Raw genomic sequence first — 72,089 nt, forward strand, 5'->3', positions numbered from 1 at the left:
TGCTCAAACTACAGGGCCAGGGGAAGCTTGGATTGTCTAGACCAAATAAGCATTAAATCTTAGGCCCTGAAATCTCTACAGTGAGATGCTGCCACGGACAGAGACCCTCCCTCAAGCCCAAAAATAATCAGTGGCTGCTGATCCCACTCTGTCGTTTTCACACAGAAGGACTAGCATCTCCCTGCTGGGGAGCTGCCCAGGATGCTAAATGGCCTGGGTAGGAAAGTGCTTTGAGATGAAGATCCTTAAGGGCATGGAGGGTATTTTTATACGTCTTTATACCTCCCAGCTCAGATGAGGAAAAGAGAAGTTGAAGTTGGCAGCTCTGTTCCTTCATCTATGAAATGAACATGATGATATTTTCATCACATAGTTCTGAAGAACAAACGAGTGAGGTTATATGTAAAACCCTTAGTATGATGATTTCCAGTGGTCCTTGGAAAGTATGGTCACCTGTCCCATTCCTTCTGGTGAAAATATATCTTTAGTATCCTTTTCAGAGTAAGAGATTGATCAGAAGGAAAAAAGATCATTCAGATGTGTAGTGAGATTTTAGAACAGTGTTAAAGGTTTTTCAGATGGTTCCTCTAATGAACTTAAAATTTATATACTCTCTTAATATATAGTTATTGTTTAATATAACACATATTAAAAGTCATTTATGTGTATGTATAATACATGTATGAATGTATGTATACACACACACACCCTGCACACACACGCCCATTAGGCTAGCTGAGGTTTTAAGAGAGCAAAGTAATATAATGACTCAGCAAGTTGTGAAGTCAGTGTGGATTATCCTATTGATACACTTTATGTTTATATTTATTTCCTGTGTATTTTCAAATTCTTTCCACCGATAGCATTTAGTTGGAACTTCCCATGTTAATGTGATTCTACCCTTTCCTGGGAAACACACACATCCTAGACATGTCACGTACTCAGCTGCACCACTAGAGGGAGCCACTGTGAAACCGGTGACAACGAGACAACTGGGTGCTGATCAGAGGACAAGGCTGCAGGTTACAGGTAACATATTTCAGATTTATTAAAAAACACATAGGCAACAAGTTGGAGCTTTGGCAAGGAATGATATGGAGAATGATAACTGAAGGCATTATTCCACGAAACATTCACAGTTGTGTGCTACAAACAGAGAGAGCAGGGAAAGAGTTTAGAAGCATTTGCGGTGGACAATGGATGGCCCAGCTTCATCGTACTCCTGTTTGCTGATCCACATCTGCTGGAAGGTGGACAGAGAGGCCAGGATGGAGCCACCGATCCAGACAGAGTATTTGCGCTCTGGAGGGGCGATGATCTGTTGGTCAGGGTGAGAAAGAAGAGCCATTAGTACACTAGGGCGAGGCCTGGGCTTCTCCTAGGGTCCAGATTTGGTGGATCTGGCTGAGGTGTCATGGAAATCGGGGACAGTCTTGGCTGTCAGATGCCTAACCTTCACCCTAACCCAAGGGGCTGTGAATAGCTTCTGGATTTGGAGATTCTTCAATGAGCACATCTGTTTTTCTGGCTTCCTTTACATGATATATTCCAACGCATCTGTGACACCCCTACCACATTCAGTCTACTGCTGGGCCAATTGAAAGTTGGCCCTCAATACTACAAGGTCTCCACTTAAGGACCCTGATGATGTCTTTGATTTCCAAAAGCTGAGCCTCAGAACTCAGCACAACATGCTTTCTTATAGAAACCACCACCAGTGTCTTCAATGGGAAGTTTGGGTTGTGCCAGACTTACTATACAAGCTTTTCCCACCTGATTAAGTCCATTGAGATGCACTATTTAACAGGGAGGGGCTCAGGGTTCCCTGTTGGGCTGACCATTTCCCTGAGACACGGCCCAGTGAAATTGCACTGGCTGGCCTTGCTCAGTGCACAGACCTGATGTGCAAGGGCATGCTAATATTTCGTAAATAGTTGAATGATTTAGGCACAGAGGTGAAAGTGGTGAATCAGGCCCAGGGAAAACCCTCAAAATGGCCACAGTTGAGCAATTTCAAATTCCACTCCAGACATGGATATTTGGGTAGAAATGAATATGGACATTTTGGCCAAACAGACAAGGTATTTCTGAAACCACAGTAAAGAGGTTTAATTTCTGTTTATCCCCCAAGTTCTGGTTGAACATTTATTTTTATTTATTTTTTATTTTTTAACATTTATTTTTAATATGAGTAGTTAATATTTACTGAGCACTTATTATGTGCCAGGCACTATGCTGAGCATTTGTCCTAACATGTATTATCTCATTTAATTTTATTTACTTAATTATTTTTTATTGATTTTAGAGAGAAGAAGGGGGAGAGAGAGGGAAGCATCTATATGAGAGAGAAAGATCAATTGGCTGCCTTCCCCATGTGTCCCGAGGGAAGATCAAACGGAAACCTGGGCACGTGCCCTAACATTTTGGTGTATGGGATGATACTCCTACCAGTTGAGCAACACCAGCCAGGGCTCATCTAATTTTTATAACTATTTTTAAGAGTAAGTATTAAATTATTCCCATACTACAGACGAGGAAACAGAAACTGAGAGAGGTTTAAGTAACTGGCTTACCTCACACTGGTCATGCACATGTCAGATCCAATATTCAAACCTGGACCTTCTCCAGGGGTTTTTGGTTTTGTTTTGCTGTTTTAGAAATAACCCTTTTATTTGGGATAATTTTAGATTTACAGAGAAGTTGTAAAGTCGGTGCACAGAGTTCCTACACTCCTCACCCAGTTTCAGTTTCCCCTAACGTCAGGATTGCGCTGTCCTGGGTTTTAATGGGTTTCTCTCACCACACAGAAGCCCAGAGTTTCACAATCATTTCTATTCGAGAGGCCAAGCTTGGGGAACTAGGAACCGCTCAACTCGAGCTGCAGCCTCTCTGTAGTACACCCCCAGCCGAGGTCAGCTGTGTCGGGCCCAGCAGCAGGCCCAGTCGGCTCCCTTCAGTGTGGGAGGACGGGTAAGGGCAGATCAGAGTCCTCAGAAAACAGCCTCTTCTCTCACCAACAGTCTTTTAGAGCTAATACTACAGAGTGCTTCAATCCAACACTCTTTTATGTGACCTGCACACCCTTTCCAAAAAAAAAAGAGGAGTGCAAATAACAGAACTTGTATGAGTATTTCTAATGTGTGTGATCTGCACTTGCACTGGCCCTTCTCCTGCTCTGTGCGACAGGGGCCAGAGGGCCCCAGCGTGCCTCCCGATTTCACAGAGTGACGACAGCTTTTGAGAAGTCACCAGTTCCATGTAAACTTGCTTCCAAAGAATGATCTCTGCTTAACCTCTGAGTTCCCTTGACTGGGACTCAAAACTGACACAATACAGGGGTCCTGGGTGGTTCCGGGACTGAGCTTGGTGATCCTGGAGTCATTGTGTGCTTTTGAGCTCCTACATCAAAAGGTGAGCCAGGCAGAGAGATGAAGGTGAAATTCTCACTCCGGGCCACTGAGATGTGATCACATTTAGTAGTGGAAGAAGAGTATAGGCTATGGAACCTGCAGGGTGTAAACCTCTTCGGAAATATATCTGGCTCCTCTGTAAATTTTTAAATGTTCTACACATGAGAACAAAATCCGTATTTTCAAGAGAAATGGGCACATGGGCAGCTCTGCTGATCTCTATCGCAGCTGCTAAAAGTAGCTGATAGACAAGGATTATCACAGATTAAATTTTGTAAGTGACAATTCAACTTCTCTCATGAACTGGATTGACTTACATCCTATAAGGTGTGGAACCTGTGTACTTGGACCCACCTCCGAGCCCTAAAACCCGTGAGCACACGTGACCAAGACGTGGCCTCTGCAGAACCCTTCCCGTCTGGTGACAGGGTTGGCACCTGCAGCATAACCATGGGGTCTGTCACCACACTGTACCTTGATCTTCATGGTGCTGGGGGCCAGGGCTGTGATCTCTTTCTGCATGCGGTCAGCAATGCCAGGGTACATGGTGGTGCCCCCCGAGAGGACGTTGTTAGCATAGAGGTCCTTCCTGATGTCAATATCACACTTCATGATGCTGTTGTAGGTGGTTTCATGGATGCCAGCAGACTCCATCCCTGGAAAAGAGACGCGGGCCCTGGTCCTCAGCTGGTGGGTAGAACCCAGGTCAGACATGGAAGATCTACGTGGAAGATCTTACGCGGACTGAAGCTAAGCAGACATGATAGCTGGGCAGCCGCCCATCTCAGAGACCAAGGGTCCTTGGAATGCTCTCGGTGCTCTTGCCTCTTGCCTAGCGAGGAGGCCCTGCTGCAGTGCCTCTGGGAGGATGGGGCCAGCGGCGGCTGCAACACTGTCACTGCCTCTTAATCGACTCCCCACCGAGTATGGTTGAAATTGGTTCCACACTGAGCCATGTCACGGCCACTGCTCAGAACTCCCCCGAGGCTCTGGCTCTGCCTTGTTCTCACCCCTCAAAGAGAAATGGCGCTGAATCACCGGAAACATGCTTCATCCCATTTGGACAATGACTCATTTTTCTTCCATCTTGATAATATCGTTTTATTGAACTTTTTGTTCATTTCTGATGTGGGTCTTTTTAAAAATAGCGATAGCAATAATAATATCTATCTATTCATTGCTGGCTGTATCTAATAACCATTGGGCGCTTGTTTTGGCCAGCCACTGGGCTAAGTGCTCCGCGACAGAGCTCATGCAACTCTCACAGCGACCCTAGGACATAGACACTGTCACAGGCCTCCTTTTACAGATGAGCACGTAGAGCCTTGAGGAAGTTAAGTGAAAACAGAACTAACGTGCAAACCCAGGCCCACCCCTGCCAGAGCCTTCCCTCTGGGGACAGCTCTGCTGACCTTTCTCTCTTGTAAGGGCTCATGTGGGAGAGGCTCGGCCCTGTCCCGCTCCCCCCGCCGCTCCCCAGCGCTGGGCACTGGTGGCCCGAGGCTGGCCTGCGGGCAGGGCCACCCACCCCTCGGGCCCGGCGCCCTGCCTACCGATGAAGGAGGGCTGGAAGAGGGTCTCGGGGCAGCGGAAGCGCTCGTTCCCGATGGTGATCACTTGCCCGTCGGGCAGCTCGTAGCTCTTCTCAAGGGAGGAGGAGGAGGCAGCCGTGGCCATCTCGTTCTCGAAGTCCAGGGCCACGTAGCACAGCTTCTCCTTGATGTCCCGGACGATCTCGCGCTCCGCTGGGAGGGACAGAAATCAGGGTTTGCACCGGTGGTGAAAACCTACCTGTCCCGCTTCGGTCCCTCCTGCAACACTGGTTCCTTCAAAACAGTGTGTAAGTTCAATTTGCCGCAACCCCAAATCCATGACGGTAATTAAATGAGTAAATATCGCCTGGCAAATGCGTGACAGGAGTAAAATGAGCTAGCTAGAGCAAGGCACAGAGCAGGAAACCCTTTGGTGCGGTGTGTTTTTGCAGGATTAACGGATCACTCTGTTACAATTTTTTAATAACAGTTATATTGGGTTTCCGGCTGACCTGGGGGGGTCTTATGCTGAAGCAGCCCCTTTGGGGCCCCCACTGTTTTTGAAAAGCTCTGGAGATCCGTGTCACCTAGTCCGGGAAGATTCCAGCTCAAACCCTGGGCATATCCACTGCCTTTCAGAGAGAGGCAGGCCCTGGCTCGGGACCAGTCCCGTCCAGGAGTGTCCCGGTGCTCGCCGAAGGAGGGACGGGAGAGTGGGCAGGCAGATCCCCTTCAGACTCCTGCAGTCTGCACTTCTAAGCTACTGGTTCCATCTGGGCCCGGAGAACCTTTTGGAGCTATCTTGGGGGTTCTTTGTGAGAAGCAGAGTCAGGAACAAAATGAATTTAACTTCCTACTCCTAAAGGAGACCCTAACATCTTCAGGGCTCTAGCTTGGAGTCTAGAATAAGCCACAGGCATGTCCAGAAACCTAAACATTTAGATAATACCAATCCTGTGAGGGGAGGGCAGGCAGCTAGGGCCAAGGACACATAGTGTTTTCTTAGAAAGAAAACTTCTTTCTTGGTTTTCTTAAGTCTTCTCACTTGGAAAAATGTGACACTCTTTGCCTCTAGAACATCCCAACGTGTCTGTAACATCTGACTCTGTTTCTTGTGGGAGGAGACCAGGTGGCACCAGCTCCGAGTCCCCATACACACGTATCACTCACTGCTGGGTTGGTCTCAACACCAGCTGACAACTGTCACATGCTTACTCTGTGCCTGGTGTCCCCCCCCCCCCGCATATCTCATTTACTGCTCACAACCACCACGTGAGAGATGGTCCGTGATTACCCCCATTTTACAGACGAGAAGACTATGGCTTAGTGAGGTTGGGAAACTTGTTCCAGTCACACAGCAAGTGGTGACAGAATTGTCCCTAAGCCCTGCTAGATGTCTCCAAAGACTGCCAGTCACCACACACACTGTCTTCGGTCTCTGCACACTCTCTCTCCCATCTGTGAATGGAGGGGATAAAAGGCTCAGGAAACACAGCTCTGCCCAGCTCATCATAGTAGATGCTTATTACTGATCTTCTCAAGGAAATATTTTGCAATTTCACCCAGCAAAGAAAAATTAAAAAGCCATGCTTGACGCTGGGCATTGGATTCAGTTGCCACCTGCAAGGCTCCCTCCCATCATTTCCTGGGACGGTCGCTGTGGTCCTGTAAGTGACCAGGAAGAACACACCGCCCCACGCCCCTCCCGCTCACTCCCACGGCTCACCTGTGGTCACGAAGGAGTAGCCACGCTCGGTGAGGATCTTCATGAGGTAGTCGGTGAGGTCTCGGCCAGCCAGGTCCAGACGCATGATGGCATGGGGCAGGGCGTAGCCCTCGTAGATGGGCACGTTGTGGGTGACGCCATCTCCAGAGTCCAGCACAATGCCTGGGGGACAAGTGGGCACAATAGAAGTCACTGTGGCCGCTGGCGTGTGGTCACTTGCTGGTGTAGTAGACGGGGAATTTCTAAGTTTCTCATTTGAAAGAAAGGAAAGAAAGAAGTTGGTAGGATAAGAAAGGGGGACAGGGCTTTGGGGAAAGTAAGAGTAGGAAGGGAGAAACAATAGAAATTCTGCTGAAATATGAGCTCAAGGGCTCGTTTCTAAAGATGACGAGAAAACCTGTTAGGCAGGGATCAGCCCTGCCAATTCTCAGCAACCCTCAGTCATCCCAACCCACGTATTTATAACCGCCAAGCCCCATAACTGATGGTGTACCCAGCGGAGGCTCCCAGTCCTCCCAGACACCTACCAGTTGTACGTCCAGAGGCGTAGAGGGACAGCACCGCCTGAATAGCCACATACATGGCAGGGACATTGAACGTCTCAAACATAATCTGCAAAGCAATCCCAAGGACTAAGTTAGTGACGCTGCCAGTCTTACCAAGAGCGTTGAATTAAGAACTTGACTCCTCTGGCGTAAGGAAAAAGACCTTTTAAACTGGAAGCTCAGATTGGTTGTGATTTGCCTAGTTCTGTGGTTTGTCTGTGGTTCCATGAAATTGGTTCCACTTTTTTATATAGTTGCTGGGTCAATGCCAGCCCTAGATTCTGAGGCCACTCAGGCTGCGGTGGAAGGAGCCCTGTTTCCTGGCAGATGAGAACTGCCTGCTGGTAACAGAGGACCACGAATGAAGGCTCACGCAGTCCAGGGACAAGATTAGAACCAGAGTCCCTCTAAGTCATGTGCGGCAAGGTCGTGCACACAGACATGCCCAGAGGCCTCCATTTCTCCATCTGCAAAACCCTCCCAGCTCTGACTGTTCACTAGAATGTCTGACATCATTTGCTAGTGAGCCATAACTCGCAACTATTTTTCTGCCTTCATGTCATTCACAGGAATCATCATGCCCATCGGAAACAACATGTCTTGCTAGCTGGAGCGATTCCCTGGCACACAGATGATTCCCTGTAGAGTGTAGACAATAACTGCTAGTGTGTTGGTGTTGGCACCAGGAGCTCCTCCCAGGAAAAGGCCTTGCAGCCTTTGCATTTATTCTCCAAGCCCAAGAGATTATGTGTCAATACCAGGATCCGGCCATTTCTAGCTGTGTGACCTTGGGACATTCACCTAATGTAGTTAAGACTCCATTTCTTCACTTATATAATTAGGGTAATAATAGTCCTGCTTCTTCACACATTGTTAAGATTTAAAGAGACAATGCGTGTGAAATGCTTAGCCCAGTGCTTAACCACAGTGGGCATGAAGTTGACACTAGATGTTTTCATCGCATGGCTCATCCAAACCGGAATCCTCGTCTGGCTGGTGGAATGGACCGTTTCCTGCCGCGAGGTCTCTGAGCTGCAGGCAAGTCGCAATCACGATGGTAATAACTGTGACTCGGTGAATGTGTAGTATACCGAACACCAAGGTACACGTTTAACATTTTGCCTCACTAATCTTCACATCGAGCTTTCGAAAAATAATAGTACTAATATTCCCAACTTTTAAAACAGGAAACTGAGGCTCTGAGAAAGTAAGTGGACTGTTTAAAGTCACATGGCTAATAGGAGACAAATCCAGTTTTTAAACCTAGATCTGTCTGACTCCAGAACCAAAATCCCCCAGTGTACATTCTCCTGCATTTTGAAATGGCTTTTCCCTAGGAGTTTTTAACCTAAATGAAATCTCTTAAAGGTCCTATTGCTCTTGGAGGTCAGAGGGGAGTCGTTCCTGAAATAAGAGTGTGAGGACCTTTAGGATGCTCCTGTCCTTTGGAGTCCCCGAGTTCCTGGAACGTTGCCAGCCTGGGAGGGGACTGATGGGCTGGACCAGCTCTCTGCTGTCCTATACCACCCCTTCCAAATGGACTTCCCCAAACCCAAAGTGCCGGGTCCTGGAGTGGGTACTTACCTGGGTCATTTTCTCCCGGTTGGCCTTGGGGTTCAGGGGTGCCTCGGTGAGCAGGGTTGGATGCTCTTCAGGGGCAACACGAAGTTCGTTGTAGAAAGAGTGGTGCCAGATCTAGGGAGTGATGGAGAAGCGCAGTGATGATGTCGTGGGGGCTCTGCAGACCCCGAAAAGAGACAGGAAGGAGCTACACGGAGCCAGGACCAAATAAATGTGACAAGTACTCAGCATGTGCCCCCATTTTTACCAATGCAGAGACTGAAGCCCCAAGAATCTGAGTAACTCGCCTAAGGATTGGGGCCAGCAGATGAATGAACAAAAACCCAAATCCAGGTCTGTGAGGCAGGATGATGTAGTGGTTAAGGGCACAGGCTTTGGAGTCAAATCGAGTTCAAATCCCAGCTCCACCACTTGTTGGTTGTGTGAGCTCAGGCAAACTTTAACCCTTTGCAGCTCCAGCCTCACCACGGCCCATACGAAAATCATTAGCATGTCTTTGTGAGAATTAAATAAGGAAACCATAGAGTTACTGTTTAGCCTCGTGCCTGGCTCAGAGTAAATGTTGTTTTTCTTCTAATTTACTCCCGACGTCTATTTTAATTACTGTTCATGGGGAAATAACTTAGTTTAGCTAAGTAAAAGGACACAATGAATGAAAACATGAATGGATGGATGAAGTTGACCTAAAGACCCAGTTGCCATTTTTGATGCTTTAGGGAGATTTCCTTCTGCAGCATATGTGAAGAGAAGGCGGGTCACCCTGCTTCCAGTCTCCACCCCCTCCACCTCCCTTTTGCTCTCCAGGCCTGGGAGCAGCCGGCCTCCACTGGCCTCTCTGGACCTTCCATTCACAGGCACACGCTTGGCCTTCAGGTGTTTCCAAAGCCGGTGCCTATTGATAGCGTGTTTGTGTGAGTGTACTTCGGATTTAAGTGTGCTTTCGCTTTCTCTTTAAACCCTGGACGCGGTAAAGAACAAACCATTGCACACAGGGCCAAATGGATTATTTTTGAAAGCATGAAAATTCTCCACCAGCATCAGGAATGTTAGATTTATCCAGAATTAAAACAACACAAGAACTGCTGGGGAAAGATTATAAATTAACAAAAGCCAGATCAACTTTATACACTCTTTGTCTTGTTCCAGCGTCTTTGGTTTTGAATTCGTGATTTCTGGAAAGGAAATGAGATTTCTGAAAGTTCTTTGATGGACTAAAAGCACCAGCATGCCGGTCCTATTACATACTGCGGTTACTCAGGAGCATCATTTAAAAAACTACCAACCCCTTTCTCTGTCTCTCTATCTCTCTGTGTCTGTCTCTCTCTCTCCAGAAGACACTTTGAACTTAAATTTTAAAAATGTTGGAATGCTTTATCCCTTCTAAAGAGCCTTCTACAAGGGCATACATTCTGAGATGCTGGCAGCTCCATGGAGAAAATCTGAAAGAGTATTTTCTCTCTGCTATTCATATTCTTTCCTCAGTGCAAAGTGCAGTATTAACTACACCCAGAATCTGAGGGCAAGCAAACCTAATAAAATGCAATTTTTGTAGAGAACCCAAGGTTCCAGCATTATTACTGACCAATTCTAGCAGAACTATTTTTTTTTTTAACTGATAAGTGTGTGCACATAGAGCTGATAAATAAAAGTCCAGATGTTGTGGTTCTAAAACATTTTGTTGCAATTAAACAATTTTATGTCACTTTCTCAGTATATCTTCTGCCCTTTCTCTGATCACTTGTGTTTCTATGATGCCTAATAAAACACCAAAATCCTAGGATTTAACTCAGCTCCCCATTAGCTCTTTTACATGGGCCTGGGAGATAAAGACTTCACTTACCTGCAACACAGATAGACTCTGTTTAAAATATTTTTTCAAAAGCTTTGCCAGTTGTGGCTTCAATACATTGAGGGACATTCAGGAATGTACCAAATCCACAATGTCACAGGCCTCTTTTGTGTAGTTAAACTAAAAACCTTTTTTTTTTTTTTTTTTTTAATACTCAGTGTGAGTTAATGAAAAGCTTTCAAGAATGGGTAGGGTGAGGCCACTCCCAGCTCTTCAACTGCCCTTTAGCTGTATTGCACTGAGAGGCAGAGCCATGTGGCCTCTGATGAGAGAAGGCCACGCAGGTCCTGGGAGGATAGCCACTCGACTGAGCAATAGGCTAACAATTCCCACTGCTGGTCAAGGACGACTGTTTGTACCTACAGAACTGCCTTCCTCTAATTAGTTTATAATCCCTGTTAGGCACTGACTTTTTTTTTTAAAGAAATATTTCAGGATTTGTTTTCTCAGTGATAATCTAGAATAAACATTAACAAGTAAAAGCACAATTGGGCAGTTGCAAATGATGTTTCGAATCAGGGTCCCCAGGCATCACGCAGCCAGCGGGCTCGACCTGCAGCGAAGCTCCTGTACCTTTTCCATGTCGTCCCAGTTGGTGATGATACCGTGTTCTATCGGGTACTTCAGGGTCAGGATGCCTCTTTTGCTCTGTGCTTCATCACCCACGTAGCTGTCTTTTTGTCCCATTCCCACCATCACTCCCTAAAAAGATTCAACACATTATGAGTCAACCTCTCTCAGAACCTACGAGTTGACGGCAGTCCAATCACAAAAGGTTAAATTATTGGGAGGCAACAACAACAATATGCTGAGTCTTGTGATCACTATGTTCTTAAGTAACATCCCTCAGTTGATTGGGAATAGGTCCAAATCGGCCTCCAAATAGCAGAGGGCCCCAAGGGTAGTGCAACTTTACGTGTATGTTGCTTCTTCTGTGTTCCTGGATGGGCAGAGGTTGTGTTTGTCTGCTTTGCCACTATAACAAATTGCCTGGCACATACTTGTCATGCAACAATTATTTGTTGTGTGAATGTATGAAAATTTACGTATAAGTTAAGCAGCATTTTTCCTCTTATAAACTGTACTTTTGAAGCTGTAGTCTACTCAAGAGTATATGGCTATTATTTTCTGTTATGAGCAAAAGCATTGTATCTACAAATGACCACTCAGTGCTTGATTTCTGATGGGTAAACCCACACTGGTCAACATTAAGATATCTGTCAGATGTAATTTTTTTAATCATTAAGGTGACACTTAAAAAAAACCAAAAGAAATAATTCTCATTAACAGTCATGACTACTATAAATCCTTAAATAAGGGTTTGTGCAAAATACCTCCACTGCACACAGTTCAACAAGAGACAGTTGATTCATTGGGTGAGGCTTCTGTTATTTGTTCTTGAGCATATACACCAAACTGAGAGCCATAAATATCAAGGCACAAGATTTTCTGATGTAAAGGAGAATTTCTGAGATGGAATTCTCAGTTTTTACCATGTGGCTGCCACCAACATTCTGTTTATACATAACATTATATTAAAAAATTACCATGTGGCTGTCCAGTTATATTTTGTTGACAGCTAACAATGTGCAAAATTACAGTTGGTAACAAAGCTTACTTCCATCTAAGATCAAGCTCTTTGAGAAAAAATGACCTGGGCTTTTAGTGTAGTTTCTCTCCAAAGAGTAGATATGGTGTACATCAGTCAACTGATAAGTATTTCTGATGATGACAGTGATGATGATGATAACAATGATTATATTTACACAAAAAAGAACTTATGAAAAGAGGGAAGACTTAGATAGACTCCCACCAGATAATCTGTGTTGTATATGAAATTGGCACTTACTCCTTGACATTAATCATCAGAGATATATTTTTAGCAAGGTTACATAATTTCTGGACAGCAAGTGACAGACAATCTGTGGATACTCATCAACACATAGACTTAGAGGGACTTAATCTATAGCCCTGTTTATCTCTGTTCCTAACAGAATCTTGCTCACCTGATGTCTGGGACGCCCCACAATAGATGGGAAAACAGCCCTGGGAGCATCGTCCCCAGCAAAGCCGGCCTTACAGAGCCCAGAGCCATTGTCACACACCAGGGCGGTGCTGTCCTCTTCTTCACACATCTTGGTTGGAGCTACGTCACAAGGTCCTGCAGGACACAGGGAGGAAACGGCCCCAGCTGTAATCTAGCAGTTGTGACACTTACCTGACCACTCCCACCTTCCAGGCTGGGTTGGGGCCCCCCTCTGGACTCCTAGAGCACTCCCAGCCAATCCTTATCTAACACAGCATTTATCTTAAAGTACTTGAATTAGACTGCAAGCCCTTTATACGTCAAAACTCTGACTTTCATGTTCATATGCCTGGCCTCCAGCGCAATGGCTGGCATGTCTCAGGTGCTCAAAAGCACATTAAACATTGACTAAATGAGCAAAGGAATGAACAACTATAGAGTCCAGCTGGGAATATCAGACTATGAAACCAGATCTTCACAAGGACAAGTCACTCCTCACATGTTGAAGAAGTACATGAAATTTGCTGTCACTATCCACTCAAATTCACTTTTTACATATAACCCTTTAAAAATTTTTCAAAAATGTAGATTTTGAAGGATGGGCAGCATATAAAAATTTGGAAATGTTGAAAGGCTGAAATGTTTAATGTAAAATGTTTAAAAGAAAAAATCTCTTCGTTCCTGAGGACTTTTATTTTACCCTGGGAAAAACATTAGACCAATGAAAACACTCTAATAAGAAGGTGCTTTAAATTTTAGGGGCCAAAGTTACTCTCCATTAAAAACCATGGCTAACCTAAAAGTCCAACAATGAAGGAGAGTCCAATAAATTATACATTATACAGTAGAAAACTTTGCCATTAAGGAAGATAAATAAAAGGATAAGCTACAGATATATTCTTATGTAAGGGTAATAGGTTAGAGGAAGTAACATTGTATGATCCCACTGAAATGTATTTTTACACATTACAAAAAGATCAGTCATATTTACCAAGATGCTGATGGGAGCTATTTTGAAGTGGTGGGTTTTGTAGGTGTTTTTAATTATCTTCCCTGGGATCCGTCATATTTCCTAAATTGAACATGTATTCTTTAAGTAATAAAATAATTTTTTAAATATTCTACTCTTAAGCTTGAATCCTATGACAAAATTGGAAAGGCTGGAGCAAAAATAACAACTTACAGATTTGGGAAATGGAAGGCCTATTTGAGAACATTTTCATCCAATGCCCTCATTTTTACATATGAGAAAACCAGGGGAGTGATTTGCTCAAGGACACACAGGGTGTTAGAGGCACCGTTGAACCAGGCCTACCCCTTGGCTTTCAATCCAGATTCCTTTCCATTTTTTGTAAAGAAAGGAACACCCAGAGTTCTCACTTTGCAATCTTAGGATTTCAGGTTGAGGAAGATTCTTTTAAGTTGGTGAACTCATTGCACACAGACCTAGATACGAAAGGCAACTTTTTTAAGGAAATTTCTGGGAAGTAAGAAAAGACTAAACACTATTAAAATTGGAGTTCCGCCAGACCACTCCCATAAAATCAGTGTTGCATCTTTCCTGACGCCTAGAACTTCCGCAGCAGGGCCTCATGTCACATGACCCTTTGCAAAGAACATGAACCTCAGATGACACGTTATATTTTAAAGTGCATGGCGTGCACTATTATCCCCAACTGACAAGCAAGGAAACCAAAAGTCAAGAAGTGGAAGTGACTTGTCCAAGATCCCTAAACCGGTAAAGTTAGGACAACGGAGTTTACAGAGGACAATGTGACCAGTTTGTTCTCCTGAGTCTGACTGCCTGATTCTGGAGCCAAGTTTTACCACTTACAAGCTGTGTGGCTTAGTAAATTATTTAACATCTCTAAATAACAGTTTTTTTCTTTCTTTCTTTAAAAAAAAAAGACTATGTACTTTTTTATTTTTAGAGAGAGAAAGGAAAGAAGAGGAAGAGAGAGAAACATGGATGTGAGAGAGCAAATTTTAGTTTTGGAGTTTTTTAAAAAGATTTTTATCAATTTTTAGAAAGAAACATCGATCAGCTGCCTCCTGTATGCCTGCTACCTGGGATCAGCCTGCAACCCCGGTGTGTGCCCTTGACCGGGAATAGACCAGCACAGGCCAGAGCTAATCATTTATCTATAAAATAACAGCAACATCAGTACATACCACATTGAGTTCTTTTGGGGATTAGATATTTTTAAAACATTTAAAATAATTTATACATTGACTTCTCAATAAATATTTGTTTTAAAATGATTATTATTAATATCACTATACAATTAATATCATTATCCATATCTTTTTATTGCTAGTCTTTGCCTTCTTTCCATACTGCCCCCAGGCTTAGGATGGAAACCCTCAACTTATGGATTCCACTTGTAAGAATGGAAAACAGGCCTTGCAGATGGCTCGCCCTTTCCTTTCTCAGCCTTCCTTCCCTTCCCTTTCCAGACACCGCACCAGGGGAGGCATTCCTGTGATTTTGCTTCTTTCCTAGCAGCTTAAGAGGCTAGGAGGGAGGGGAGAAATGAATGTGAGGGAGGCAAGCCAGAGAAGCAGTCAAGAGTCCAGGCATCCATCAGAGGCGCAGGCACCAGGATCCCAGGCTCTTAGATGTGCTAAATGGACTTTCCAAACCAAAGTAAGAGCTAGAACAGGATAAAATAAAATAAAAACGTGACGGGACATTTAGCATGAACACGCGTCCTTAGCAACTCTTTTGCTGGGCAGGGAGGGGTGGAGGAAGTGTTGAAAATACTGCAGAAGCCCTGCCGGGTGTGGCTCAGCGGTTGAGCTTCGACCTAGGTTCCAGGAGATTGGGGTTCGATTCCCAGTCAGGGCACATGCCTGGATTGTGGGCTGCAGCCGATCAATGACTCTCTCATCATTGATGTTTCTAACTCTCTCCCTCTCCTTTCCTCTCTCTGAAATCAATAAAGATATATTTAAAAAAAAAGAAAAGAAAATACTGCAGAAAAAGTAGGCTGACCCTCAGCATCAACTAGCATGCAGACAAAAAAGCTCAAAATTCAGTAAATGTACTTTTATTTAGCAAAAAAATGTGCCAGGAGGATTTTATCATCTCTAAAAGGAGCACTGTCCTACCAGAAGAAGACTCTGTGTCCCCAAAAGGAGAGGCTCAGTGGTTTTCAAGCCTTATCTAACCTGCCTAAGCTCGGACAGGGCGCAGCATTTCCTAATTAGGTAAAACACACGCGAAAGCCTGCTTTTGGAACAGCATCCGGGTCAGGGGCTTTGCTCCGACCCGTGCATCTTGTGCCAAAACTGAGTAGCCAGTGGGAGGGGAGGGAAGGGGGGGAAGAATGTTGCAGTTTCCAGCTCATCAGTCTTGCAAAGCAAACCATATTTAGTCATGAGTCACAGAATGGAAGGAAAAAGTCTCAGCATGAAAACTCCCAATTCTGGGCTGAAGCTGCCAAGCCCTGACTTAGGTGAAGCTCAGCCTGGGGTGGCAGGGCTGGCTCCACGGCCCCGCCGGCTTCCGCAGGCTGAGAAAATGCCAAGCAGACATCCAGGAGGCTGGGAGCAGGCGGCCCTCAGATGCTCGCTCCGCTCTCGCCCTCTTGATTTGCAGAAAAATGTTTAGCTGGTTTCCTGCTGCGCTCTGCTGCAAACGACCCAGCAACGGCGGTGCACAGCCTGACACCTGAGCTCACAGATGCATGCACTCAAGGGACATAGCTTCCCACAGAAGACACTACCAGTTAGAGCTGGGGAACCCAGATGCAAAGACACGAACAGCCAATACAAAGACCTGGCTCTAAAATCCACTTCCAGGCACCTTCACTACACCAAAAATCCAGTCCCATGAAGACTCCCCACATTAAAGCTGAACCCTCAGTACTGGAGTTTCCAGAGCCTAAATATAAATAAATGTGTAACATGCAAATCATGGAAATGCAAACAGCTAGGCTGCATCTCTGAAATGTGTTACTTATAAGACCTAGGCTGCTGGTTTGGTATAAACAGATTTTACAGGTGACACAGATTTCATTTCATCTTGCTCTCCCTCTCCTCCCCCACACCAAGCTGCTGCTTTGCTTTCTTTTTAATGTTAGGTAATTGGAGCTAAAAGCAACACTCATTTTAGTAGTACAATCTTCATTCAAAATTTCAGAGTGTACGAGCCCAGCCAAATCCCTTTGGACGACGCCTGATGATCCTGGCAGCATCTGAGCCGCTGGGATCTGTAGGGCTCATCCCGGGCAGGCCACTTACCCTGACAGCGCTGGCTGGGCTTCTCGGCTCTGGGTGATCTTCAGGGAAGCTGAAGGCTGCAGGGTTATATAGCCCCTTGGCCTGCTCTCCTCCCACATGCTTCCCAAACAAGGAACAAAGACAGGCTTGAGCCCAGTCTTTCAGTCTAACACAACCATATAGGGACCTCAGCACAAAACTCTCTAATCTGGGTGGCTGGAGGCCTGGGTCTCTTCCACCGCATTCCACGGCTCTGCTCATGAACCGGGAGGCAGCTGAGCTGCCTGGGGAAGATAAACACCCTCAGCCTTCAGAACAACTGCTGAACCTTCCAGAGGCACTGAGCGGGTGTAAGGGGGCAGGCGCAGGCACGGATGGCACATTCCTCGGAAGATGCCAGCCTGCTGTCCTGCTGGCGTTTTCTAACGAGCTGAGAGCCGAAAGGAGAGGCCTGTTAAGAACTCTCCAACAAAGGTGGCCAGCGATAAAGAAAGATATTGCTTCCATTATCCATAAATAGATCCAGGGAGTGACAGTTTTATGGTAGTCCAGGCTGTTTTATAAATCGAGTCCCTGAGCAGTGTTAGTGGGATAGGAGCTGAAGTGGAGACAGGGCTGCTGGGCTGTGTCACAGAGGAACTTGGCAGCCTGCATTATCATAAGCACTTTAATCCTATTAATTTAGCAGCATGATTGGGGGGCATCCTTTGCATAGAATGTGCATGCAGCATCCTGTCACAGAAGAAGTTTGAGAGAAAAGAACATGCTAAGGGAAGTGCCTCTGACCCTCCTCTCTCCCCACAGACCCATTTGACAGGTGATAGAGCAGGTGACCCAAGGATTTCTCAAAGACAGATACTGAATCTGGCCTTAAGCTCTCATTCCCAAGTGTCAGTGGCCAGCTTCAATGATTTTACATTGGTCTGCTCTCTTCCTCTAAGCTGAAGTTCTAATTCATGATAAAAATATTTTTGAAGGATACCTGGAGTTTTCCTAGACTGCTGACATCTCACATGTGACAAAAAAAAACCCAGAAAGAATGGCTTTATTTTACAGCTGTGGCCATCTATTCACTCACGTTACTGTGCCAGACCTGTTTGATTTATGGTACACAAACATACACATAGATTTCTCTTTGAGAAATTGTACTGTTGATTATTTTAAAATTTCAAATAGCTTAAGACTAAATGATAATAAATTTCTCTGTGTTTTTCAGAAATTTGTCAACTGCGTCTTGTTTTTATCAATCGGGAAACACAACTGTCCAAATGTTCAAATATGAAGATGACACTAGGCAACATAAAGTTGAACATTTGGGATTAAGCCAATGGTTTTTCTAACAGGGATCATGTGAAGTAAAAATTCTGTATTTTCCCCATTAAGAGGCAATTTGAGTAGAGGTGAGATCCCCTTCCCCCCACTTCTGTCTCAAGCAGTGTCCGTGTAGCCCTTAGTAACTTTACAAAGTGAATGTTCCTTTAAACACCAAAGAAAAGAAGTTTGGTATTTACCTTTATGATTCTTATGTCATTTTCTCCCTTGATTATAGTGTGCATCCACAGCTCTGACAGTAATCAGACTATGCTGACATAAACAGGCATACAAGAAGGCGCCTCGACGTTTAGTTTTTCTTAGAAGCTTTTTTCCCTTTTCCTCCCTCCCTCCCCCCTTTCTTCCTCTCTCTCTCTTTTCCTTCCTTCCTTCCTTCCTTCCTTCCTTCCTTCCTTCCTTCCTTCCTTCCTTCCTTCCTTCCTTCCTTCCTTCCTTCGTTTCTTTCTTCTCTTTTCTTTTCCCTTCTCTCTCTCTCTGAAAAGAAATTTCTGAGCAGGTGATCAAATAGTCTCATTGTTTGGATTTGAGATTTATACTTTCATACCCCATCCAAGTGTCTTCCATGAAAGAAAGCAGCTCTGGGTGAGTATGTGTATGTACAAGGAAATCTCCTGTCAAGTGGCCAGATATTCTCTGGGGTTCTCAGCCATGAATCCAAGTAGCTATGGAGCAATTAGAAAAACAATAGTGTCTGATGACTTGGTTGCAGTTCAGAAAAACTATAGAATAAATCTTAAACTATAAGCACATAGTCAACAATCATCTCCAGACGTGCTGCTCTACAAACATCATACACCATCTTGGTAACATTATTCAGTGATGATTTATTGTAAATTCCCTGAGATCTGGGTCAATTTTAAACCTTTTTGGGGCCCAGTCCAGAGCTGAGTAAACGGCGAGTGCTCCACAATTGCCTAACAATTTCTTAATTGTTCTTCATCCCCAGAACTTGTAGATTTAAATTAGGCCATGTTAATAGTGGCAAACATCCCTATAGTATGGATGTCTGGTAAAGAAAATGACTTTCTGCTGCTATTGAAAATTTGGCCTGTACAAGTTGTTTCCTCTACACTGATCACACTCATTGGCTGTCTTGCTCAATTCATAAAATTCATTTTGTCTGAGAAGACACAGTGAGAGCAAGGTATCCTTTCCATCTCCCATTCTTAGAATTCTCCAGGTTCTGGAATTCTCAGAACCAACTGCCAAAATTTCCTAAGGGAGCCCACGCAGACAAACTCATTACACCCATGTTGGCGCGATGGCCACTCGAACCACATCTGCAGGGATTTGCCAGGCTCTGTTCTGTTCACTTGAGCACAACTAGGATTCTTCTTGGCAGATTTGATTTGATGCCTCCTGTGGGGATGTGAAGACTGGTATTTGTGGGATGTGCTAATTCTCAATAGATGGTGTTTATTTTCATAGTGTTCTCATTTATTTCAAAATCTGAGAAGCTCAAAGAAACCTCCATAAGAGAAGACCCTTGGCATACTTAAATGTAAGAGAGGCATGCCACATGAGGAAGGAATGCAGTGGCCATCGGCCCTCGGCCTTGTCTTTGTATAAAGGTATAAACTTTTAGGTCAGTACACAAAGGATTTTGATTCAGAGTTCAAGTTCTAGATCTACCACTTACTAGCTCTGTGCCCTCCCTCTGCCATAGCTTTATAGGAAAAATAGGGTTAACAATTATACCTTATCACAAGGTGGTAACGAGATGTGAAGAGTTAATAAACAAGTACCTAAAGCACTGCCTAGCCCACCGGGAGCACTATGTAATTATTTCCTATTATCATCACCAAGTGTTTTGTAAAAGGAAGTTAAATCTAGAGACAGGAGAAACACTTTCTCACACAACAAAAGTGCAGGGTAAACACTTAGCCAGAAGAAAGTGACACCCTGTGCTAATTTCCTGTTTCTGCTTTAACAAATTACAACGAACTTACTGGTTTCAAACAACACAAATTTATTATAGTACAGTTCTTGTGGTCAAAAGTCCACAGTAGGCTTCACTGGGCTAAAATCAAGGTGGCAACTTTTCTTCTGGGAGCTCTGGGAGAGAATGTTTCCTTGTCTTTTCTAACTTCTAGAGGCCACCCACACTCGTTGGCTCAAGGTCCCTTCCTCCACCTTCAAAGCCAGCAGCACACCATCTTCAAACCTCTCTGACTCAGCATCCTGCCCCCCTCTTAGAAAGACCCTTGTGATTGCATTGGGCCTGCTTTTTAAAAAAAATTCTGTGTCAGATAACACATCCAGAGGCTTTGGGGATTAGGATGGATGTGAACATTTGGGGGAGGCCTTTATTATTCGGTATACCACATATGCCCATCCCATCACACTCAAATGCATGTCAAGGCATTTATAAGAGTTTGTCAGTTTAAATTTATTTTTCCACCAGTGGCACTACATTAGATATATTACTAACATTTAATAGACACAAGAAATAACGTACAAGTCCTGTCTTAAGGATCAGAAAACTAAAACTTTCTGACCATGATCTCACAGTGGACAAAGAACAGAGTAAGCTTGTTCATTCCTTTTATCTTTCAGAGTGTCTAGAAGTGTCATGTATTTCAAGATTAAAAGGGCTCCTTCAAGTGCTTTGTTTCATTTAATTTATTTCTTTTTGTAAAAACAAAATGCCTGTTGGATTGCAGAATAGCAATTGATTTCACCTTTGCATTCCTAGAACCTAGAACATGCAGTAAATGTTTCTTGAACTGAACTGTATCAGACACAGAAAATGTTTGACAAGTGGTTTTTAAACAATAAAGGTCAAGGGTATTCTGAGGAGAGGGTGAGCAATGATAATATCATTTACTATTTATCAGATAGTCAATGAGCTATTTTCTCTACCTACATGAGCTCATTTGATCTTCACAGCAACCATAAGGGAAAATACTACTTTTTTTTACAGGTAAGGAAGTAGAGGCTCAGATAAGCTAATGTCTTGTAAAAGGCTTCATAGCTTATAAGGGGTGGAGCAGGGATTCAGCCCAAGGCATGTCTGAGTTTGAACAGAGACTGAGTTCAAGCACATACACAGAGGTGTGGGTAGAGGCCTAGGTGTCAGCATCCACCAAGCTAACAGGAAGCAAGAGGTTAAACATCATGCAAACGCAGGTGACTTCACTAGTCAACATCCCTGCCTCGTGAAATTCTGAGCACACAGCACAAGGCTGATACCAGTTGGCTTAAGTTAGAGAAAACATTCCCAGCATCAGCTCCACCCTGACTAGACTCAAAGCTCCCAGCTTCCCACTGGTTGAAGCTCTCCTTCACAAAGGCCCTGGATCTCTAGAGTGCCTGTCATGGTCTGTCCATGACTGGGGGATATCCTGGGACATGAGACTTTCAGTGATTGAGCAAGTCCCGGGCAAACCAAGGTAAGCTGGTTATTTTTTTTTTACCAGTGATGAGTGGTCTGTGCTATGTATTATTCATAGGGAATGTTTAGGGGTCTTCCTTTCAGAGGCTCTTGGAGAAGACCACAGAGATCTCTTCCACACCAATGATATAGGCCAGCTTTGACCAACAGAACTTTCTGCAGTGATGAAAATGCTCAGTATCTGCACCATCCAATATAGTAGCCACTAGCCACATGTGAATACAGATTACTGTAATGTGGGTAGAAATGGAATTTTTTTATTTGATTTAATTTTAGTTAAATTTATATAGCCACATGTGGTTAGTAGTGGTTGCCATATGGGACATCACAGGTACAGAAAATAATTTTTAAACTTGACTGCAACTGAAATAACCTAAGGGGATTTGAAAAATTTCAATGCCCAGGCCACACTCCAGATCAATTAAATTAGAGCATCTGGTATGGGACACAGACATCAAAAGTGCATCCAACTATGAGAACCTTCAGAGTAGACCAGGGTTCTCAAAGCATGGCTGTGAACAGATTGCACTGGAACCAACAAGAGAGTGTGCTAACAATACATAAAACTGAACCCCTTCCCACCCAAAGACACATCTTAAATCAAAATCCCTAGGGAAGATCCCAGGTTAATTTTTTTACAATAAATATTTCATTTTAGAAAAGATTTAGGTTTACAGAAAGGCTGTAAAAATAGTACAATTTCCATATACCCCACACCCAGTTCCCCCTATTATTAACATCTTACATGAGTGTGGTACATTTGCCACAATTAATAAAGCAATAGTGACACCTTGTTATTAACTAAAATCCATACTGTAGTCAGCTTTCCTTAGTTTTTGTTCCAGGATCCCACCGAAGACACCACATTGCATTTAGTTGTCATCTCTCCTTAGCTTCATCTTGGCTGTGACAGTTTCTTAGACTTTCGTCATTTTTAATGACCTTTATAATTTTGAGAAGTACTGGGCAGGAGTATTGTACAATGGCCCTCAACTGGGACTTGTCTGGTGTTTTTTCACATGATTAGACTGAGGTCATACGGTTTGGGAGGAAGACTCCGGAGGCAAAGTGCCATTCGCATCACTTCCTTTCAAGAGCACATTCTATCTAGATGAACTACCACCACTCACCTGGCTAAGGGTTGTCAGGTTTCCCTGCTGTAAAGTGTCTCTTCACTCACCCCCTTGCATCCTATCCTCTTTGGAAGGAAATCACTATGCACAGTCCACACTTATAGGAGGCAGAGTTATACTCCACCTCCTTGAGAGCAGAGCATCTACATAAATGATCCAGAATGGAACCCACTTTTGATAGGATCCCCAGGGATTCCCATCCATGCTGAAATCTGGGAATCGCTGGGCTGAAGAGGCAGAATCACATGATGTCCTGGGGTTCTTTCCAACTCGATGACACTCTGGTGCTGAGTGTGGATGACATGGTGAATGGGTGGATTCGCTGGGTTCCTCTGGAGACTAACTGATAGCCACTTATTTAGTCTAGAAATCAAGCTGCGGATCTTCTAGACGCAAATCAGTGAATAAATATAGAATTGTTGATGTTACCACCATGGAGTGTTTGGGAATTGGAACCCAGCACGTTAGAGGAGGAAGAAAGTCATACCCAGGAGGATATGTATGATGCTTTGGGCCAGAGTCATGGACACAGATGAGGAGTCACCTAAGAAGACAAAGTAGCAGCTGTATCAACCAGAGAAATGGTCCTGTGGTGGAGCAGAGGATCCTGGGATACAGAAGGCCGGGTGAAGAGGGTCACATGGCCTTGATCAGTAGAGGGCACTTCAGAGCTACAGTAGCATTACGAGCAAGAAGGAACATGTGTTCATTTGTAAGCACGTATTAGGCACCAGCTGTACTATTAATATATCCATTGTTTAAATTAGGAAACTGAAGGTGAGTTTAAGTAACTTATCCAAGGTCACACCATACTGAGTGACAGGTTTAGGATTCAAACTCAGGCCTGTAGGACTTTGAACCTGGTGTTGAAGCAAAGGATTAACCAGTTGTGTTCTTAGAGGACAGGGAATCCCCAACGGTATCCAAAGGGTGTACTTCACATACGATAGTCGAGAAGAAGCCATGTTCCCACTCAGGAAGATGGAACAATGAAGTATGTTTTTTAAAGTCACTGACACTCTAGGAAGAGCAAGCTGAAGACGAAACCATCAACACCAGTTTGGGCACATGAACTGCAGGGAGAGTTTATGGTGTACAAGGTAATTCGGAAACTCATTTATCATTAAATGGAAGCCTTGAACTAGTAACAAAGCTCCAAGAGGAAATGTTCTATTATTGTCATTTATAAGCCGCAGAAGATCTCTGATACCCGGACCCCTATTTGGCTTTAGCAAAGCTGCAGGTAGAGACTTGATCTCTAACTGCATCCATGCCTCTGTTTCTATTTTGTTTGCCAGTTTGTTTTGCTCATTAGATTCTACATATAAGTGAGATCATATGGTATTTATCTCTCTCTGACTGGCTTATTTCACTTTCTGAGTGAAGGGGTCGCTTACTAAAGGAACAACAGACTCCTTGGATGAGTCTCTGTCTATGATATGCCCCTGTTCTGGCTGATTTTCTGCTAACCTATTATCAATCACCATTATGGCTGGTCTCTGGGACAGCCTTACAAAAAGTAAATTGTTCCAACAGGGTGGAACAGGTCATTGGGGAGAAAAAGGGACATCTGTAATATTTTAAACAATAATAAAATTTAAAAAAAAAAAGTAAATTGTTCCTTAAATGTAATTAACCAATGTTTTCCCCACCCCAGTCCTTGAAAAGAGTGAGTTAGGGCAGAGCTTCTTAAAATGAGGCCTAAACTTATTGGACCATAGTCATTGGATCCTGTGAGCAGTTTGTCAAATGTGCATTCCTGAGGCTCACCTGAGCCAGAGTCTCTGGTGTGGGGCCAGGAGATGTGCGTGTAAACAAAAGCCACGAAGAAGCACTGGAAAAGAGGGCAGGAGGGTAATCTAACACAGGACTCTCAAAAGTGTAGGAAAAGAGTGAGGACTGGTTCACTGCTATTATCATCTCCTCTCCTTCAGTTACGGGTCTGAAGCATATGTCCTCAGAGAGCCCAGTGGGTAGCAGAGACACAGTTAGAGGAAGGCAATTGAAAAGGCCTTTGATCTGTTTTAGGCTCTTCTAGGAACTGTCTGTGTGGCTTTGAACAGCCCACTAACTCCTCTGGCCTTGGTTTTTTCATCGTAACTATCAGTGTGTGGGCCTATATATTTTATGCCCTTTTTACCTCTACCTATCTCGGATTAAAATTATAAATTTGAAAACAGAAACTCTCCTGATGGCATCTATAAGGCAGGAGGCCAAAAAGGTTGATAATATTCACAAAAAGAAAGTGGGACTCGGGTACAGTGGTTGAAATTCTGCCCCAGGAGTCAGTACCTTATCATAGACTGGCTGTATCCGTTTCCTCATTTGCAAAATGACAATGACACCTGCTCAACCACTTCACAGGGTTCCTGAGCTTATAGGATTTATAGAAAGTCATAAACTTCTCACGTGTCTTGCAGACTATAAGGTGACAATCAAGAGGGCATATTATCAGTTGTCGCCTGAGTTAGGGTTAATTCAGGTGAGTGTCAGTGTCTGGGAGATGCTTAAATGCTTCTTGTCCAGAGTGATGTGGGAAGCACTGGTGACTTAGGTTTCCACTAGAGATCCTGAGGCTCGAGCGAGAAGGCCTCGTAAAGAGGCCTGGATGGCACCGAGGGGGGCAGGCTGAGTGCCAAGGTCCGCCCGAGAGTTTACACAACACTCTTTTTAGCATCAGATGTACTTTAGCCCTTAGAAAAGAAAGGGCCCTTCGAGATATCTTTGGATGCTTCAAGAATTCTAAAAGCTGCAACTTGGAATGTGAGGCATCTACTTCCTTTTCCAATAAAATTGAGACCCTATAGGGTAATTTCAACTGAGGAGCTCCCACTTCTTTAAAAGCTGAATGGAATCTGAGGTCATTGGGACAGGCCAAGGTTCATTCTCTATCGAAAAAGGCATTGTAAAGTAGGAGCAAGGGTGTTGGCTTTGGAATCAGCTTAGATTCAACTGACGGTTTTTCAACAACTTATTTGAGCATATCATCCAGCATCTCAGTTCCTGGGAAAATCATCCAGCATCGCAGCTCCTCAGTGTTCTCATCTATATAATGGGAATGGGGTCACATCTACGTGATCAGGTTGTTGATTAGACTGATGAGAGAACACTGGAATACTGAATTCTGGTGACTTTCAATATTACGTTTCTCAGCATTGCTCCATTCTTATATGCATCTTATCATAATACATACTGCCTAACCCAAATTGCTAAACCCAGCACATCCTGGTAGCCTTCAAACAAACAAAAATAAGCATAAGAACCCTTGTTTCTTAAACTTTCGAAAAAGACAGGTAAACATATAAAGTAGAACATATTGTTTCATAATTTTCTTACTATAAGCCATGTTTAAGGCCAATTGAAAAACAAAAACAGGCTGAATCTTTGTGAATTGCTTCAGCCCACCCAGAAGCAATGAAGGTTCACACACCTGAACCCATTTTTATTATTTATTATTTTTAAAGATTTAAAAAAAAATTTTTTTAGAGAGAGAGAAACATCAACGTGAGAGTGGAACATCGATCAGCTGCCTCCTGCATGCTTCCTACCGGGGATCAAGCCTGCAACCCTTGCTTGCACCCTGACCAGGAATCGAACTGGCAACCCTTCAATGCACGGGACCATACCCAGCCAACTGGGCCACACTGGCCAGGGCACCTGAACCCATTTTAATCACCACTAAATTAAAAATAGGGAGATGGTTGACAAAGGTGTCCTTCCCACCCCACCCCCATTTTGGGACACTACTTGGAATAAATATAAATTTGAGTTTTTTAAATGAATGATACCTCAAGATTGGTATGATCACCACACTACGAGCTTATATTTTATCCAAGATTCAAACCATTACAGGGTCCAGATAACAGTTGCTTTTCTGCTATCGCATATAACAACAACAGCCTGACATTTTCCCAAGTAAAATAACCATTTCAGTAGTGTTTTATATACTCAATTATTTGTATTTAACTTGTATGTTGTGTATTAAATTTATATTTAAGTCTTGGAAAACGTATAACTCGGATATGTTAGACTGAGAAACACTCATTTATCCAGAGCATCTGACTAACCATGACATTTATGTTTTCGTGTGGTCACATCGATGCATCTAATGGACTTCCTTATTTTGCTGTTATTTTCTTATATGTAACACAGGTGATTCCTTTCAGGTACTGAAACTCAGCAGAACTACATGCAGGGTCTCTGGGCAACTAAGGTTTAAAATTCATAACAGAACAATTGGAAATATGTTTGTTTTCCTGAATCCATGACAACGGGAACTCTATTCAAAAACCAGCTGTGGATGCTGGTAACCCGGGCACACCACTGGGCTGAAAGAATGCAGGCGAGGTCTGCACTGGGCACACATACTTGTCCATGGAGGACTTTTTTTGGTAGAGAGGAACAGAAAATCCTGGCTTCTTCAGAGAACTGGTGCAGGCAATCCCACCTCCAAAAGTAGGCAAAAATACCACTCCAGAGAACCTTGACTTTATAAGGGAAGGCAGCTTGAGTCACAGAAAGCCTGTTCTTGCTTAATTCTCACTGGCTAGCCTGGAATGAGGCTCTGCTAAAAATGTTACAGGCAACTGTTGCTTTAGGAATTTCTAGTCACAGAATGTGTCCCTGTTGTGGAGATTCTGCAGGTCCCTATACCTCACTCACCGCTTTTAAAGTCTTCTTGGAAACTGCATGGGGATGGGGGAATTCCCAGACCTTGAGAAGGAAACGTTTCAGTCTGTCAGAACTTGGTATGGGTTTGGTATTTTGGGTAAAACACTACATTATTTAATTTTTTCCCCAGACTACACACAGATGGATTCTGAGTAGATTTTTCTGAATCAAGAGAAACATCCCAGAAAACAGAGTGTTAAGGGTTTGGAAATCTATTATCTGTGTTGTATTAGGACTTCTCTTTTTTCTCCTACACTAAATAGCACTCCAGACAATTTTAGAGGGAGGATCTGAACTATTGAACCAGGGAGTATAATCTTCAAGTGCTGGGAGGAGGGGGAATTGGAACACGCTGATGTTTACATAAGATTGAAGTAGATATTTCTAATGTTCTGTTCACCTTTCCACTTCTTTCACCCCTCCCCACAATTTATTGACTTTAGTGTCAATATTTCATCTTTTAAAAAAATCTGCTTTGGAAAAGATGAGTGTGTCCACATTCTGGTATGTTTGGGATATCAGCTGTGCGTGACCCCATGCTGTGATCTGAGAGGTCATTCTGCCTCTATGTACCTCTGGTGTCTCTACTTGAAGGGAAAAAACATGCCCAGAATGACTTATTGTCTGTCACATAAACGAGACTCTCAGAGTTTAGGCTTCATCTGTTGCAATCATTTTTTGGCTGTTTTTTTCAGATCTCTAAGATAATTTCTCAAGGAAGCCTTCCCTGACCACCACACACCCTCCGAGCTAGATCTTGTTATAACTCTTAATAGCAGTCCACTTTCCCCTTGTAGTAGTCATCAGTGTTAGTAATCGTATGTTTACATAGGATTATTTCACTATTACCCACCTTTCTCTCTAGGCTAGACTAGGGATCTGATTGCTCACCACTGCATCTCCAGTGTCTACCGCAATGCCCAGGGCATAACAGGTGCTCAGTAAATGCCCCGCATGTGGATGTTGGTAAATTACAAATTCCCCCTGGGCCTTTATAATGAATAAATGTCTCTAATAGGTGAGGAAATAGGCACTTTTTGAAAAATATGCTGCCAGTTTCTTCTCCACTCACAGGCAAAGTCACCACTCCTTTCAAATAGATCGACTTCTCCAAGAAGCTCCCCTCCAGTCTCTGCTTCTTATTCTACTCTCTAGGAACACCCCCAAATCCCAGGAGTGCTGTTGACCTGCTTGTTTTCTCCTCTGAGCTCCCTTTGACTTCCATCACTACTTTTATCCCAGGGTTTCCTGGGCTCTCAGACCCTGCTTGTCAGAGAGGGTGTTCGGTGAGCAATGCTGGGACCCTCTGAGTAGAGCTGGTTCCAGCCAAGCACAGCTCAGACCAGCAGCGAGGGTCAGGGGATGCGAAGGATACAATACCAGAACATTAAAATTGCGTTTGGATAGGTCGGAAATTAGACAGCCTAAACAGCTCTAGAATTCCTCATTTGATATTGATGAATCCAAAATCCAACAGAGAGAGCTGTCTGAGTTTGTGTCTGTCCTTAGGATTCCACAACCAAAAGACAGAATGTAAAGACAAACTTTGCCTTCCCTTATCTTTCGAAGTCACGACTATCCTAAAAAAAGGAGTAGTGGAGTCTGATTTTCAAGCACTTCCCAGACAATTGTGAATTTGGCCCGGAAAGGCTTTTCCAGAACACCTAAACTGGAGAAGCAGACATTTTTCTTACCCTCACTTTTCCTAAAGCTTAAAACTTCAGCTGCTTAAATGGGTATCTCACTTCCAAGAATGTGAAATCATAGGTTATATATTTGTTTCATACCCTCAAATTGTTAACTCAATGAAATAAGTCCAGCTAAGACAAATACGAAGACAAAATGAGCCAGCCCCATGTGGGATGTTCTGGAAAGGTGTCAATGAGATGAAGCCCTATAATTCTGTCTCAATCTGTGTCAACATGGCCCATTTAAATTCAAGTTAGGGTCTGAGCGTTTGGGAAAACAGAATAAGCTAAGAATGAGTGGGAGACATACATCTTTAAATCCCATTTGCTAAAGGTTTAGGTCCAAACCTTGTTATTTGACAAACTCCTTCCTCTCTAGATCATTTGGGTTAGAATTTTTTCTGATGGATTTGCCCAAAACGGAAAGAACAGTGCTAACCACTTGAAGAGCTTTGGTTTGTTTGTTCTTACTAGCAGGGACGTGTGCAAAAGCAGGACTGTAACACAGACAGGAGCCACAGCATGTAGCGTCTTCGGCAATTAGTGCAATGTCTCGCTTCCTGACCTCACTGCACCATTTCCCCCTAGAAACAGCCAAGAACAGGTGTTCAGAGGGGGCATTCATGTGGTGAGCTGGTCTGTAGCTTCTCCAACAGTTTATTTAGCCAGACCTGTAGTTTCTGGAGAACTAGAAAGCTCCTGCCAATGGAACCACTTCCTAATTTTCCATTTCTAATGAAATGAAGCAATGTTGTCCATTGCTAACAGTTAAGAGGAGAGGAGTTTAAATTCAGCTATTGGCTAGTCGTCAGGCAGCAGAAAAATAAGAGATTGGCTACTATTATTTTTAATAGTGATTGATGTCACTATTATTGCTCCAGGGATTATAAGATACAGCCTTAAATTTTCAGTCAGCTTAGACGTACTATTGTACCATTTCATGGAAAATGTTGAAACCTGACAAGTGTATATGTACCTCTCCTTTTCTTGCAATGTACATTGTAAATCCCATGCAATGGTATAATTTTTGCTTTAATATTCTCTGCATTATTTCTATTTTAGTATATGTGCTGTCAGAATGAGCATCTCATTATCTTTTGATCTATTTCTGCTCTGTTTCCCCAATAACATTTGAACTGAGAATCCTAAAGACAATTTTGTAGCCTTCTAGGTATTTTACATGGCAGATATGAAGATTGTGTGTGAGTGTGTGTGCGTGCATGCATGTGTGTGTGAGTGTGTGTGCATGCATGTGTGGGTGGGTGTGGGTGTGTGCATGCATGTGTGGGTGGGTGTGGGTGTGCTGAGCTATTGAAAAGAGCCATTGTAGAACACTAAAGCAGATTGAACCCAGGTGGAGTATGTGGTTGTTTTAGTTTAAAAGCTAACTTTGTGACTCTCTAGTCTTTCCAAAAATAAATTGTAACTTCTAAGTTTCATTTTTCTATTTTCATTTTGCCTGGATTTTCCCTTTCCTCTCTGTGACCCATAGAGTCAGGAATTCCTTAGTATTGGGCTAATTTCTGGCGATACTTTGAGCCCAAGAAGATTGACCCTGGAGATCCCTGCCTGGACCTAATGGATTGCCACCCTCGGGGACCTCCATGTCATCATCACCATCCGAACAGCTTTAAGGGACACAGGAAACAGAATGTCCTAAAGGGGAGTGATAGGGCGGTCCCAGAGATTGGTGGTGGTGGTGGTGGGGACATTAAGAAATATTTTCCTAGAGTTCACAGTAAACAGACACTTACTAGAAATTGTGTCTTCCTAATCATCCTGACTCATCAGTTTATCAAGAACTCATAGATGTAGACGATGAGGCCCGCAGACCCTGTTTGGGATGCGGTGCTGTGCTTACACCCCATTCCCTTGCCCCCAGAGTCTCTTTAAAATGAGCCGTTCTTTCTTCAGGTACAAAGTGCTTAACTGAAAGAATCCCAACTGGTCCTCATTAATTTACAGACATTCAAACAAAATCTGTATTCATTTTTGCAGCTAAATCAAAGTCACCTGGGAAACTAGCTTTTGTCAGGCCAAATGTAAACTAGTATATGTATACATGCATACATAATTACATGTTTGTTTTTCATATTTACATAAACATACTTTTGGAGCTATAAGTTTTTATTAAATTTTATAACTAAGACTAAACCAGGCATTGAGATGAACTGTAAACAGAGCCTGATGAAAGTGATATTTCATTTGGCTTGAATCTTTACTAAAGAAATCAGGCTCCCAGAACCCCTATTTAGGAAACCAACAGCAAGTAGAAAATGTTCTTGGCATTTTTTTTACCCCAAAATAGATGTCCAAAGAATTTGTACTTTAAATTGGGTGCTTTATGTATTAAAAGTGAGATTGAAGCTAAAGCCCTACCCAATTAATTTGAAAATAAGAGAAAAGCAATAGCCGTAGCATGTAATTTATTCAACATTGCTGATATTGTTCAAAATTAATTCCTCTGGTAGTCAGATAAATCAGTTTATGGTTATTAAGTTAATAAAAAATGTTTTTGTGAATTCCACCGGACCATTGACCTTGGCATAGCTCCCTTAAGACTGTTTGGTAAAATAAATCTTTCTTTCTAATTAGGAAGCATTTTAGCGAACCTGACTAATGGTCTATCTGTGGAATGTGGGCCCACTTAAATAACACCTCAGTGTCTGGCAGGAGCAGGGCAACCTTCTGAGACAAACAGCAGAGGGTTCTAAGTGGTCTAGAGCTCAGTCTTCTGAGCTAGTTGAGCTAGTTTCAAACCCCAGATCAGCTACCTGCTGGCTCTGTGGCCCTGGACAATTTACTTCACCTCTCAAAATTGCATCTTTAAAGTGGGGGAAATGACAAGGTTATTTTGGAAATTAAATGAGACAGTGCAAATTGTTTAGTGCAATGTCCAGCATGTAATTAGTGCTCATGCATTTAACTGTTATTACAGATGGTATTAGTATCACATTAAGTTACCAACTGAAGTCAAAGTGAAACAATGTCTTGGGTCACCAATCAAAAAAAGAAAAGACAGCTCTCAGGCAAGAGCAAGCAAGGACATTGCCTCTGCATTTTCTAATTCTTGAACACGAGTGTTTTCAGGTTTATGAGGAAGAAGTAAATTTATCAAAACGGAGGTGCTAAGTCAGAAGCAGAAGAAGGCCCCTGCAGGTCGGCGTCTGTGCTGCAGGGAGGTACTGGCCCCGTGAGGCCGAAAGTCCTGTGATTTATATCAAGGAAATGGATATCACAAGTGTTTGGTTTTTGTCTGTTACAGATTAGACATAACAAAAAACTTCCTATCCTTTGTTTCCCAGAACTCTTGACCCCGCAAGAATCTCAGATGGAAAGGCAGGGGGAATACAAAAGGCAGCGCGGGAAGAGAAGGAATGGAGCCTTGGAAAACGAAGTTGTGGCTCCTGGACTCTGAAAAACGGGGCCAGGCCTGCTTTTCCCCTGGATTGTAAGCTGCATAAAGGTAGGACACATATTTTTATTCCTGCATCTCGAGGACATAAAACAGTGGGCTCTCGGTAAATATTCTAGGATAAAAAAGCAAGGGCACAAACCGGGAGATACCGAACTGTTCCGGTAGCAAGAGCCTGGCTTCTCCCCTTAGATGTGGAGAAAGTTTCGTGCAGCACTAGTGCATGTGGCTAATGCTACAGTCCTACCACTGCAGGGTTACACCGCAGCACTACACAGCTATAATGCAATGAGTTTAATTTAGAATCGATATTTGTGACAGAGGCCTCACCTAGCTCCTTTTCATTAGATTCTCTAATTGTTGCCAAAATATGTGGTCCCTCTCAAGCATGAGGCCGGGGCCAAATGGCCCAGCCAGTGAATCTTATGTCCTTTCTGGATTAGGACTCTATCACAAATTATTATTACGAATTTCTATTAATAAATAATTATAGTAATTATATTATGTGTAATTTGTATACAATATATAATTAATACATTAATATATAACATTATTAATATTATTTAAAATGCCAGAGCAAAAATGGGAGGGCAGTATTTACTCTCAAAGTGGTTGATAAGGTTGAGGTCAAAATATTGGTTCATGTTGAGAGTCATGCAAAATGGAGAGAAAATTAATCACATTTAAATATTCCTTCCATTCAAGTTTTTTTGACTCTCAGGTTTTTTGTAATTGTATAGCTAAAATCCACTTCCTCTTCACATGTGTAAAGAATCCTAAATATGGCCCGGCCGGGCGTGGCTCAGCGGTTGAGTCTCGGCCTCGGATGCAGGTGATCGGGGTTCAATTCCCGGTCAGGGCACATGCCCAGGTTTCTATCTCTCTCTCTCCTTCTCCTTTCCTCTCTCTGAAATCAATAAAGATATATATATAAAAAAAGAATCCTAAATATAATGAGCAACAATTCAGTGATATTATATTGTATTATTTAAAAATATATGCTAAGTATTGAGACTGATTGTAATTTCAAATTAATGCAGTTGTATTCTATTGACATTTCAAATTGTGTATCTATAATTAAGAAGGCTATGATAGTAAAAACAAAACAAAACATTGACCCAAATTTCTTAAAACTGTTTTATTAACTGAAGCAAAGTACAAATATCCAGACACTTGGAGAAAGTTGAGGTTTGAAAATTGAATAATTCTTTCTTTGATGAAACATTATTAGACCTTATTATACCAGTGTTTGTGGAGGGTGTTTACATTGTTTCAGGTGCTTAACTCTGCTTTAGGGAGTGGTGCCTAGGTCCCAGATTCCTTCAGATAAACAGCAAAATGTATTCCTATGAATCCCAAAAGAGAAACTTAATCTCTGCGTGTCTGGCATCTAATGAAGTAATACTTTTGTGGACTGGATTATTTAAAAAGCTTTTTTAAAAAGTTCCTACTCTTCCTTTCACCTACATAGGTGAAGTTGAGGAAACATAACTGTCAATGCATTTATTTGTCTTAACTCTACCAATCTTGCATGATCCTGTTTCCTTGGACCCTGGGTGCGCTCCAGTCACGCCTGCTCTGACCTGTCAGCAAGTGGCAGGGGAAAGACAAGATTCTGTCCTATCGGAACCTAACTGCAAAGTAAAGAAGAAATGACAGCCAGCCAGGCTCATACTGGATCTAGTCACCAGCCAAGCTCAGTCTGTGCACAGGAGGTCAGCTCGCCCGACTGCTAGGGAGCCTAGGGGACCACCTTGAGGGGGATTTTATTAAAGGGAGTCTCCTCTCCCAATAATGCATGCGAAATTGTTCCACCCCAGCGGCAGCTTCTCCAGAAAGCCTTCCACGACACCAGAAGCTTGAAACTACCTTTAATCCTCTTGTCCCTTTAACAATTTTACCTCTCCTATAATAATAATAGGAACTAATATTCATCAAGACATTACTGTGTCAAATACTATGCGACACCCTTGCTATGAATTGCCATACCCTCCTAACAAGCGTGTAAAGAGCATTCTGTTACCATCGTCTTTACAAAGATCAGAAAACTAGAAAATCTGAAAACTAAGTAATCACTCCATGCCCACATAATGTGTGGGGCCAGAATTTGATTTCCAGAGTCCGTGCTATGAGCCCATAGATCATCCAGTTCACCTCTGTATCCTAAACCTTCCTTCTCTTCTGTCACCGCAAAGATAGTGAACTGTCAAGAATTCAGGAACTATTTTTGGAAGTAAAGCCCAGAAGTGAATTGCTCTTCAGGTCCGCTTCTGGGCCAGGACAGGCCGACTGGCTTGTTGCTTCCTCACGGAGGGATACAACAGTGGTATGTAGCAATATGAGCTATTTGGGTACAAACCTGAAGATGAAAAGGTCGTCTTCGCATACCATATGCCTTCTGAGTTACAAACCGAGTGAAGGCCAAACTGTGGTGACCTAGAATGTTCCTGTTCTCCCTCATCCTGATTCCTTAATAAGCCAAATCTCTTTGCACTTGACCACTGCGCTGTATACACCCAAAACCCTACCATCTTCCACAGGATAACGGTAGAGAGAGATGCTTCAATTCAAGTGAGCCTTTGAGAGCAGAGAGGGGAAACGTGACTCCCACAGACAGAAGGTTCGAGGATGCTGGCCCCTGACAATCTCCCAGTGGAGACCTGTGTACACAGGTTTTTCCCTGGCCTGATCTACACCCACACCAAACAAGTCCCTCCGTCTCCTCTGTGTGTTTTTTGAGGGAAAAGTATGACCAGAGACAGGAGAACAAAGAAATACAGATTAAATGTGTATAAAAATGGGTGTTAGTGAGAAAAAAGTCAATACCATGTTTTTTTATGTTTAAGAACATGGTCCACTGCCATTAAGCTGGTCCTAACGGGTATTACTGGTGGTGTGGTATGTGTGTGTGTGTGTGTGTGTGTGTGTGTGTGTGTGTGTGTGTGTAGCAGAAGGGAGGTGAGAGCGGAGATACAGAAAGGAAAAAACAAGGTCAGAAGTTTCCAAGCTCTGCAGAGGGTGCTGCGGAAACCAGGCCTTGCGATTCATCACAGTCCAGATTCTCGCTGACTTCAAAGAGAGATGTTCACAAGAAGATGCCAACATGCAGGAGGGATGGGAGCCTTGCCAAATAATTGTCAAGGACCATTGAAATGTAGGCTACTCAACTTGGGATACTATTAAAGCCTGGTGCAGCAATAACCTTAAAAAGAAGTGGGGGGGAGCATAGTGGTCACAGTGTGTTCATCACTGGATGCGAGGTGAATGGCTCTTTTTGAAGGGACTGGCCACTGCTCTGTCCTTTGTCATTGTGGTTTATGGACTTTTGTACAACGCAGAAAAAAAGGTAGAAAACTCTATTTTGAGTGAGGGCCAGGTTAGTATCCAAGGAAAGAAAAGCAAGATGAAGAGATGGGATCTTAGGGCTCAGGGAAGGCAAAACAGGTGCATTTTCCAAATCCATCCCATGTCTGTGTTGCTAGAACCACAGAGAGGTTCATGGGCAGGGGTGGGAGACATGATGTCGTAGGAAGAGGGAACTGTGAGAGAGGCGGGAAAGGCGAGATGGGGGGAAGTTTAGGCAAAGTGTTCTAGATCCTTCCAGTAAGAGTCCCAGTCCTAGAAAACATGTGTTTTGGCTGTGTTCTGATGTATGCGGAAGTTTCAGATTGACCTTGTATTTAAAACACACACACATACCAGGAGAACTCTCATGCGCCTAAAAAGGCAGGAAATATCAAGATATTGTGCAAAAAACCCAGGCTTTAGAGTCAGCCAGACCTGGCTCCCTTACTTGCCTTGGAAACCTGATCAAGGTACCTGTTTATATGAAAAATTTTCTTTCCTCATAGATGTGGGTATGAATATTAAATGAAATAACATTTATAAGGGCTTAATACATAATGAATGGTTAATCAGCTACTATGTGCTGGGTCGGGAAGAGGAAAGCACATTGTTAAAAGCAAGAAGCAATTGTTGGTTCAAATCCCAGCTCCATAACTTACTTTCTGTATGACTAAGTCAAGATCCTTAACTGCTTGAAGCCTCAATTATCACACCTATATAATGGGTATAAGAAGACCTACCTCGCAGGATTCTTATGAGCATTAAATGAAATCCTATTTATAAAGCCCTTAAAATAATACCTGGCTCATATCAAGCGCTCTAAATGTGTTTAGCATTATTATTAAAAGTTAATCAAAACTGCATGTATACTAAATTAATAGCTTTTAACATAAAAGACAAAAGAGTTTTAGATCAGAGATCCCACCGAGCTTAATTTTTTTTTTTTTTTTTTGAGGAGAGAAAAGTTAGACATAAAAGGCAGAGTATGTGGCACAGATCTGTAAGCTACATGGTCCCACGACAGAAATAAAGAAGCAGAGATTCACTGAGGGGGGAATTCATGGACATTTATGGTCACATTATTCTGATTGGCTGAGGGAATCAGCAGGCTTCTGGCCAATTTTCTTTCTGTTCTCGGAAATAAAAGCTCAGTGTGTTTGAAAATGAACTAAGTTTTTATAGAAAGAATTTATTTATGTAGTCAAGGCAGACTTGTTTCTGCTAAGTGAAAATTAAGCCTAAGTAGTATAATCATAAGCTAAATGGTCAATGGATAAAAGTATGTTTATTATGACATGATTTAGTTTGTTGATTTTCCTACATTTCCTACCTACTACCACAAAAGAGATAAGTGAATAATAATACAACTGGTCAGAATGTTAAAAGGAGAGTTAGCTAGTTTTTATCTGTATGAGATCAAACTGGACTGATGGGTGGTGTCTCCGAGCCAGCGAGACCTTTGCCAATAGTGTCCTTTCCAGATGGAGCTGTCAGCATCACATGGGAGCTTGTGAGAAATACAGGATCATGTGCTCTTCAGTCCTCCTGAATCAGAATGTGAATAATATCACCCATATTAAGGTTTGGAGTATGGTCTGATGGCCACACACGCTTAAGGATTACAGTCTTTATCTCAATCCAATTTGCATGGGCGAGATTGTTAGAAGGGAGACTGAAATAAATGTCTTGCTCGATAGAACTACTCAGTGCAATAAAGAGTTTCTTTAATTCACAAAATTACAATCTTAGTAAATAAGGATGGTATTAATTAATAGTAGTAAAGTATAAGTTCAACAGAACAACAAGACAGTTAGGTTTTGTACTTCTTTAGGGAGTTTACGATGTGATCGTAAGGCTCCTTTTTTGAAGAGGAAGTGGATTCTGCCCAGACTTCAGAAATTCATTTCTATCACCTAGGAAACCAAGAGACTTTGTGCAAGTCACTGTACAATTCTCATGTGTCAAATGAGGTGGGAACAGGACCTTGCTTCATGAGGTAATTAGGAGGCTTAGGTGAGTTAACAGGTATGCAAAGAACTCACAAATTTCCTCAACTCTATATAAGCATTAGATATTATTATTAATGATACTTCATTTTTGTTTGATTTGACAATTCGACCTCAGATGATTCCTCCCAACATATTTTCATGGTTTAAGTAAAAATAAATTTGAAGTAAATTTTAAAAGAATTTTGATAAACTCCTTGGATAACTTGGAAATTCCAAGGGGATTTCAAAGCCAGAGTGGGGTGGCGGGATGCCTGCTTTGTGCCTTTCCTCTGTGTGGAGGCTGCTGGAAAAGCTTCAGTTCCCCCTAGTTCACTATGACTCATCGGGCTGGGTCATTGGCCTTGCTGCCTGGATTAAAGACACTCTTAAGACACAGGTTTGTGAAGGACTGTGGGGAGGATTCAGGTGGCAAAAACGCAGACGGGAGATTTACTACTACCACCTTCCAGTTCTGTTTATAAGTAGTGTTCTTTGCATAGAGGGTGTTGAATAAACATTTGTCAAACTACAGGAAGTTACGACTTCAGGGAGAACATCTAACCGCAGGAAAGTGTTCTGAGATGGAATGAGCCGCCGTGGGAGGCAGTGGGAGCCAGCCCTGGAAGGATTCAAGCTAAGGCTGGTACTTGGCTCTGGGCCTGGTAGAGCAGAATCTGGTTTAAAGTTGAGCTGGTGGCCCCAAAGGTGTCTTCCACCCCAAGATTCTGCATCTGTAGGTCAGAGGCTATCAGGAGTGCGTCAGGATGGCTCAGGCCTCAAGCCCCTGAAGGTCCTACAGTATAGATTCTTGACTCTAGCCCCACACAAGATTTTTCATTGAAGTCTTAAGTGTTAAAAGCATCAATTTGCTAAATGGAAACAGTTAAGACATCCCATAGTTCTTGTCAATCCATTTTGATATTTGTGTTGATTTTCGTTTAGCCTTATTTAATGTACTAGAATAACTTCCAAAGCGATATCTGGCCCAAGTTCTCTGACCCAGACTATGCTCGAGCTCTGGCAGATCTTGTTCTAAGTGTATACAAATCTCTGGGGTCAGCTGTCACCTCACTCCATCCTTCTGTTGGGCCCCTTCACCCTTCCACAAGAAATCTGGTCCAACCAACCATATTGTGATTGTCCACAGAGAGATCCTTCAAACAGGGCATAGCAAAGAGCATTTCTTTGGAAAAAATTCTATCCCACAGGTCTTTCCCCAAGTTATTCTTCCTGACCTCACATTGACATCACCTCACTGGCTCCTGCCTCAGCTCACCAGCTTTACCCCACCCACAGATCAGCACCTCCATTCTAAGTCTCCCACCCCTTTCTCATGCGAGGTCATTCTGTTCAGTCCCAGCTCCTCGGTGGTTTGGGAAACAATTTTTAGAGGTATGCAGGCAAATATTTTGTTTCAATAGTTGTATATTTATTTTTATGGACACTTTCTATCTTGGGTAAGGAATGTTAGTTTTCCATTTACAGTTATAATGTAATATTTTATTTTAAACATAACATTGGTTAAAAACAAAGTAAGCCAACTCAGTGTGTGTGTGTGTGTGTGTGTGTGTGTGTGTGTGTGTGTGTATTAGTGCCCTGGCCAGTGTGGTTCAGTTGGTTGGGCGTCATCCTGTGCATTGAAAAGTTCAATTCCCAGTCAGGGCACATGCCTGGGTTGCAGGCTCCATCCCCAGTAGGGGACATGCAGGAGGCAGCAGATCCATGTTTTGCTCTCACATTAGCGTTTCTCTCTCTCTCTTCTTCTCCCTTCCTCTCTCTCTAAAAAATCAATTTAAAAATAAATAAATAAAATACATATATTAGTTAAATGAAAGTAGAGGTGGGCCACAGAAATGGCAAAAGGTAGACCGAGGTTTAAGAAACATTGCCTTAAACACAGCTTTAAATCTCATTTGCCTCAGATTAGCACTTCTTGAAAAGTGGTCCCTATCTTTTCATGTGTCAGTTCTGAACACCAGGGTGGGGAGGGGGGTGAGGTAGGGGTACACTTCTCATATGTGGATTCATAGACTATCTGTGCTTTCGGGGCACTCAGGAGAGGAGTGCTTAATTGGATTACAAAACTAGGGCCTACAGAAGAGCCCTAGTAGTGTAGAACAGCAATTTTATCCAAAGGCTTACTCTCAGAATGCTCACTGTAAATGCTGCTCCAGTCTACATGCTCTTTAATGCACTGTCTCAGTTTCTCGCTCAACAGGTGGGTTGCTGTGCAAGTTTTGACAGTGGAAGAAACTGGGAGGTTGCATAATTTGCTCCGCATCTTGCAGCCCTGGTCAGCCAGGCTTCAAGCCCTTTCATGGGCAGTACCTTCTGGCCCAGGAACACATTCACATAGGATGTGGTACAGGAAAGGAGTTATAAACTACTTAACTTGTTTTTCTTCCCATCTGAGCTGTGACCCCAAATTAGCAACCTGTCCTGCTGAAGGTGCCTCACTTAGGATTTCTTATGCTGATCATAAGCTCCGATGATACGTAGATTAGGATTCTATTAGTTGTAAGAATCCAGGTTAAGCAAAAATTGAGAATGTACTGAGTTGAGTAACTGTGGGAGTCCAGTGTTGATTTTAAGATGAGAGCAGTCCAGGACTCAGGCGACACTATCAGGCTTTGCCTCACAGCGCAGTTTCCTCTCCGCACGGGATGACTCTGTCCTCAGCACTGGCAAGTCCACAATCTTTCTTCGCAACCACATCAGTTCCACACTTCACATAATCCCACTTCAAATCCAGTGGAGAAGGGATTCGTGGCCTCCTGCTTCCAGCAAGAGTCACAAAGTTGACTCCAGCTGAATGTGATGTGCTAGCTGCCTTCCCCGAGCAGAGTTCCCTGTTCCCCTCGCCCTGCCACCTACATACAAACAAAAGCCCTGGGATTGGTGTCAATGCTCCTGTGATGGCTGACTTGGCTAGGCCACAGGACTTGAATATTTGGTACTGCTTTAGATGTTTCTGTGAAGGTATTTTTTTTTTGGGGGGGGGTAGGATTAATAATTAAATAAGAGCTCCCTGGAGAGAGAGGGAATTCAGCCAGCAGACTGACTTTGGACTCAAACTGCAATTCTCCCCTTGGTCTGCAGCCTGCCTGCCTACCTTGCTGTTTTGGACTTGCCAGGCTCCACACTCACATAAACCAGTTCTTTAAAATACATCTATCTATCAACCTGTCTATCTAAGCATAGATAGATACCTCGATATCTATATCTATTCTACTGGTTCTGCTTTTCTGAAACTGACTAATACAGTCACCCACACCGTATTTGTTAAAAAGAGGGAAGAGGGACAATTTTTCTAAAGGTAATTTGGAAATGCTGTTACCGGGAAGAAGGGAAAAAGATATAGACAAAACAGTCACAGATGCTCACTGCAGCTGGAAATTAATAAAGTCATCTTATTGCTGTAGCAATTTGGCTGACAAAGATTTTAGAACATTAGGTCCATGGGAAAAAGGAAAAAAAGTAAACTTGGTGGTGAAAAGGTGTTGAAGGTTTTCTCCCCCCAGCTTTTTACATATCCAGACATGTGTGTAAATGTTATTCAGAATGAGGCGGTCAGTGGCCGGGGTATCTTCAGACGAGAAACAGGCTTTAACTTATATGGCATGGTTTGAGTACAATCAGGATGGTCGGGTCCAAAATATCTCCCACATCTGGTGGAGTGCCTGAAATTCTATTACTGAAGTTGTATTTTTTTGCTCTTGAAGGACTGGAGGCCTTAGGAATGTGCTATTAAAATAAAAATGACCTTCGCCTTGGCCGGGTGGCTTGGTTGGTTGCAGAGTCATCCCGTGCACCAAAAGATTGCGGGTTCGATTCCCAGGCAGGGCACATACTTAGGTTGCGGGATTGATCCCCAGTTGAGGCACGTAGGGGAGGCAACTAATGTTTCTCTCTCTCTCCCCCTTCCTCTCTTTCTAAAATCAATAAAAACATATCCTCAGGTGAAGATAAAAATAATAAATAAATAAATAAATAAATAAATAAATAAATAATAAATAAATAAAAATGACCTTTAAAGATGTCCAAAGTGTTTTCCCTAGAACAGCAGCATTCATGAAGTGATCATTCACTAGGCCCTCTTCACAGGGCTCCATAAAGAAGACAAAAAAAGTTTGGGGAAAAGTACATATCTTAACCCCCTCTTAAATATTCACAATGAATATTAGCATATTAAGAACTCTGAGAATTTCTGGAATAAGAGGCCCATTTAAATTCAATCAACCCCAACTATTCTAAAATCATTTGACCATGAAACACTTCCCCCCACAAAGCACCTATTACTACTATCTCATTAAACTTGAGGGAAATTAGATATGGGCATGGGGGGAGGGGTTAGAAAGGGCAGGGCCTTGGGAGCGAGAATATCAAAGTTTAATTCCTGGTTCTGCCGTTTATTAACTAACCAACTTTGCCAATGTTGCTGAAACTTTTTTGGCTACAATTCTTTATTTGTAAAGTAAGTGTAATACTCACCCACCTCACTGGGCTAAAATGATAAATATTAAGTAAGAAAGAACGATTTGTGAAAATTGCTGGCTCATAACTCTCTCAGGAGACACTGCTTTTGTCCATTGTCTTCTCTCTTCCTTTCCCTCTTTCTTTCTTCCTCCTTGTAGTATTTTTTTTCCCCAGTGAACGTTTTATTTTAGAATAGCTTTCGATTTACATGCAAGTTGCAGAGATAACATACCATCAGCCCTAGCCCAGTTCACTTCTTTTTGTTTCTGATGTGCTGGGGAGTGTGGGCACAGCTGGGCACAGCTGGGCACAGCCGGGCCCTCCTCACAGCCTCACCCCTGCTGGCGGGTGAAGCAAACCGCCCCCTGCAAGGCTGGCCCCAGCGCCGCGCAGGCAACAGCCATCGCTCAAACGCTCCCTTCTGTAAAATCTTGCAAACTACATATAAGACAGATCAGCTTTCCCACAATAGCAGTGACTCTGAGGAGCGTCAACCACGGCATCAAAGAATTGCTTTCCTTTTTTTTTTCCTAAGAAACTAGACCAGGAAATAATGACTAACCAAGGAGGGCGAGTGCTGAGAGAGAGCTGGAGCCGGTGATTTGTCACAAGTAGTAAGCTGTGTTCTCTTCTGGAGAAATAAAGCTCCGCGTCCTCCCCTTTCGGAATCCCCACAGCGCAGCGCCTGTCTTCTCCGCTGGTGACTGTCACTCGCGGCGCCAGGAGGACCCCGCGGCCGTCGCGCGCCCCGGCGGAGGGGAGGCAGGTCTTCCCCGCAGTCCGCTCCGGGTGCGATCAGCGCTCCCGTCGGAGCTGAGCCCGCCCGGCCTGCCCTGGAGCTGCAGGGGTTCGAGGACCCTGGGCCTCTCCAAGGGGCCTCCTCCGGGCCGGGCGCGGCGGGGACGCCCGCAGTGGGGAAAGCCCGCTCGTGCGACACGGCCACTAGCCTCCGCGCCCCCTCCACTCCGCAGGGCCAGCAGGTGAATCAGAAGGCGCTCTTCCCAGCCCGGAGTTCCCCGCAAAGCTTCCTCCCCCCCCCTTCCCCCGCCCCGCCCCGCCCCGGCCCGGCCGGGGGTGGGCGCGGTGCCTTACGTTGCCTTGGCTGCGTGACAAACGTCATCGTCCCGGACACTTCTGCAAGGAGGGGAAAGGAGCGCGAGTCACCTCGCGTGAGCGCCTGGGGCGTGCCCGGGCCGCGAGCCTGCACCCCGCTGGCACGAGCTCCGGGAGCCGCTGGGCGAGGTCGCCGGTCCTCCGAGGTGGCTGCCTGCGGGGCTGGGAGTCTCAGAAGTTCAGACCCACTTCGCCGGGCCGCGCCCCAGCCATGTCCCGCGTCCGGGCTCTTCTGGCGCTGGTGAGTCTCCCCGCGCCCAGGTGCGGCTCCCGCCCGGCCGGCGCCTGGCGCTGTAGGGCCGGGCCGGGCGGGGTGTGGCCCGGGATGCGCGCGCGGGGTCCCGGCTGCGGGCGGCCCTCGCCGGCTTTGGAGAGACTGGCCCCGGAGGCTGCTGGAACTTTTGTTGCGAGTCTGGTCTCAGAACACCCGGCAACTCGCTTTTCTTGGGGCGTGATGGGAGGCAGAGGAAACAGCTCCGGGTGCGTTAGGGGAGCCGCCGGGCGCCGCCCCGAGAGGTGGGCGCGGGCGGCGGCAGGCGGGCACCTGGGAGGTTCGGGGGTCGCTGGAGGGACCGCTGGGCCGGAGAGACGAGGGGGTCTCCGGGACCAGTCCCTACACGTCCAGCCTCCAGCCGAAAGGTCCGCCTCCGGGCCGGTGGGCGGGTGCGCTCCACGAGGTGGCCGAGCGGGGTCGCGGGCACCCACGTTGCCCTTTTCCTGGCAGTTGTCAAGTTTAGGAAACAGCTCCGCCCGGGCCAGCGGTTTCCAGGAGCCGGGACCGCCCCCTTTCTCACAAAAGCTCTCTCGGCGCTGACGGCGCCTTGTTTACTCTCTTATCGCGACGCAGAAAAAGAAACTGTTTTTGTTTCCCTTCCCGAGTCCCGAGTCCCTCCCCTTAGACTGCAAGTCACGGTCCCAGTTCTGTTTGTGTGTGTGTCCGTGTGCGTTTTTCCTCCTGCCCCTTTCCCTCTCGGGTCCTCCCGGGGCTCGCGCTGCTGCGGCGGCCGGAGGAAGCCCGGCGGCGCCGGCACCTGCGGGCGCGCGCCCCGGCGCCTGCACGTGGCCCCGCCGCCGGAGCAGCGCCGCCTCCTGGAGGCGGGCCTCTCAGAAATGCCGCTTTCACGGCGGCTGGTGGAAGAATCTTGGCCCGGGAGGCTCATCGGAATCCCGCAGCCCCTCTGAAAGCCAGGAGGTTCTTATTTTATTGGGTCCCGCCGAAGTTCCAGGCACTGCGTTCGGAGTGTTGACATAGGGGATCTCAGGCCGTTTCACGGCAGCTGCGCAGGGAGGAAGATGCCCTCATCTCCGTTTTGCAGCCGGCGAAATGGAGTCAGAGCGTTTAAGTTATTCAACTAAGATCGCACAGCTAGGAGGTGGCAGGGATTTCATTTAGATCTGATTCCAAAGCCCAGGCTGTTTGTTGATTGCAACCATTTCCAGAAAAAACAAGAGTTAAAAGGAAACAAACAAACACAGTAATGTCTGGCACCATCTTATGACTGGGAAAAAAAATTTTCTCTCTGGTCCCTTCAGAAATAAGATGCAACATTTGGGTTCCTTTAGAAGTTCCTTAGAGAACATTTAAGGTGCAAAACTGAAAAACCATTTATACAATCCCAAACCCTAGGGTGTAGGTCAGTTGGTTAAAGTGTCATCCTGGTAGGCGGAAGGTGTGAGTTTGATCCCCAATCAGGGCATATAACAAGAATCAAACAATGAATGCATAAGTAAGTGGAACAGCACATCAATGTTTCCCTCCCTCCCTTCCTCTCTCTCTCTAAAATCAATCAACAACAATAATAATAAAAACCCGCATCCTTCTCTTCGTTATTGCAGTGTTGTTTGCTTTGGAAATCTCTCCTAGTTCTAGGTACAGCAATACCAGTATGTGTAGCAAAATTATCAAACCTGGTAGCTGTGCTTATTTAACTTTATACTACAGCATCTTTACCAGAGGTGCATATTTAAAGTACAAAGGACACCTTGCTTTTCTAAAAGAATGCATGCACACACATACAGTCATCTATATACATACATTTTTATACATACATATTATTATAATATCTATAACATTATAAATATAATTTGTTTACTATACAGGGTGTCCCAAAAATGTATACACACTTTAACAGCTGATAATTTAATTTTGAAAACTAGATGTATTTTAATAATCTCTGCCTTTATAATTATTCAAAGTGTGTGTATATGTATTTTGGGACACCCTGTATTTATATATGTGGCCTAGAAAATTAAGGTTTATTAAATATAATTTATAAATGCAGATGAGTAAAAAGAAAAAAACTGACATAACTCTGTCAGAGAAGATGCTTGGTATGATTTTAATCTTTTTAAATTTACTGAGACTTGTTTTGTGTCTTAACATGTGATCTGTCCTAGAAAATGTTCCATGTGCACTTGTATATTCTACTGCTTTGGCGTAAAATGCCCTGAAAATATTAGTTAAATCCATCTGATCTAGTGTGCTGTTTCCTTGTTGATTTTCTGTCTGGAATATCTATTCATTGATATCAATGGGGTGTTAAGATCCCCTCCTATGATTGTATTAGTGTTGATTTCTCCCTTTATGTCCATCAAGACTTGCCTTTTCTACTTAGGTGCTCCTATGTTGGTTGTAAAAATGTTTACAAAGGTTATATTATTTTGTTGGATTGCTCCCTTTATTATTATGTAGTGTCCTTCTTCCTCTCTTACTATAACCTTTCTTTTAAAGTCTATTTTGTCAGATATAGGTATTACTTCCCTAGCTTTTTTTTTTTCTTTCCGTTTGCATGAAATATCTTTTCCATCCCTTTGCTTTTAGTCTGTGTGCATCTTTTCTTCTGAGGTGAGTCTCTTGTAGACAGCATATAAATGGGCCTTGCTTCTTATGCATTCAGCTACCCTACGTTTTTGGATTGGAGCATTTAAGCCATTTACAATTAAAGTGATTATAGCCATTTTATTGTCTTAACTATGTTCCTCTGCTTTTTGCTTTTCCTTCTTCTCCTTAAAGAAGACCCTTTAACATTTCTTGTAATACTGGTTTGGTGGAAACAAACTCCTTCAGTTTTTTCTTGTCTGGGAAGCACTTTATTTCTCCTTCAATTTTAAATGGTAGCCTTGCTGGGTATAGTAGTCTTGGTTGTAGGGTCCTGCTTTTCATCACTTTGAATATTTCATGCCAATGCATTCTGGCCTAAATTTCTGTTGAGAAATCGACTGACAGTTTTACGGGAGCTCCCTTGTAGGTAACTCACTGCTTTTCTCTTGCTGCTTTTAAGATTCTTGCTTTGCCTTTAACCTTTGCTGTTTTAATTATGATGTGTCTTGGTATGAGCCTCTCTGGGTTCATCTTTTTTTTAATTAAAAAAAATTTTTTCCCATCACTATTCCCTTTATGCCCTCTTCAACTTCCACCTGCCTCTTTGGGTTCATTTTGCTTGGGGCTCTCTGCACTTCCTGGACTTACATGTCCTTTTCCTTCACCAAAGTAGGGAAGTTTGCAGTCATTATTCCTTCAAATAAGTTCTCAGTCCCTTGCACTCTCTCTCCTTCTGGTATCATTATTATGTGGATGTTGTTATGCTTCATGTTGTCCCAAAGGTCCCTTAAACTATCCAAATTTTTTAAAATTCTTTTTTCTTTTTGCTGCTCTGACTAGGTGTTTTCTGCTATCTTGTCTTTCAAATTGCTGATTCGATCCTCTGCATCATCTAATCTACTGTTTATTCTTTCTAGTGAATTCTTCATTTCAGATATTGTATTCTTCATTTCTTACTGATTGTTTTTTATGGTTTCTATGTCCTTTTTCATGCTGTTAAAGTTCTCACTAAGTTTTTTGAGCATTCTCATAACCATTTTTTTTTTTTTAACTTTATATCTGGTAAATTGCTTACCTTCATTTGATTTAGCTCTTTTTCTGGAGATTTCTCTTGTTATTTTATTTTCTTTGTCTCCCCATTTTGGCTGCCTCTTTATATTTGTTTCTATGTATTAGGTAGATCTGCTATGTCTCTCAGTCTCCGTATGGTGGCCTTATGTGGTAGGTGTCCAGTTGGACCCTATTTCACAGTCTCCTTGACCAGCTGGGCTGGGTGCTCCAGGAATGTCCCTTATGTGGGTTATGTGGGCCTGCCTGTTGTAACTGAGTGTTGATTACTATTGACCCATGCATGGATGAGGTCGTCCCTAAGGCTGGATGACTGTGAGGACAACGTACAAGCTGCTGTGCAGGTGCTGACCATAGGAAGCAGATTACACTTCAGCAGGGTCTGGTGCCTCCTGAGATCTCCCTTTGATATGCCACTTGTAAAGTGAATTGAATCCTGCTCTGATGTTGTCTGAAGCTGGCCATTGGGTATATCTGTTCTGGGGCCTTTTTGGAGGGACTCTACGTGCAGATCAATGTCAGACGCTGCTTATGACTAGCCCTGGGCAACCTCTTTGGAGATACAAAGTGATTCACAGTTTGTGGCTGCCTCTGTGGGGCCTTGGTGTGCATGGGAAGGACCAAGCTGCACACCAAATTGGCTTCCACCAGCGCTGAGCCCAGTGGCAGTTCAGCAAAAGTCCCAAGGCTCCCCAAGATCTGCTTCCACATGCCTCAGCCTGCCAATTGCCTGTTAGACTCAGTTACTGAACCTCTGGAGGTACTCAGGTTGCATGAGGTGCATTCTCAGTGTGTCACCAGGTAGGGGTGAGTGGTGTTCAGCAATTGATAGAGGTTTAAACTTAGTGCCAGTGTTGGATCTGAGGCAACTCAGCAAATGTCCCAGGATAGACCAAGTTTAGCTGCCACCTGCTGGGTGCTCACACACCTTTGTAGTGTGGCAGAGTCTCAGGAAATCATCAGTGGGAGGCCAGCAAAGTTTATCAGGCTGAAAGAGACCAAGATTTGGCTGTGTGAAGGGAGGACTCTTCACCTGTCTGGCATGTGAGAGAAAAATGGCGCTTGTCCTAGAATCACACAACTCAGTCGGTCCCAGATTCTGTCAGGAATTCCATCTCAGCAGGGTGCGGCCGTCAGGAGTCCGGAGGATAGAGCTAGTGGATTTCCCAGGAAGGGGAGGTGTCAGTCAGGCTTGAGGGATGGTGGAGGGAGTGGCCCCAGCCTCTCAAACATAGAACTCAACCTTTCCTGGATTCTGTCCAGACCTCAGCACAGTGGAGCCACTAGGAGTCTGGAGGCTGGATTTGCCAAGAGCCCCAAGTGTGGGGCTAGCGGATCTTCCATGATGGGGTGGCATAGGGACGGTCAGATTCATGAGAAATTGGAGGGTGTGGCCCCTGCCCTAAAGCCACACAACTTAGTCACTGACATCCCCTGAGTCTTCCCCGACCTCTGCACTCCGGCCCAGGCAGCTGACTGCTCAGTAGAACACAAGTTCCGCAGGGTGAGACAACAGGGAGTCCAGAGGGTGAGGCAATGTCATTCCCCCAGGCTGATGCCATATGGAGGGGAGTGCTCCACCCAAGAAAGATGATATTTGTGATATGGGAGAATTACTCAGCACAGAAATCCTGGTGGGTGGCCCTTCAGCTCTCTCCCCAGAGCCACAAACCATAGTCTCTCCTCAAGTGACTCTAGTCCACTCCTCCCTCCCTCCGCCGGATCCCAGGGTGAGTAGGTGTGGAAAAGATTTTGTGCATTGGCTTTTTAGGAAGGCACCTGTGTCTCCAGCAGACTCCTATCTCTCCCTGGTGGGCAGAATCCCCGCTGACTTTCACAGCCAGATGTTATGTGGGTGCCTCTTCCCGAGCTCTGGTGCTTTTACGCTGGGAAGCCCGGCTTGGGATTGAGACCCAACACTTCTCAGGGGGAACCTGTGCAACTGAGCCCTCTGGCAAAGAGGACCCAAGATTCGGATGCTATTTCTGAATAAACCTCTTTGGGACACTAACCAAGTAATTTCCTTTTAAATAGTTCTTATAGTGGAAGTGTCAGTATTTCAAAGGAATCTCTGAAGGTTGTGAGAATGCTTTAGGGCAGCTGGATCACCATAGCACAACTGCCAGCTGGAGAGAATAACTTATTTTCTAAGAAATGGCCAAAAACCTGAATAAGGAAATCCCCCACTTGAAAACCCCTAGTGAGTTAAATACCTTTTGGCAAATTATCTTGGGCCTCAAAAGTCCCTTAATGAGCACATGTTTTCTAATAAGTAATAAGACTATTTACTTATGATAAAAAGGCATAATTTAAAACTTGATTCATAAGATAAAAAAACAAGTTAAACCAAATTAGAACAGTGACACAAAATCTTTCTTCTGTTTAAATAGAGACATTGATCATGTGATGTGAAACAAAAAGTAATTCTTGAAAAAGTCATTCATTATTTCACGACCTAAAAAAGTGTTTTTATTTTACTTACAGCCTCCTGACCTTGTGTACACATATACAAAATTGCATATTTATTCATTGCTGTTTATAGTTTCCTTTTTATCACTTGGTGTATACATAAATCTTTTTCTATTTCTATATAATTTTCATCTCATAATTTTTATTGGATGCGTTTTAGAGAGAACATTAATTAAATGACCTTAGATTACTATAATTCTTATCACATTATTTTATTACTTATAATTTACTATAAAGGAAACATTTCTTAAATGTATTGATATATATATTACCAAAATCTTATAGATATTAATATATATATCTTATTACCTAAAATTATTTTAGAACTATCATAAGTACCTTACAAAAGGTTTCTAGATCCTAGTATACTGTTTTTTCACATGAGTGTCTTTATAGATTTAGGCCTGATTTTAGAAATTGAGCCTACACTGCCACAGTCTGTGTCTTGTTTAGCCCACATGGTATAGACACATACCGTATGTATGTATTGTATTCTTTGCTGTGTGTGTGCATCTATTCACAAAAGTGGAAAAACAGCATTTAACTACATAATAAGTTATTCTTATTTTTTGGAGACCTTTGCTTTAAAAATAAAAATAAAAGTGTCTTCAACTTTTTATGTGGTTGGACTCCTAACACCAATTAAGTATCTTTAATTCAGTCTTAAACAAGAACAAATAATTCAATCTACTTGCCTACCTTATTGTTTTTGAAGTAAAGCTTAAATTAGAAAGAAGTTGCTTACTGTAAGATTGGTGACTTCACCTTTCCCTTTGATCACAGCTCCCTTCTTGATTTGGATTGAACTCTTGTGCAATCAGGACACTCCCACCGATGGCATTTAGAAAGAGCATTCATAGCAATATTGGACAACTGGTACAGGTTTCACTAAGTGGGGATGGTAGTGAATTTAGTATGAAGTTATGCATTTTGAGCAAAGAAATCTTGTAAATTTGCAAATCTTACTACAAATTCATTTGGCAAATGTACACAGCCCAGCAAAGCAAGCAAACCTACTACAGGTTTTGTTAAGCTGTGGACTGGGATAAACTTGCATATTTACAATAAACTTGGCGTTGGATTCATTAACAACAGGCTGTTCTTTGGTTAAGAACTGCAGCGTTATAGATTTACTCCCCTCTGTGTGCTGGCAGGCCATAAAAATATGCGATGTGAGAAAGGTCAATATTAATTTCTGAGGGCAAAGATCTTAGAGGGAGAGGGGGGACAGAGACTGAGACAGGGAGAGAGAAGAGGGGAGGGAGAAAGAGATAGAGAATTAATTTAGAGCAAGTGGATTAAGGCTCTTGCCCCTTGCTGAAGATTGAGCTTTGGTGTCCAGCCATCCTCAGAAAAGTTTTCTAGATCCTAGTAGACTGTTTGTTTTTTCACATAAGTGTCAGGATGGATTTAGGCCTAATTTCAAAAATTGGGCTACACTGCCCCAGACTGTTTTGTTTAGACTGCATGGTATTGACACACACAATATGTATATATGTGTATGTATATATTTTTAATATTAGTCGCCACCATTTAAATGTTGGAGGGTTTTGGTTTCTCTTTAAAAATGGAAAATGTGGCCCCACATGCCCCCCCGGCGCTCACTCCTCTGAACCAAATGGCTGTTCCTTTTGTTTGAGGGCCTCTCCTATTAGACAGGCCCCTCCGACCCATCCTGCTCTGTCCGCCAGGATGCTTGCCTCCTGCGTTCCCGCCGTGGCTCCCCTGCACATGAGGACTCCAGGGCTCCAGGTTAGGATTTTATAGCCCGTCTATTATCTTTTTCTTCCACCAAAGGTGACTTGTGTTTTCGGGCTTCTTTTTGGAAGGGTCGTTATTTCTCCATGAAAAGTCAAATTCGGATTTGCAAGTGCAGAGCACAGATGTTGTTAATCTGTAAAGCTCTAATCTCCTCACATGTAAATGTAACCTGCTCACCATTGATTACGTTTGCCGGAGCCGAATTTTTCTCCATGGCAGTGAGCACCCCAATAACTGGGGCTCTTGTTTAAGATAATTACAAGGAGAGCCTCCTTCTCCAAGATCCTGATTCTTCGGGTCTGCGGTGAGACCTAAGCACTTTATTTCTTAAAGCATCACTACTTGATCCTGATGTCCGTCAGGGTTTTGAGAACTATTTTTCAAACGCTAGCACTAAACTCAAAATCTAATCCCTAATGGAATTTTCTAGGCTCCTCATTTTACTTTACTTATTGCTTGATCAGTCAGAGGTTTAACCAGTAACTTACTCCCCCTGCCTCAACGCTCTCTCTCCTGGTCTTCCCAATCTTAAGGAAGAAAGAAGACTTTATTGCGATAAGATTACCTTTTATTTATACATTTTCAAAAAAATTTAAAAATGCATAGAATCTTCACTTACCTCTTTCATGTAGAACATTTTATTTTATTTATTTTTATTTCAATTTTTCAATAATGTACCTACTACAAAATGTCATTACAGTTTCCTTATTTTTTACACAAATATGTTAGAGGTGCATTATATAATTGGAAGTGGTGAACTATTCATGGTATTTTTAGAATTTCTTTTTCTTCTAGTGTTGCTAAATAACTGAAAATCTAGAAAGCAAGTGAGCATAATTAATTAGCTGAGCTTCATGTGTTTTTCCTTTTGTGTTTTTGGCAGCAGAGGACAATGAGATTTCAACCCACTTAGTGGGGCCAAACTCTCATTTAGCCCTGTTTCTAAGTGTTTCAAAGGGAGCAATGCAAAGATCCTAGTATAGGAAGATTTCCGGTTTGTGCATTTCAGGTCCCCACCCATGCAAGAGATTGCACTTGCGGTGAGCCTTGTGCCTGTTCTCAGACTCAGCTTTCAGATTGGTCAGAGGGAAACTGCTTCCTCCCAAACTGCAGACCAGACCAGGGATGGAAAATTCCACCTTCTTGCCAGCCAAAACCCTAGCCTTGAAGGTCCTGCTACAATTTTCCAGACTAGAGACCTTGGGATTGACTCCTGGTTCTCAGAGAATTTCACTGCCCCCCCCCCCAAATACCCACATCCAACATGCATTTGCTTTGACTAACACTTATGCTTCTTACCAACCATTGTCTAAACACAAATTGAGTTCTTTGCATGCCTAAACTTTGGAAAGCAATTAGGAAACTAATTTGTGACCCTGAAACAGAGCCCATATTTGGGCCTGAAGTGCCAAGTGCTCCCTTAACCACTCCTAATTGTGGATTATTGGACAAGTTAATTCATGTACTCTGCACTCAGCTTCCTCAACTATAGAATAAGACCGTTGTAATTCTCACGCACAGGTTTATTGTAACTACCACTCAGTGATATATGTGAATGAACTTTGTAAAAGGCCAGGCAAATGTTATGAGGGAATGGGGAAACGACTCTGCTTAACCAGAACCCAAGTTCGGCTGCCTGCCGCCACAAAAACCAAATTTGTGAGACAGATGCTTGTGAAAAAGGAAAGTGGCTTTATTCAAGTGCCAGTCACCTGAGGAGATGGGGGACTCTTGTCAGAAAGCCCATCTGAACATCTCAAGGCAGGCAGAGGTTTTTATAAGGAGGGACAGGCAAAGCAGAACAAAGAAATCAAGAGGAGGGGTTTGAAAAGTTCTGTGTGCGGGCCAGCGCAGTCCACTCAAAGCCAATCCAGTGATGGTCTGGTGTGTATCATCCTGGTTCTATGGTTGAAGGTTAGCAAATCTCCCAGAACTGGGATGACTGAAGGTTGGAGTCCATATTTTCTGAAGTTAGTTCCTAGGATTCGTATACAAACATTCTGTTTATCTAACGGGTGGGGAACCTTTTTTCTGCCAAGGGCCATTTGGATATTTATAACATCATTCGTGGGCCATACAAAATCATCAACTTAAAAATTAGCCTGCTATATTTGGTCACATATTTAATTAATTCACCCTTAATGTGATGGCTGGAACTGCTTCTCTTTGGTGAGGCCTTGGCAGGGCCAGACCAAATGATTTTGCAGGCCTTACACACCCGAGGGCCGGATGTGCCCCACCCCTGATGCAAGCTACAGTTTAGTCAGAATCAGCATTTACAGAAACAGTGTCAACAGAATGGTGGGGTCGGTTACAACTCCCACTGTTACATCTGTAGGGATTGGTGCTCTTTACATTTTCGTGAATGACTCGGGAGAGATAGGAGCAAATGTCCTAATTGTAGAAAATATTAAAATCTTCTAGATAATGAAAAACTTGAAGAGATCTATTTAAAAATCCATCTGGAAGCTGACCAGATGCTTATGGTCCCTTTCTGTGTTGACATTCCAGAATTCGATGAGGTTGCAGCACCTATGGTTATGGTTGGCCATCTGATCCCACTATGGTGTCCCGAGTTAAAATGTTAATTACCTGTGTAGTTCTGGAGACATTAATCTTTAGTTAAGTTAACAACAAGCTGCTAATGATGTTTTTGCTGAGGAACTCAGATCCTTCCCCACTTTGGCCAAGTCAGGCTCCTCTGAGTGTGACCTGCCTAGAAAGCCCTTCCTGGATATCCATCCACACAGCTCTCCACCTGCACCTCTCTCAAGACACTGCCCAAATTTCCTTTTCTTCAGTGGCCTTCCCAGGCCACTCTTTCTAAAGCAGCATTGCTCCCCCCTCGAAATCTCCATGACATCACACTGGCTTTATTCCTGTAAATAGCACTATCCCTCTCTGACATATTGCATATTTCTTTATCATCTTCCCCTCTATGATACTTAATTTTATGTGTCAATGTGACTGGACCATGGTGCCCAGATATTTGGTCAAACATTAGGTTGGATGTTTTTGTGAAGGTATTTTTGTGATGAAATGAACATTTTAATTGGTAAACAAGTAAAGGAGATAACCCTCCATAATGTGAGTAGGCTTCATCCAATCAGTTAAAGGCCTTAATAGAACAACTGAGGAAGGAATTTCTTCTTCCCCCAGGAAGAAAGAATTCTGCCCTCAGACTGCTTTTTCCTGATTCTACAGCCTGCTCGCCTGCCCCATCAGACTGTGGACTTGCTGAGTTTCCACAATTGCATGAGCCAGTTCCTCAAAATTAATCTCTTTCTTTCTCTCTCTTTCCATACACACAGTAATACATTTCACTTAGATATAAACTCCACGAGAGCAGAGTTTTTATCTGTTCATTGCTCTGTTCCAAGGCATCCGTCTGGTACTCAACAAAGTATTTGCTCAATTAATTAATTGATTAATGGAGTAGTAATATTATTATTCCCAGCAGAATATACAATTGAGTTTTCTCTGATTTTTTAATCTTTATTATGATGGAGATTTAAAATTATTTTATTCCTCTTTTTTCCCCATTTGTTTATCATTTACCTTGGTATGCTAATTTCATCTAATACTCATGAGACTATATTATGAGCAGGCCCATAATTTCAGAGCTTTGATTTAATCTATTTTCCCATCTTTTCAAAAGCTTTTCTGATAAAAATGTTTTGAGCATTCAGATCACTTAGTTCTTTGTGGCTTTTCTGCCTTGTCACAGTCAAAATGCCCCAGTTTCTGCTTGGAAAGTTTGGGTTAAATCGTTGTACACTGCAATCTTGAATTAATGCAATTTTTTTAAAAAATACAAGCTATATAGAGCACTGCTTACATCTCATCATGTAGCAGTCACAACATGCTCTTCAGACCCATTTTTCTTTTTTATTCTTGACATAATTTTTTGATGTTGAACGAAATAAGAAGTGTTGCCAGAAATTTGACTCTGTGAAGCAGGTGTGGGCAAATATGAGAGGAGGTTGGTGTCTGTGCTTCGTGGCCAGGATATGTGTGTCTCTTCAGTGCTCCACTCCAGGAGTCACATTGCTCGGATTCTTAATGTATTTTGCACAGTAGATATTGATTTCCAGTTAAAAACTTCAAAACTAAAAACAAGTCAGAAAGTACATTTCTTTTAGACAGCTCTAGAAAGCTGAGTATATGCACAGTTTTTCAGAAATAGCACTAATGTAACACTCCACAAATATAAAATGTGCTATGCCCCTGATCACTTGATTATTTAAAGCAAAGACTGTGGGCCTGCTTATGATATAGTCTCATGAGTGTTAGATGGAATAAGCATACCAAGGGGGATAGGGCCCTCTAGCCATGGGATGGACACACACACACACACACAGAGTTGGGTATCAACTCTGGATGCCTTTCCCTTGTCAATTTTGACTAGCTCAATACCTATAAATCCCTTTGAGTTTGAATCTCTTCTGTTTCTGAAGAGAAATGAGAACTGAAAGAAAAGGAAAGCAGTAATGTTTCACTATTAAGTCCCTCTTACAGCAACCGAGGCGGCCAACGGCAGAAAAGAATTGCTCCTGCTCGGTTTGGTTGCTTAGAGTTAGTTTTCCACTCTCTGTTGCAAATAAGACTGACTGATCTAGCTACAGAAAGATTTTATATTGATTTGAGAATTTTCCTGTGCTGGCAATATCTGGAATGTTAAATGGTTAGTATATTTAATTCCAGGCTACCAAAGAGCAGTGAGGTAGTAATGGAATAAGGATCTTAAAATTTGAATGATTTTCATTTGAAAGCCCTTCCCATGTTAGCAATTTGGTATGCTTTTGGTCGCATTATTGTTTTCTGGAGTGCCAAATCCAATTACTATTTATTAGCTATAAATTCTCTGATCTAGAAGGAGAACTGATATTAACAGGATGACAGGATGACCTGTAGAGAAACTAAGAAGTAGGGAACTGTCATCCTGAGAAGAGAAATTGATGCTAATAAAATTTTTTGTTCAAAGCTTCACGAAAAGATCATAGATTCAAATGTGTTTTTAAAAGTAAGAGTCATGCAAATATAAAGTGTAAAACATCCCCGTTATTAATCTATTACACATAACATGCCTATGTGCAAATCTGCTTTTGGAAACTACACATTCCATTTTTATTACAATCAATGTTTTTCATCCCTGACCCTGGCACATAGTAGGTGCTCAAGAAATGTCTGTTGGATTGAAGAGTCAGTGGTTTGATAGTGAAGACAGCATGTTTAGACATAATTCCTCTGCTCTGTGTCTTAGTTTTAGCTGTTCTTACATAGAATTATTCATATATGGGGAGTAAGCTATATTCTCTGGTAAATTCACCTGCCTCTTGGGTGTAAGGGATACAACACTGCAATAGGAGTTGGGAGACTTAGACAAGTCCTAGCTCTCTAACTTTTGCTAAGGAGTGACCTTGAACAAGTCAGATATTTTCTTGATATTTTGGTGTCATTTTCCCTCTTGGAAGACTAGATACTAGTAATGCATTTTAAAATACATTCATCTCAGGAGGAGAGTGGACAGCCACATCTTCCTGATTCCTGCTTTGGAGGTCTGTGGTATCCTGTGACCTGAAGGGGATACAGGCTTTGGTGACACAAGAGGAATAGCTGAAATGGAAGAGGCAGGGACTCTGTGGCAGTGATTTATATGTGTAGAACATTTAGTTCTCTTGATTCAGAAGCTGTCAGTGTTATTACTGTACCATAAAATACAAAAAATATATATGCCATGAAACTATGAAAAATGACCTTGAAGAAAAAAATCCCCAGAACTAATAGTTTAAATTTTTTTGATGTGTGGCAATAAAATTTACATATTCCACATAAGTTGAGAGATTGTTTGAATTTATGTTTAGAGAGACAAAAAATAAATACTAGGAAATCCAGGAAAAGAAGCAACTAGAAATTAATCCCAAGTGCTCCCAAACATTTTTTTTTTTAAAATCCTCACCTGAGGATATGTTTATGGATTTGAGAGAGAGAGAGAGAGAGAGAGAAACATCAGTTGGTTGCCTCACGTGCATGTCCCAACTGGGATCAAACCTGCGACCTGGGTATGTGCCCTGACCGGGAATCGGACCCCCAACCTTTTTGGTGTATGGGATGCTCCAGCCAACTGAGCCACCCAGCCGGGGCCCAAACATTTTTGAGGGCTCTAGTCTGTAACAGATAAATTTGACACAACATCACTTAGACTTATGGGCTTTTTTTCTCTCTAGAAGAAAGAAACCAAAAATAGATTAAAGATTGGCTCTCTATTAAGTGAAGTTCATTTTTTCCTGAATAAAGGTGAAGAAAATTCTGTTAGAATTATTGTATGATTTGATAATCAGAAGGATTGATCAAAACTGTTGATTCTATGGCTATGTATAAAAAGGGGAGAAAATAGAATGTGCTATAATCCTAGTGTCAGGTTTGGAAGAAATGATCACTTTTTATCTTCACAATAACCCTTAACCCTTCAAGACAGGAAGTACAGATGAGGAAATTGGGGATCAGTGAGGTTATATAAGTTGCCTAAAGTCACAGTGTTGGCGGCAGAGCTGGGATTCAAACAGCAGTCGTTTTGAAATGTCATGGTTTTTCCTACTCCACTTTGCTGCCCCTCAGTAGAACTTTATAATAATAACAATAATAATGAATAATAATACTACTTCCTGAGCACCTATTTATTGTGAGTCAGGAATTGTACTAAGACTTTTAAATGCATTATTCTATTCAATTAACAAATACACGAAGAAGAGATTATTTCCAATTTATAGATTTAAAAAAAACAAAGGCTCAGAGAATTTAAGTGACTTTGACCCAGAGTCACCAGGCCAGTAATTGGGAGCCAGTGTTTACTTTTGAGCCGAGAGCCCTGGCTCCTACCACTCATGATGCTGTTTCTAGGGTAGTTTGGAGAGCCCAAGATCTGGTCAATGGATCTGCTCCTTTTTCTGGAGGTGAGTCAAAGATAGATGGAGCCCCGCACTGATTCTGCCTGTTTACTGTGGCAAATCCAGCCATTTGGGCAGTTGGTCCTTGCTTACCAAGCTGTTTAGTTCAGAAGTCAACAAAATTCTCTTCATGCTTTTCTTTTGCAGATACTTACCTTTCTTGCTGGATCATTGACTAAAGGTGGCAGTGCCCAAGTGACTAATAGCAACTCTGAGCTGTTGAAATGGAGTAAGAATATTACCAAAAGGGAGGCTGGGTGCCCGGAAGGCCAGCAACGTCAGGGACAATTCTGCTGCCTACCATGTCTTCCTGGTATGTTACACACACATCCAGCAATTAGAGTGAGAGTCAGAGTGAGGAATAGCACATAGTAATAATGAAGGAAACGTTTTTACAGTGTTTGGTTCTCCTGCATAATTGCATTACTGAGAAGAAAAACCAACTATGAAATTATTTTCCCAAGACCAGTTCAATTCACCTTTATCACACTTGTTTGATGTGGGTATAAACAAATATATTTTACAAATGATATGTACTTCTGAGAATGATTTATCTATTTAGTTGCATTTTCCATTAGCAAGAGAAGACTCATTTGTGAATATTAAAGCTCATCACCTCCGAATTGATTAGAACATATCATAAAAATTGTGGCATTCTGAAAGCAAGTATCTCAGTACTTCTGCTCAATGAGAAGACACTGAAGCATGCAAAATGCATTTGCATTTGCAGCTTAATAACTAGCTGAGCTAGAAAAGCAACAGACAAAACCAACGGTTTTTAAAAATCAGTATTTTGAAATGCAAACCAGTTTCAGATCAGAAATCCTTCAAACACCAGCAAATTAGAAGCTAAGCAGAATGCAATTGTGCAAGCGTTTTTTCAACATAGTTGACCATGGTTTCATACAGACATGAGTCTCTTCTTGCTGCTTTGTGAAGTAAGACAGGAAGATAAAAGAAAACAACATGTGGATTTATGTGACAGATTCCCAGAATCATAAAGAATTGTAGTAGGGTTTCATGGTTGGCCTCCCAAGATTCCAGCCTTCAAACAGCTGAACAGGAATGGGTCATGTTTATAAGAAGATTTTACCAGTCTCCCTTGGCCTCCTTGCCAGCTTTTAATAACCCTTAGGAAAGATCTCCCTTATAATCCAACTCTTTTGTACTTAAGCCCATTTACTCTTCTCCAAATGGGAATAAAGAATGGCCTCCTGAATTTTGATAACTTGCTCAGTGCAATCAGTTTGTCCTATGAATTCAGATCGTTCATATTTTTTAGAACCTAAAATGCAAATTAAAACCAAGACAATTTGCTCTGCATGTCAAACTGTCAAGGATTTTTGTCTGTTTGCTTCTTTTGTTTTACTTTGTTTTACTTTCATTTAAGGAGTGATCTCAGCCTTGGTGAGTTTGCTGATGAGATAATAACTTTCATATACTACTATTTCTTTTTAAGAAAGAAATTTGGATATGTGGGTCAAAAACTTGAAAAAGTTTTTACCTACTGATTTATAGGAAAATGCCTTAGGAAAATAGTCAAAATAAAGGAAAATACTGTACACATGACATTTCATTATGATACCCAATGATGTGGAATTAAGTAAATTTTGGAGTTGTCAAATGCTGGAATATTATGTTCAATCTAAATCTTGTTTTTTTAATATATTTCTAATAAGCTCCTCAATGTACATATATTCCCTTAATGGATTTATAGCTGATCTGCTGGCTGAATTAATTGATTCTCTCTGCTCCGTCTCTAAAATATCCTGGACGGCATCCAATGCGTGCTGAACACTCCTCCCACTTCTACTCCTCCTGGTTGAATTTTAGGGTTTGTCAGTATTCAGATTGCTTCCAAATCTGTTTATGCTTATGGGTGTTGTGATAGAAATATATGATTTAGTTAAATATTATATAATCAATGGTATATAAATACAAAGAGAAGGCAGATTTTATTTCTGCCAAAACTAGTTTGAATGCTGGAGAACTTCCGTAAAGTTGAGTTGCTAAACTGAGTTGATGAATTAGGTGAGGGCAAAATCAGTGGAAAAAAATCTTAAAAATCTTGGAAGCCTTTCATACAGATTATTAATGTCTTTAAATTTTCTTTCCATCAAAAGAAAGGAAAAGAAAGGAAAGGAAAGGAAAGGAAAGGAAAGGAAAGGAAAGGAAAGGAAAGGAAAGGAAAGGAAAGGAAAGGAAAGGAAAGGAAAGGAAAGGAAAGGAAAGGAAAGGAAAGGAAAGGAAAGGAGGAAGAGGGAATGAGAGAGAGAGAGAGAGAGAGAGAGAGAAACCATAGGTGATGCATTTTGGATATGATTTTAGTAAGAAAGAATCTGGAATTCTAATAACTTTGTTCTACATCACAAGACTGACAAATAATTATATAGCTATACTCTATAAATTAAAATAAAATACAGTATTTCTTTAGTGATTTTCAATCAAAAAAGTCTTTACCACATCACCATATCCACTAAGAATTTTACAGTGTATTGTATATGTCACATACATATTTACATGCACATATTACGTATATATACACTCATATGTATATGTATATATATGTATATTGGTATTGTAGGAATGCACCAAAATGATAACAATGAATATCTCAGGTTAATTGATATATAGGTGCTACTTGTACTTTCCTGCCTTTTCCAAATTTTCCACAGTGAGCATATGTACAATTATACTCAGAGAAAAATTTATTATTTTCAAGAAAACACCTACTCATTTTTTATATTTTGATAAATTTAAGTTGTGTACATTGGAGCAAAGAAAAAACCTGTGATTTATTCTATCCCTGTCATGCCCTAGGCATTGTGCTGGGCACATTCTGCAAGGTAGTTCATCAAAGAGGACAATTCATTTAGAAACCAGGATAATATGACTGACAAGCAAATAAAATTGTACTTTGGCTTGGTTTTAAGTGTTGCCACAGTGTTATAAAACCCCAGTGCACTATGTTTCAATTAGATTCCTGGTTTCCATAGTTTGCTTATTTTTTTCTATTGATGGAATAGTGTTTTTATTTACTAAAATGCCATACATGTTTAAATTAATTTTATCATGTAGTAAATATTTTGTTTTATCAAAAAGAATGCTGTGAGATTGTTGAGAAAGTCATGTACCTAAGAAAGACAGCGTAAGTTATTTTTCCTGTACATGTGCATAGGGCAGATTAGACTTTGCTTACTCTTAATTAGTTATATTAGTCATTGGAGTCACCAGTCATGCTTTTCTCTTAGATTCCCCTCTATATTTTCTTTCACTTTCTTCTTCATTATTTATCTTTATTTTGCCCTAATCTAGTTTTCCCCATAGCACTTATCACCACTTGATGTCATATACTTATTTGTGTGTTGTGTGCTTCTACCCTGAGAATGGGAAGTCTTGGAGACCAAAGCTTTATTTCCTGTAGTGCCTCCAGCTCCTGGGAAGTGCCTTGAACACAATAGCCTTTAATAAACACTTGTTAAATAAATTAAATTTCCAGGAGAAGGCATTGTTGTATAATGCATACTAATAGCAATATAATAACTTGTTTTATTTTTAAAGTAAATGAAAGTAAATGCGAATATTATTTGAAATGTGTACATTAAGATAATAAATCTGATGATAAATTTTGTTACAAATATGTTCATACCTGCCCATCAAAACATACTCTGACCCTTAATGGCAAAGGGGCAGAAGGAAAGGGGAAAGAGAAGGGACTGTGAGCATTTTCGAGCCAGGTCCTGTGCAGTTCTGGGAGCAATGCAAGAGAAGTGCTATTATCTCCATCATATGCATGAAGAAATGTAGGCTCAGAGGGAGTAAGCACTTTCTTAAATATCATGGGACTACTAGAGATTTGACCAAGGTCTTTAGAACTTCAAATGTCCTTTTCCTTACACTATACTCTTATCAGGATCTGTGGACTTTGGAAAATAAAATGAGAATCCAGAGCAAGGTGAATGCCTTAGATCATCTCAGTGGCCAGTGGCGGCCATCTCTACCGTGAATACATACCTACAACCCCTCTCCTCCCCCACCAAAAAGTTAGTAAAGGCATTTTCCCCAGTGCATTTGGTCATTCTAGCTTCCTTTCCCCCTGTCACATCACCCTATTTCTGTAGGCATATTCCTTCAGTCACTCATTCAGCTTTTGTCTTGGGAGACTTTCTGCCTCTTGACATGATTTTTAGAATAACCCTCCCCCCTCTTGTGTTTATAGATCATTAGCCCAGTTCCCCTTTTCTAACATTTTACTCTCATCCTTGCATACTTCCCGTGTTGTTACATTCAAATACTTTCTCCATTATTTTTTTTGGCAGGTGAACGAAAAAAAAGTGACTGCGGAGCCAATGGGGACAAACTAGTCTGCGTGTCCTGCCTGGAAGGGGTGGAGTTCACAGACAAGGAACATTATTCTTATAAATGCAGAAAGTGTGGAATTTGTGATGGAGAACACGGTAAGTGTCTTAACAAGCAATTCAAAGTGTCCATTTGTGGTACTCGATGTAGAATCACTCATAACATGCCTGTAATTGGAAATTGGGACCTATTCTGATGCCATGTTGGTGTACAGGAAGGGACAAGATGGGGCTGATGGGTGAAGCAGGACCAGGGACTGAGCTAATCACTGGGCTAGACGCTTATCTGTAGGAGACTGACTGAATGTGAACCCTGTGAACAAGGTTCATAAGATCCAATCAAAAAATGCAGAAATTTTTTCCCCGTCTTGATTTATGCTTGTGTAGTGGCTTTCGTTCATGGCCAGAAAAAGCTCAGAAACCTTCAGATCTAAGGACAAAGGATCTTGAGAGGTGGGTGGTATGCTCCACCTTCTTTGGGGATTGGGTTTGTCCTGATAATTCCAATTGGGGCCCTATACTTTCATGACTGTTCCACTCTATTTTGAGGGCCCAGATTAAAATATAACAGAAGTACTCCCACTTTTGCTTGACATTAAGAAGTCTCTGGACATATTTCTTGTCTCAATTGGAGCCCTAAAGCAATGTTTCTCAACCCTGGCTGTACATTAGCATCACATAGGGAGCTGTGAGAAATGCCAATGTTTAGGTCCCACCTTAGACCAATTAAATCAGAATCTCTGAATGTGGGCTTTGGCAGTGGTCTGCCTGCCGAGGTTGGGATGAGGCCTGACAATCTGCATTTCTAATAAGCTACCAGGTGAAGCTGATGCTGGTGGTCCACAGGCCACACTTTGAGTAGCCAGGCTTTAGACTAGAAGAACAGGGGAGCTACTTAAACAAAGGTGTGGTTGTGTGGGTTGCTAGATTGTCTATCCACTTAAAACTCTGCTGAATGATTTCAACCATTTCAGCCTGGGGTTGCCTGTTTTGCATTTAAACACTAGTTGTATTCCTAAACAGTACTTGTATTCATGATGGTGTGACTGTTCATGTAAGCAGTGGATCTCAAAAACCTATTCAGCTCCTGCCCATCATTTTCATAGCCAGTTTATAACTAGCTGCTATAACTAATTGTCTGCAAATTGGATTTCTAGGCTTAGAAGTGGAAACAAACTGTACCAGGACCCAGAATATCAAGTGCAGATGCAAATCAAACTTTTTTTGTGACACTCCTCCATGTGAACACTGTAACCCTTGCACCATGTAAGTTTTAATCATTTTCTGATTAAAACACTAGATATACTTTGAGAGGTATATCTTCCTAGGGGGAAACAACACAGTCTGAGAGTCAAGAATTTGGGTTCTAGTCTTGCTTTGCCTCCAAATAACTAGATAGCCGTTTGTTCATTCAGACATCCAGTCTCCAGACATGTAGTGAATGCCTCCTGCGTGCTTGACACTGCTGGCCGCTTAAGCTAACAGTATGAGCAAGACACATTCCTGGCATCGAAGCTCTAAGGCTAGAGGCAGAGAGAGTGAAAAAAGGCATGGTTATTGATCAACTCCATGTGGCACTCATCAGCAGAGACTCGTGCCTAGGGTGTTATGTGTTATACAGAACCTTTCAACCCTGCTTGGGAGGTGCAGTGAAGATATGGCACATGGCTTGAGTCTTGAAGGAAGGTGTACATGGATCTAAAGGATATTTCAGGAAGGAAAACAACAGCTGCAAAGAGACAGAGGACGCTCCAGAGAACAGGGTATCTGGCTGGAGTGTAGGAAAGACTGAAAAGGAGCCAGGGCCAGATCATGGAGGGCCTTGTCTTTCATGCTGAAGCACCTGGTTTAGACCCAAAGTTAGAAAACCTGATTGGGCATCTCATTTTTCTTCTGATTAACTGAGTGTGTTTGAGCAGATCACTTAACCTCTCTGAGCTTCAGTTTCCTCACACATTAGGATGCAGATAATTGTCACTTGTCTTACTGGTCTCATTTCTGTGAAGATCAGATTGAGTAATATGTATTATAAAAATAGCTTTTACTTTGTAAGACATTGTTTTGCATACATGTAAATATAATAAGATTATATCAATGTACCTCCCCTTGAACTTGTAATTCATCTTAGGAATCATTTAGGAGTTCACCCAGTAGACTTGAAAAGTAGGGGCATCATGCTCGATGTCTCTTATTTACTGGAAAAAATTAAAGGTTTGTGCAATTAACCTAGCTTCTCCTTTCTAGCCCCAAGTGCCTGAGACAGCCCTCATGATGACAGAAGTAGGAATTGGGGTTGGGGGAGGGACTAATGTAAGTCAAATAATAATAATAGTAGTTCTAAATACTTCATAATCTTCGTTTAACTTTTTTCTCACCATAGCCTTTTCAAGCAGATAATATTGTCTCCTTATTATTGCTGAGAAAACAGGCTCATGGTAATTAAGTGACTTGCTCAAACTACCTAGTTAGACAATGGGCAGAGCCAAGCTTTAATTCAGACTTGGTCAGTGTTTGACTATCAGAAGAAAACCCACAGAAACCTCTTGAGTGTCCTAATCACCACTTGATGTTAAAAGGCAAAGCCTCTAAGGGCCTGCTGAGTAGGCTCCCTCAGTAGCATCATGGGCAGTGGCTATTGTCTGGCCATTTTTATTGTTCTATGGAACTGCCTTGAAATTGTTTTTGGTAGCTTATGATTGTCTCCTAGTATTTTAAGAGCACAGCTCATTCCCAATTTTAAGTTTGTGCTAAGGTCTATTTCATTCTTTTTCTTATATGTCAACACTTCATTACCTTCCTTTAACTCTGGGTATTTTAAAACATAGTCATTCTTTGTTTATCCAAACATCTAAATTATGTTACAAATCTTTATCAGCTTTAGATGCTAATCTAGAAATATTTGAGGGAATATGTTTGCCAGAGATGCAAAAATCAGTATAATGGCCCCAGATTTATAGTGTGTCATTGAAAGTGATCAAGGAATCAGCCTACCAGCCTTTTTGAATTTCCTCTATATTTTTTTCTAGGTGTAAACATGGAATCGCTGAGGATTGCACAGCAACCCAGGATACCAGATGTAAAGGTTATTATTACTTTTTTAATTAATATACTCTCCTTTCTCTTATTCTCACAGTAAAATATGAAGCCAATTCCTTTTGATTCTTTGAGAGTACCTTGTTTAATCTTAAAGATGGCTTATTTTCATGTAAAATGTCCAATGTTTCAATCTATAGGATCCAGCAATAACTACCCGTGGTTCTCGGTCCTGGGCCTGATTCCAGTTGCATTACTAGTTTGGTGTAAGTTCTTATTTTGTTCAAGTTGCACATTGAAATAACTTGGGAAGTACTTGTTCAAAGAATTTTCCTGTCTCCTACCTATAAGAAAGCTTCTACCAGGTAGGTAGCTAGTTCTGTTATATTTTTAATTCCTGCCACTAAATGCATTCACGAGAGCTGATAAGAATAGATTATATCCCTCAGCTACTGTTTTTGAGCAGCCTTTTGGGGGCATTGAGTGGGCTTTTCCATACGCCCTATGTTTTTATGCAGGCAGCAGCCAGGTTTGCCAAGAATCAGAAGTAATCCTTCACTGTTCATCGAGATTACACCAGGCATTAAAAGAACACAAGGAGCAAGGGCCAGCTGGTGTGGCTCAGTGGTTGAGCATCAACCCATGAACCAAGAGGTCACTGGTTCGATTTCTGGTCAGGGCACATGCCCTGGTTTCGGGCTCAGTCCCCAGCAGGGGACATGCGGGAGGCATCCAGTCCGTGTTTCTCCTTGCCGATGTTTCTATCTCTCTATACCCCTCCTTCCTCTCTCTCTAAAATCAATAAAAACATAAAAAAAAAAAAAAAGCAAGGGCCTTCCTGGGAAAGGCATTGCAGGGGACACTTGATAAATTCATCCCTCTCCGTGCCTCCTCACCCTTGTTCAAACTCCATGATTTTTTATTATTTCTCCATCATAATTTACAATATTGTGCAATACATTTTATGCAAGGGTTACCTAGTAAAATCATCAGATAAGCCAAAATTGGGTGTAATTATAATTAGTCCAGAAAAATCCCTTTAAATCATAAAATACACGGTGGTACAACATTCAATCACTGAAGCATTCAGTCTTTCCTTCTCTGTTGGAATAAGCCTCTGTTTCTTCAGTTCAGTTGAAGGTAAAGAGGTTTCCTTGCCTTTAGAGGTTGTTCAGCTAAAAATAATACAGTACTCTATGTTTAAACACTAAAACCATGCTTGCAGACTTACAGATCCCTTTCTTCCATCTCTTACTGACTTTAAGGCATATATTCATTGAGTGTGTATAGTTGAGTTATTTATAAGTGCATGTAATTGAATTTCTGGACATTAAATGCCACTCCTTGGCAAGCTGAGGTCAACTTTCCATATCTTATTCTTCTATGCCCTGCTGTAGCCATGACATCAGCTCCAAGTTGGTGAGAGGGAATGGTGATGACATATAATAACCAGAAGCCAGCTTCATGCTAGGTCAGTGTGAGGTATTGGACATCTCAGTTAAGATGTGGCATATCTCTAGAACACTTGACCTGGTGGGGTGGGATTGTCCAAAATCAGGACAATGCTGTCTCTTGGGTGTTCGGTCACTTTAAGTTTCAATGAATTTCTGCTTCTTTCTCACGCTTCTCTAGTGTGAGAGCAGTGCTTCCTACAAGGCTAGGACCTGAGTCTGACAGAAATTTCTTTCAGTTTTAGCTGTGAAAAGACGGCGCAGGAATAATAATGTTCGCTGTGAATCTACACCTGAAAATACTGTAAGTGTTGAAACATGCATCCGCTTTCTTAAAAACATAGAGAAAGTAGTAATTTAACTTTTTATTTGCCACTTTTAAAAAATAGTGCATCAGCTTTCTTAAAAACATAAAGTAATAACTCAACTTTTTATTTGCCACTTTTAAAGAACAAACATTTATTATGTGTGTGTACGCATGAGTTAGAGGGCATCAAAAAATAATTCAGATATGATGCCCAATTTTAAGTAAGCTCCACACAACAGAAGAGTTAACAAAGGGCTCAAGTGGGAGGGCGCCCAAGGTGGGCTGGGTAAAGGCAGGGGCCAAGCGCCTGTTGCGCGCTGGTGTTATCCTTGCAGGAGACTGCAGACACCCTGCCCCAGGGCAGGGGCTCGGGATCCAAGCCCCGGCACAGAGATGGCTCTCAGAGCCCATTCTAAAGGCACAGCTCAGCTTTCTCCAGCCACTTGTTACCATAGCTCTCACCATATTTTTTTTCCGACATAGGAGCAAAGCATTTCAAATAGCATAAGTTACACAGGGAAGAAACCCAAGTTCACTTCATGAATAATGATTTTCTCATTTGGGGCAGGGCTCAGTGGGAGTTAGGTTTTTTTTAAATCAACATAGTACAAAATAATTTCAATTTAAATCATTTTCTCATGTCAAAAATAAGAATAGTTACAGTAAAGAGAATTTTGGAATGATAATGTTTAGCATGTTTCATGAGTCTATGTGAAGCATAATCTCAACACATTCCTTGAATGTGTAAAAAATAAGCCAATATTCCTTAGTTTCTGGCAATGCTGGAACCTTTCAGAATAAAAATTTGAATGATGGAAGAATCCTTTTTAATCACTTAGTCTAGCTAATTTTATATGTCAAGCAACTGATTATACTTCCTTCAGTATTAAGGAAGAATTAAAAGATTACATTTCGACTATTCTAAATATATTTTTATCTTTTCCTTTCCCTCCATGTGTTTCTCTCCAGGAAATGTCCCCGTTGGCTTTAGCAGGTAAGGCTTTTATCATTTTATTTCATAGAGATGGCTTCCATAGGAGCAGGAGGCCAATTTTAGAGTAAGATAATGTTGCTAATTTCAGTGAAATATTGTGGGGTCTTGCTATTTGCTATTCTTTAAATTTACAGTTCTTCTTACCATCAAGGGTTTCTCAGGCAGTTTGTTTAAATTTATAACTAATATTCCTAGTTAAAAATAAATCAGCTAGCAAGGAGGCACGATATTCTGAGGCTTTGGAAAATTTTTCTTTACCAACATTTAGGTATCTTACAGAACTCCTGCCTAACTTGACTTAGAGGTTAATCTGAATTATAGACTCAGTTATTATTGGTGTGTTCCAGCTCTGTAACAACATTTATAATTCTACTCAGTTATCATTTTTGAGCTGTGATTCAGAAATAAGAATGATCATAAACTCTTCACCTGTCTATTAGGTTTGTAGGTCATTGAACATCAGATCCATAGGGGATGTTCGAGGTGATCTTTTCCAACCCTTTCATAGATGAGAAAAGAAGACACAGAGATGTTATGTATCTTGCTCAGGTCATAGAGCAAATTACTGGGGATATAGGAGGAGCTGGGATTAGAAGATAAGGTTGTTTCTGTGTTTGGGTTTCACTATCGGCTCTTTAGATCTCTAGGACTAACCTGTATTCTTAAATACTACAAGAGGAGAAATAAACATGGTTTCAGTCATGGAAATTTCATTCACAAGAACAAATTTTCAGAGACTATTCTTTTTTTTCAGACATCGACTTGGATGAACATATGAGCTCTATTGCTGAGCAAATGACATTCACTCAAGTTAAAGAGTTTGTTAGGAAGAATGGTATCAGTGAAGCCAAAATAGATGAAATCAAGAATAACTATCTCCAAGATACAGCTGAACAGAAGATCCAGCTGCTCCGTAATTGGTATCAATGTCACGGGAAGAAAGGTGCATGTGTCACTTTGATTACAAGTCTCAAAAATGCCAATCTTTGTGCTCTTGCAGAGAAAATTTCCAATATAGTCCTAACGAACAGTGTTAATGGACATGAAAATGCTAACATCCAAAACAGAAATGAAAGCCAAAGTTTGGTCTAAAGTGAAAAACAACTCACTCAGTTTTGAGTCTAGACAACCAATAGAAAAATTTGTGTTTGAAAATGTTAGGTGGATGCTGAAAATGTTGCTTGACTTTTTACTAGGTATGTTTTCTTTTTTACATTTATTAGACTTGCAGAGCTATATATTTACGGGTTTCAAGGATCTCCTGATTTTACCTTCAAGGATGTTTAAAATTTAGACAGGCATGGTTAAGAATAAATGCAGAGGTATGTTAAGTATGCAAATAGGTATGTGTTTGCAAAGACAAAACATTGGAATCATGCGCTAGCATCTAATGTATGATTCTGTAGATGCAAATATAATTATGGTATGTGAATACAAAAGTCCATCTACAGGCTGACCCCTTTGATGAATCAACAGAAGCTATGACCTCTGATGCAACGTCACAATCACTGGAAAGGCAACTCTGCCTCTAAATTACCTGCCCAGCTCCAGGATGATTCCAGAGGTTTTACAACGTTTGTCAGTTTTGTTTACAACTCTGAGCATATTCAGGGAAAGCTTGTGTGTACCTCTGAAAGCAGAATTTAAATAAGGTTCTACTTCAAAGATGCTTACACAGATTATTGGCATTTCATTGTGAAATATTTCAATCTTGAATTCACATAGAAAACACAGACTCCGTTATCATGCTTGAAATTTTATATTTGTATGCCCTCCAACTGGATCAAAATAACTGACTTCCTTCTCAGGTGCCAAAACATGTCGATCAGGAAGCATTCCTAGAGCTTTGCCACCTCTCCATTTTTTCCTTGATGTACGTCTTGATTGTCTTTACACTCCCAAACCTGAAAACAATATCTGTGAAATACAGTGAGCCACCAAAAGCCACTGCTGCTCTTAGAAACTCCTAGCCAGGTTTGGAGAGACTCACTGCTCTTACAGGAGGTAGTTTCGTGGCATCTCACGAACCCATGTCTACCACCAAAGCTGATATGTGGATTCTTACTTTGCTCTGTCCCTTGCTAAGAATGCAGCTTATACATAGTGAAGGTGAAATCATCCCCAGGTTTTAGGACTTGTTCTTGCTATTTCCTGCAGCTTCTCCCCACTGCCACGTCCTTAGACACTTCAAAACATGTACATTAATGTGAATTTTAGTAAATAATATTTATATTTATATAGATGTAAAGTGAAGATGGTTACGAACTGAAATGGATGCTTTAAACGACCTAAATAGCTTCCACTGATGGAAGGTTTGTATTTGGAAATATAAACTATAGGTAAAAGTGTTTAATTAAAAAATTTTTTTGGTATTTCTGGTTATTCCTTTTTTGTTGGGTTCTTGTCTTTTGTGTGTTTGTTTCCATTTTCTCTAACTACGGCTACATGTAATCTCTTTATGGGTCTTCAATGCTTTCTTTGGCCTCTCAGGAAGTATTTACCTTTTAAGCTCCTCTCGGTAGTGAGAGAATACCCTTCATAGGCCGTTGCTGCCAAGAAAACCCTTCCCAACAACACGATATTACTGATTATGTGAGGATCGATTATGGCAGGATCTATGTAAGGCGCTGGAAATGTGGCTAGAAAGTAAATATTTCAAAAGGTGGGTTTTAGTCATAAGAAAGCTCAACAGGGATTTTGAAATAGTCTTTCCTGTATATTTCCCATTGTGGCTACTTGGTTACCACTGGACTCTCTCCCTCTTTTAAAATTTAATTTTAATAATATATATATTTAACCCATTATTCCTAAAGTATTATTTCAACATGTAATCAATACAAAACCATTAAGGAGACAGTCTGCATTCTTTTTTTCATACTAAAGCCTTCAGCTTTCAACATCTAGTTCGTATTTTATTTTTACTCACAAGCACATCTCAGTTTGGAATGGCCGCATTTCAGAGACTCAATAGCCGCATGTGGCCGGTGGCTACCACATTAGATGGTTCGGGTCGGTGTCTTCGTGAGGACAGGTGTGGCAGCCTTGGCTCTGTGGCGGCTGGTCTAGCCCTGCTAGGGGAGCCCAGACTGCCTCGGTCTGTTCACTGAGGCTTCTTCACTCCGGTTGGTTGCAAAGCCACCGCCTCTCACCTCTGTGTTAGCTTTGGGAATTGTGTGGCCTACAGCACCCCGTAGTTCTTTGCCTGGCTCTTGGTGTCTTATCTCTGCACGTGCACACAGTATTCAGTCAAAGGCTCCAGAGAACCTCTGTACAGATTTCTGGAGCTCTTTTTCTGCATAGCTTCCTTCTCAGCACTTTGTTCTGAAAACCCTGGCAGCTTCTATCTCCTGAACTCAAACCTGTGCTCCTCCACTCAGCAATATGTCAGTGCTCTGCTTAAGGTCCCCTCCTGTCCCAGGGTCTGGAAAGTGC

The 72,089-nt window shown here is 42.2% G+C and overlaps 2 protein-coding genes across 2 annotated transcripts; one reads left to right on the forward strand and one right to left on the reverse strand.

Annotated features, from left to right (window-relative positions):
* Window positions 1–1,023: 1,023 nt before the first annotated feature.
* On the reverse strand, window positions 1,024–17,210 carry ACTA2 (actin alpha 2, smooth muscle). The gene is made up of 9 exons (XM_081158865.1): window positions 16,915–17,210; window positions 12,650–12,804; window positions 11,217–11,345; window positions 8,798–8,908; window positions 7,196–7,280; window positions 6,669–6,830; window positions 4,964–5,155; window positions 3,885–4,066; window positions 1,024–1,318 (listed from the first exon to the last, which is right to left on the reverse strand). Exons 2-9 carry the CDS (start codon window positions 12,776–12,778, stop codon window positions 1,175–1,177), a joined length of 1,134 nt encoding a protein of 377 aa, XP_081014991.1. The 5' UTR covers window positions 12,779–12,804; window positions 16,915–17,210; the 3' UTR covers window positions 1,024–1,174.
* Window positions 17,211–43,459: 26,249 nt separating this feature from the next.
* FAS (Fas cell surface death receptor) lies at window positions 43,460–71,038 on the forward strand. The gene is made up of 9 exons (XM_081158480.1): window positions 43,460–43,689; window positions 58,662–58,827; window positions 62,834–62,971; window positions 64,030–64,138; window positions 65,899–65,954; window positions 66,106–66,171; window positions 67,596–67,660; window positions 68,633–68,657; window positions 69,412–71,038. The coding sequence occupies exons 1-9, from the start codon at window positions 43,660–43,662 to the stop codon at window positions 69,747–69,749; spliced, it is 993 nt and encodes a 330-aa protein (XP_081014606.1). The 5' UTR covers window positions 43,460–43,659; the 3' UTR covers window positions 69,750–71,038.
* Window positions 71,039–72,089: the final 1,051 nt, after the last annotated feature.

Source organism: Miniopterus schreibersii, assembly GCF_964146895.1.
Source record: "Miniopterus schreibersii genome assembly, chromosome: 14".
Taxonomy (NCBI): domain Eukaryota; kingdom Metazoa; phylum Chordata; class Mammalia; order Chiroptera; family Miniopteridae; genus Miniopterus; species Miniopterus schreibersii.

Bases quoted from the DNA above. Each gene is read 5' to 3' on its own strand.
- ACTA2 (XM_081158865.1), bottom strand. From the start codon at position 12,778: ATGTGTGAAGAAGAGGACAGCACCGCCCTGGTGTGTGACAATGGCTCT. The intron at 7,281-8,797 runs GTAAGTACCCAC...ATTGCTTTGCAG, and splicing joins ACCGGGAGAAAATGACCCAG to ATTATGTTTGAGACGTTCAA. The intron at 4,067-4,963 runs GTAGGCAGGGCG...TCTCTTTTCCAG, and splicing joins CTTCCAGCCCTCCTTCATCG to GGATGGAGTCTGCTGGCATC.
- FAS (XM_081158480.1), top strand. From the start codon at position 43,660: ATGTCCCGCGTCCGGGCTCTTCTGGCGCTG. The intron at 58,828-62,833 runs GTATGTTACACA...TTTTTTTGGCAG, and splicing joins CTGCCTACCATGTCTTCCTG to GTGAACGAAAAAAAAGTGAC. The intron at 65,955-66,105 runs GTTATTATTACT...TTCAATCTATAG, and splicing joins CCAGGATACCAGATGTAAAG to GATCCAGCAATAACTACCCG.